This window comes from Entelurus aequoreus, linkage group LG01 (assembly GCF_033978785.1).
Source record: "Entelurus aequoreus isolate RoL-2023_Sb linkage group LG01, RoL_Eaeq_v1.1, whole genome shotgun sequence".
Classification (NCBI taxonomy): Eukaryota; Metazoa; Chordata; class Actinopteri; order Syngnathiformes; family Syngnathidae; genus Entelurus; species Entelurus aequoreus.
Genome location: NC_084731.1, coordinates 26,904,165 through 26,976,253, shown reverse-complemented (window position 1 = coordinate 26,976,253; position 72,089 = coordinate 26,904,165). Strand labels below are relative to the sequence as shown.

General features: G+C 38.8%; 3 protein-coding genes across 5 annotated transcripts; 1 reads left to right on the top strand and 2 right to left on the bottom strand.

Moving 5' to 3' along the window:
* Positions 1 to 1,063: 1,063 nt before the first annotated feature.
* taf4a (TAF4A RNA polymerase II, TATA box binding protein (TBP)-associated factor) lies at positions 1,064 to 18,302 on the bottom strand. 2 transcript variants are annotated; one of them, XR_009826178.1, is made up of 18 exons: positions 17,218 to 18,302; positions 14,707 to 14,840; positions 14,388 to 14,507; positions 13,975 to 14,058; positions 12,531 to 12,653; positions 12,366 to 12,455; positions 12,074 to 12,286; positions 11,811 to 11,952; positions 9,842 to 9,944; positions 8,391 to 8,560; positions 8,181 to 8,311; positions 7,218 to 7,343; positions 5,243 to 5,299; positions 5,039 to 5,158; positions 3,422 to 3,790; positions 2,588 to 2,647; positions 1,574 to 1,625; positions 1,064 to 1,500 (listed from the first exon to the last, which is right to left on the bottom strand). XR_009826178.1 is itself a non-coding variant. In XM_062046798.1 (15 exons), exons 1-15 carry the CDS (start codon positions 17,759 to 17,761, stop codon positions 3,632 to 3,634), a joined length of 2,316 nt encoding a protein of 771 aa, XP_061902782.1. In that variant the 5' UTR covers positions 17,762 to 18,302; the 3' UTR covers positions 3,132 to 3,631. The 2 variants fall into 2 exon arrangements, 1 of the variants encoding a protein (XP_061902782.1); XM_062046798.1 differs by lacking the exons at positions 1,064 to 1,500; positions 1,574 to 1,625; positions 2,588 to 2,647 and having other exon boundaries at positions 3,132 to 3,790.
* A 5,516-nt stretch (positions 18,303 to 23,818) lies between these two features.
* LOC133650025 (protein LSM14 homolog B-like) lies at positions 23,819 to 34,788 on the top strand. 2 transcript variants are annotated; one of them, XM_062046778.1, is made up of 8 exons: positions 23,819 to 24,038; positions 26,416 to 26,579; positions 26,641 to 26,770; positions 26,836 to 27,018; positions 27,109 to 27,177; positions 32,913 to 33,050; positions 33,125 to 33,251; positions 33,335 to 34,788. In XM_062046778.1, the coding sequence occupies exons 1-8, from the start codon at positions 23,912 to 23,914 to the stop codon at positions 33,489 to 33,491; spliced, it is 1,095 nt and encodes a 364-aa protein (XP_061902762.1). In that variant the 5' UTR covers positions 23,819 to 23,911; the 3' UTR covers positions 33,492 to 34,788. The 2 variants fall into 2 exon arrangements, with proteins under 2 accessions (XP_061902762.1, XP_061902770.1); XM_062046786.1 differs by having other exon boundaries at positions 32,913 to 33,046; positions 33,335 to 33,480.
* Positions 34,789 to 38,894: 4,106 nt separating this feature from the next.
* LOC133650015 (dysbindin-like) lies at positions 38,895 to 71,514 on the bottom strand. Its single transcript, XM_062046765.1, has 5 exons — positions 71,482 to 71,514; positions 69,288 to 69,559; positions 46,191 to 46,343; positions 45,959 to 46,102; positions 38,895 to 44,716 (listed from the first exon to the last, which is right to left on the bottom strand). The coding sequence occupies exons 2-5, from the start codon at positions 69,337 to 69,339 to the stop codon at positions 44,487 to 44,489; spliced, it is 579 nt and encodes a 192-aa protein (XP_061902749.1). The 5' UTR covers positions 69,340 to 69,559; positions 71,482 to 71,514; the 3' UTR covers positions 38,895 to 44,486.
* Positions 71,515 to 72,089: the final 575 nt, after the last annotated feature.

Here is a 72,089-nt window from a genome sequence, read left to right as displayed (position 1 = left end):
GAAGTGGAATTATAGTGAACATCTCTACTGATACAGAGGACTGTTTTATTCTGTATTTTTTTTCTCGCAAACATTTATCAAAGAGGGTTGCTTCCTCGTCTGACACACTCAGTTATGTCACTTTTTACAGTGCGCTGAAATTTGAGTGTGGGCGTGTGACTGCCAGGCTCTATTTGATTGATAAAGTCAAACGTCACTAGTGCTCATGTTGGATCGGTAAAACAGAGTCATGTGACCGTGCCCGCTGGAAGAAGCCAAAAAATTTTGTTTTTGCAAGCACCAATCAACGGATTATAAATATATAAATTGATAATATAACAGAATTTTGCATTCGGAATGTGTTCCTTTCTTTACAAAAATACTCAAGTAAAAGTAACAAGTATGACATTATAACTTCTCTTACAAGTGCAATGTAATAAAAAAGTTACTTTTGTAAATATAACAGTACATGTAGCACATTGATACTAGGGCCGGGTGATAATGGGAATTTTGGTATCAATTTGATACAAAGTAAATAAAAGGCTAAGTTTGCCGTTATCAATACCGATACTTTTGACTTGAAAGGTCATGATTATTGAATAACTTTGTGAATTTGCCCGTAGTTAGTTGATTAGGACTATGAAAAGACAGGAAAAAAAATTTCATCCAAATAAAAGCTAATTTATAAACAAAAAGAACAGTATAAAACAATTTTGTAAATAATTTAAATAATTCCCTTATGTTCTACAATTGTTTAAGTCACTAGTGTAAAATAACCAAAATGCAACAATGTAACAAAACTGTAAATATAAAAAGGATGTTTTATTTTTTTTACTATTTTGATTACATGCATTTATTTGTAAAAAAAAACAAAAACAAACAATAGAGCAGATAAAAGTGGGGCAAAGTGTGGTCACAGAAAACTTGAGTAAAACTCAAGTAATTTAATGAAGGCCATCAACAAAAATTGTATTGATCAGATACCAATACTCACCTTAGTATCGATACCGTCAATGTCGATACACCTGCCCTTAGTTACTACACACCTCTTCCTAAAAAGTGTTTATACTGTAACTATTGTACTTATTACACACCATGAATCTTAGTCGTAGTTTTTATTAGCAAATTTAGAGGTGTTGAATGCGCCATGTAAAATGGCCAATGCTAATATCAGTAGCATGTATATGGCATATTCAATGTAAATTAGCATCGAACTAACTTGAAAAGGAGAGCCTTTCACTTTACACGTCCCACCAGACTGTTCACTAATCAAGTAAGCCGATAAATGTATAATCCCACCCTGAGGAACCAAAAAAAAAAAAGATATTTCAAAAGAGCGTCCTTTAATGTTGGCAAGTAAGGACAGTGATGTTACTGCCCTCTGGCAAGCTCTGGGTGTTTACCCGGCACCCTCAGGTGCAGTGACTGAGACGTCGCTAGGCAACCTCATCATCCTTGTTGCTGCTCTGCCTACGGCGCTCAAGTTGGAGCTTATGTGGACTTAAGTCTGAAAGAGCAGCACTGCAGAGTAGAGGAGGAGGGATTACCATGAAAAATATTGGATTGGGTTGAGGAACAAGGAGTGAAGTCTTACCTGTACCACAATCTCCACCAACACAATCAGGCTTGGACATCCATGTATGTGCCTACAACAGAGATGACATTTTTAAATTAGGCTGATTTGTAAAATAGCAATTATCGATATGTTTTCCTTACTTTTGTCCATTTTTTTCCACTAAAATTTACCTAACTAGTTTTCTTTCTCCATGAAACGCACCCATGTAGCTTCATGTGACTTCATTGTGATGGTTCTGTCAAAATTAACCAGTAATTGGTGGAAAACATCCAAACCTAAAAATCAAAAGGATTTATATTTAAGATTTAGATTTAACATTTACATTTCACATTTAGGTTTGGATTTAACGCTCACAATTTTATTTAGATTTAGATATAAGGTTTAGATTTAATATTTACATTTAGATTTAACATTTAGAAATGGATTTAACATTTAGATCTACATTTAACATTTAGATATAACATTTAGGATCAACATTTATTCTAAACTCAAATGTGATGAAAATAAACTAAATGCAAGAAAAATTAGTCAAATGTGAGAAAAGTTAGCTAAATGTGAGAAATACAGGTATATCTGCTAGAAAAGTGACTGATTTTTTTTTTACACTCGGTACGCCATAAAAAAAAGGCTCAATCCAATTCAATATGCTAAAAAAGATATTTATATTTAAAGAAAAAACAGCCTGCAAGTCAGCAAGAACAACTTTTTACATTTTACTATGCAAGTTTGGTCTTTGTTCCTATTTTTGCTGATTTTCTTTACTATTATTAACATTTTAAAGATCTATTGTAAAAGGAGCTATCCCCACCCTGTTGCTCCTTAAAGTTGTTCGATTTTGACACTCAAAACCATGAAAATGGCTTCTAAAAGAAATCCTTACCAAAGAGGAATGACTCAAGCAAGTTTGTATTTAGTTGTTGGTTCTGCTCATTAGCGCTTGGAGACTCATATGTATGTGTCTTTACAGTTGTTGAATGATTAAATCGAGTTACAAGTGTACAGGGAGATACAAAGACTGTAAAAGGGACTTACATGATTCATAAGCAGTCAGCTTTGCCAGGTTTGTAGATGTTTCTAATACAATGCTGACCTCTGGTGGAGCATGAAAAAAATGATATTTTGAACTTGGACAACAAAGTTACTGCAAAATGTTGATTTATTCAAAATGTGCAATAGAGAAACATTATTTTAATATATGAGTAACTTCTTTCAGCTATTAAAATATGTAAAAGTAAAGTTCTTACAATGGGCAATAGACATGACAACTTTTTCAAATAATTGGTTGTAAAAGATAAAAGGGTGACCGGTAGCACACTTGATCTATGCAGGTGGGGATTATATGTCAATCAGAAATAGCAAACTGAGGTCAAATTTGAAAAAGAAGGTATTATCAATCAGCTTCAGGGCGATGACTAAAAATGCTCTCTGAAATTGTGGATATCAAAAGTTATTTCACATACATAAAAAATATTAAAAGAAATAAAAAGCACTCTTCACACCCAAATAATAATACAAAATTACCAATCACATCGTCCGCAGGTGGATGCACTATTTAAAATTTGATGTATATTCAAAATTAAATAAATAACTACATTTATTCAAGCACAAATCAGTAAATAAATACGGCGTAAGTATTGGTAGAGCTTTGTGGGAATACAGCAGAAAAATATGGCTTGCAGTTAGGAAGGCAACTCAGTAGGTCACAGTTTGAAAGTACTAATAATTGAGTTAAGTACAAGATCATTATTTAATAAGAAATAGCATATTGGGGGTATGTCAAAACTAAAGGAGATGTTCAGTGCTTCCAATTCTAATGCACATACCAACAATAAGAAAATCAACCAGTGAGTTACAGTGCATACTTACCTAATTTTGGATGTTAAAATAATAATAAAATAATCCAGTTTTCTCTGCTGCACAAAGTCCATTGCTACTCAGAAAGTAATTGAGTCTTTAGGGGGGGGAAGTGGAGAGGTGAGTCAATAGATCGTAATATGACAATGTGAAACCACAACTCCAAACAGGAAGTGGTTGCTCTCGCCACAGACTCCCCCTCCTCTCATCTTGTCATCGAACCTATTTGAGAAAGCCCTTGTAGAGGAAATGGGAGTTACTGGTAAACCTCTCATTCTCCAAACAGAAGAGTAAGTCCCTGAGATTGACGCGTGTGATGCGTTGCCGTGTGGGTCTGGAACCTGATGAACCAGCACCTCCTGACAGAGAAGAAGATGATCCCTGCAAGAAGAAATTATTTAGTAACAATGAATTTGAGGTCTGCAATGAGGTGGCGTCTTGACCAGGGTGAACTCTGCCTTCTGCCCAAGTGCAGCTGGGATAAGGGCAACTGCACTTTTTTGGCAATTTTGCCTATCATTCACAATCATTATGAGAGACAAGACAACAGACGTGTTTTTAAATGCATTCTAACTAGTAAATAAAAGTCCACTTACAATTGAGCCAATGGGTGGTCGTCTATTCTGCCCATAAAGCCCTCTAAATAGAAACCACCAACAATACCCCATTTACATTTTGTGACTTGAATATTAACCAAGTATTAGTGATATTGTTATTTGAAGCGCTAACACAGACAAACTATTAATAGCCGCGCCGTGATCACAGGGAGGTAACTAGCTTGTGTGGCTATGTTGACACCATTGGCTGGTGGGCAGCTAGTGAAAGTTTATTCTAGATTATAAATCATGCCGCCTCTCACCTGGATAGCAGAAGGATGAGCACTTAATCTGACAAGTTGGTACGCTTTGGCAGCCAATTTAGACTCGGAAAGGCGAGAAAGACACAAAAAGATGTTTGATTCCACCCTCCTTTTTCTTTACGAAGATTATGAGTCATTCTTCATCTAAACGGAAATATATGAACATCCTAACCCTAACCCTAACATCCTAACCACCCTAACCCTAACCCCATCCTAGTGACAGCAGACATTGTACAGTAACTAATGTTGTATTATGTTTGTGGGGTCTCATGATGTCTGCAGCGAGTAATCGGTTATGTTGTCGAAGGAAAAAGCGAACATTGTAATGCGTTTTTGAAATTAATGCATCACCGCATGCTTAAAATAAGCAAAATATGTAAATATTACATGTTATGAATGTGCCTGTTACTACATTACATATACTGTATAATTACAGTGTGTATATAAAACCTTGATGGAGGTGTTTCAATGTTTAAGCGCTTTATAGGCAGAATAGAGCAACTCCCATTGGCTCCATTTGATCGCATTTATTTATGTTTTAGAGTGCATTAAAAAAAAGTGTGCTCGTCTTACATACGGATTTTGAATGATATGCAAATTCCAAAAAAAATGCAGCTCCCCTTTAAATTGGTATGAATTGTAGGTTAAACTATGGCATAAAAGCTGAGGAAACTATATCAGGGTTTTCTGCTTCAAATTGCAATAAACACAACTAGACAGTTCCTTACTTGACAGAAGTGTGACTGTGACTGCAGTAAACATTACTATACCTCAGCTATAGCAGAGGAAGAAGGCGAGTCCAAAATCTTCTTTTTTCTCGGGCCAATGGCTGCCAAAGCAGTCATATTGGCCTCCCTCTGTCTCATCTGAGCCTGCTCCTGTTGCTGCATCTGAGTCAAACATATGCAAACATGGGCATTAATTACACTGCATTTATTTACACTAATAAAAACAGACTTATTGACTCCACTTACCTCTTTTGCTTTCTGTTTTAGACGGAGCTGCTCTGGGTCTTCTTGACGAGCTCGGGACTACAATAGCAAAAAGATTGAACACCGATACATGTTATATTGTCAGTAGAAAATACTCAAGACAAGATAGTATAGGACTGATTAAACACATTTTAGAATATTTTTAAACTGTATTGTTAACACATTACAACTACGTGAATCTCATTAAAAGGTTAGAAAATGCCTTGAGTGGATTATTTGTTTTTTCTCGTTAACATACAATGTCACAATCAACAAAGTTGTAACAATAGCTGGGTTTCATATGACGTCATATCCGTCGTTCCTTCGCAGCTTAATTCACACGATGGTCACGAATCTTGAGCGTAGCCGTATTGCTGTTCTGTTCTTGGGTGTTCAATTTGTGAAAATAGAGAGATAGAAAAGAGCTTTCAAAGAGTCCCAAAAGAAGTGGTTCATCCATCCATCCATTTTCTACCGCATGTCCCTGAGATAGGCTCCAGCATCCCCCGCAACCCAGAAGTGGTTCATAAAGCTAATAAAGTCAGGGGGAAAAACAGAAGTGCGTAGAAGGAAACGGCTCTTAAAATTATTACTTTCATCATCTTGTGGAATACAGTGTTGGACCATGCTTGTGTCTGATCACTCGTAAAATGCTGGTTTGAAAAACTTTGTGATGTAATCGAGTTTATTCTTTACTATATTAGTAGTGTTTGATAGCAGAATTAAACTTAGGAAAAGTACAAGAGATCGCATTAGTTTGTGTTCTCTATGCCTAAATATAACTACGAAGACCTGGTTGTGCAAATAAACTAATATCATGTTAAGTCCAAATAATAAATATTGTAATTGTTGGTTTAATCCATCGTATTTTCATCATCCATTTACATAACAGAAATTCCAAGCTTAGTTGTTGTGCAGGAACGCCAAGTGCTTTATTCGACACGAATAACCACATTATAGCATCGTTGGCGATATTTGTTAGCATCAAGAAAATATCCTTAATAGTATTAATAAAGTAGATGAATAAATCTCTCGTAAGCTCAACAGCATGTACTCAATCTTGATATTGCTAGCAAACATTGCGGAACAACAGGGACATATATAGCTAAATAATGAGACTTAAATATGAATTTCACCGCATAAAAACAACTGCAGACATGAATTGTAGAGGACAGACTAATATCTGTAGCGGGAAATCAACTGCAAACAAACGTATCCTTGTTCTCATTAGCCTTACGATCACAGCAGCACAGCACTTATGTCAATCAATAGGTTTCTTACCGAAAACCGATAAACAAATAGGTTCAACTTTGTCATTCACAGATTAATATTTACTTTGTGGACACCTCCAGATGTAGAGAGATTATGTGCCTCTCGCTAATTACCGTGAGTTTCAAATGAAGTGAGGTTGTAGCAAACAGTAAGGTATTGGTGATAATAAATGGTTTAAATCATTAAAAAAAAAAAAAATTCTTAAGCGTGTCCACTCCATCCCATTTTAAATATGTTTTTCATGATCGCTTGTATATTTGCCTCTATACCTTTCAAATACGCCCAAATCTACACTGATTCAGGTAAACAGTAGGTTAATGGGACTCTAGACCATCGCCTGAAACCCAGAAGTGCCAAGATGTGCCTCAATGTCACTTGACCAAGCTATTTGTAGTGATTTTTAAATCCTGTTAACAAGCTTCAAAATCTAGTTGATGGTACACTGCAATGTTCAAAGAATGGTGTCTCTGGTGTGGGACAGCTAACTTCAGTAACGTTTGAGGAATTTTAACACTATCTAAAATGATAAAAACAAATTTTAAGAAATTATTTTATAGTTGCATTTTTTAAAATGGCAGTAATGATGATCATGTTTCTCCAAATACAACATTGTCTACTAAAAACATTGAATACAACATCATATTATAGAAAGGTTCATTATTGTCCTAAATTAGAGATACAGAGATTTATGTCACTTTTGTTGTACCTTAGCTGCCTTCAGAAGAATCTCTCTCTCCTGCTCTTCTTTTTGCTGTTTCTCTAACTGGTCCAGCTGCTCAAAGAACTTGAGTTGGGCACGAACATCACTGGTCTGTTCATGGTTATCCTCCTCCTGCCAGCAGATTAGTAAAGTTAAAAAAATATTGAGATAAAACTGTGCAATCAAAAAGCCCTGACATCATTTAAAATGCTCACTTCTCTTTTGGAAATGAGATTTTACTTCAGTGATTCTCCCGATAGCAAGTCAGGGGTTAAGACATTTATTTTCTCCCGGTTGTACAGTCACCTGGAGCCTATACCATCTGATTTGTGGGAAATTGGCCTGGTATTGGTCACCAGTCAATCGCCACGCTTAAATACACAAACAACCATTCATATTCTCACTGATGGGCAATACGAGTCTCCAAGTAACTTAAATGCACATTTTTGTAATTTGGAAAAAAAAAACATGCATACCCAAGCACAGGAAGAACATGCATATTGCAAACCAAGATTTCGCATCTGGATTTGAACACAGATCCACCTGGCTTTGAGGCACATGTGCCAAGCGCAAATCGACTCGGGCGGCTTGGCTCGGTTGGTAGAGCGGCCACTTGAGGGTTCCAGGTTTGATCCCCTCTTCCGCCATCCTAGTCACTGCCGTAGTGTCCTTGGGCAAGATACTTTATCCACCTGTTCCCAGTGCCACCCACACTGGTTTAAATGTAACTTAGATAATGTATTTCACTATGTAAAGCGCTATATAAATATAATTCACTTCACTGTGCAGCCCAGTTCAAATACTATACATGTAAATCAATCAACATGTACTGCATGCTAAACAAATTGTTCTATTTGAGCAAGAACTTCACTGTGTTACAACTGTAATAATGGTATGTCAATTTAAGGCTAATTATTTGTACAGGAAACCCTGGAACATATAGTGAATACAATAAAGCTATGAACCAACCTTGAAATTGCCGTTTTTCTGCTGAGCGACAAAGGTAACCCTTTCCATCAGATCACGGAGTCTGTGCTGAGTAGCATGCGAGACAAAATTGATCACATCTGCACTGAAGTCTGTCATTTCAAACCTGCGGCCTGGAATAGAAAAAAATGTTAACCGTTACTCTGAACAGGAAAAGTAAGACTTAGCAGGAAAAGCACATGAATGTCTTACCAATCTCCAGCATTCTCCTATGCAACACAGCACAGGAAAGAAAAGCCTCGTCCTTACAGGAATGTGTCACTACTCCTACATGTCCGGAGTTGGTTGCTAAGATGTTGGCGCTTTCCTCAGTTAGGTTCACTCCAGCCATGGAGGCTACATCATTGATGTCATCGTCATCTCTGCGAAAACACATGCAGATTTGATGAATGCATGCCTAAACATCTTGGGTTAGTAAAGCACTGAGGTTTTAAAAACTAGCAATTAAAAGGTAAAACTAGCTTAGTACAGGATAATTTAGATCAAGAAAATAAAATGGGTTATAAATAGGGATGTCCGATAATGGCTTTTTGCCGATATCCGATATTCCGATATTGTCCAACCCCTAATTACAGATACCGATATCAACCGATACTGATATCAACCGATACCAATATCAACCGATACCGATATATACAGTCGTGGAATTAACATATTATTATGCCTAATTTGGACAACCAGGTATGGTGAAGATAAGGTCCTTTTTAAAAAAATATATAAAATATAATAAGATAAATAAATTAATAACATTTTCTTGAATAAAAAATAAAGTAAAACTGTATAAAAAAATAGGTACATAGAAACTAGTAATTAATGAAAAGGAGTAAAATTAACTGTTAAAGGTTAGTACTATTAGTGGACCAGCAGCACGCACAATCATGTGTGCTTACGGACTGTATCCCTTGCAGACTGTATTGATATATATGGATATATAATGTAGGAACCAGAATATTAATAACAGAAAGAAACAACCCTTTTGTGTGAATGAGTGTGAATAAGTGTAAATGGGGGAGGGAGGTTTTTTGGGTTGGTGCACTAATTGTAAGTGTATCTTGTGTTTTTTATGTTGATTTAATTAAAAAACAAACAAAAACAAAAACGATACCGATAATTAAAAAAACCATACCGATAATTTCCGATATTACATTTTAAAGCATTTATCGGCCGATATTATCGGACATCTCTAGTTATAAATATCAAAACAGCATCTATGCATTCAACAAAAACATGATTCAAAGTAAAAAGACATTGTCTAGACATGTACTGCATACATGCTTCTTCACAAAAATTATATATTTTGTTCATCCCCCTTTCTTTGATCAGATTGTGTATTCAAGTAGGAGTCTCATCTGACCATTTCTCTACTATTCAGTTGTTTACATAAAGCTGATATGCATTACAATACATACATTTTTTCACAGAATATTAAAAACAGGTTTCATGTAGTTATGAAGAAATCAGAAAACGATAATATAAAGAAAATAGAAACAGTTCATTTTGGATGTATGTTTGATCTGATATAAATTTGATTTGTTTCTATCCCAAACGATGACAGTGACAACAATAATCCTAAGGACAGTTATTCATAAAACATGTATGATTCCCAAGTTTATTTGTTTGATGTAATTGCATTACATTCTTACTTGAAATTACTACCAGCTTCTTTCAGCCGACTCCTTTGAGCAAGAGTTAGAACTGCAACAGAGCTTTGCCTTGAAACATGTGACACCTGCGACTTCACAGGATCTGTCAAAGAAAGAATACAGTCTACATCATGTGTCCCCAATCTTTTTTGCACCAGTAACCACATTTTTACAGACCGGCCTTTCTCGTGTGGCAGATAAATACAGCAAAAATTAGTGCATGAAAAATGTCCTTACCACCATGTGTGAATGTGGAGTGAATGAATGATGGGTTCTCAGTTCTCACTGTAAAGCGCTTTGAGTGTCCAAAAAGCACTATATAAATCTACATATTATTATTAATATTACTATTTTATTTGAATTACTATATCTGTGGCTGTGTATTTTTATTGTACTGGTACAGTCTGATGTTGGTGATGTCTAACTTAACTTTTAATGGACCATGTTGTATATACCATCAACCTGCCGAGGACTGCAGATGGAAATTAACCTTTGGCTACAAATCTGGCACTTTTACATTTTATATGTTCATTAATGTGCATTGTCCAAATGGTGACTTCCTATCAGGAGTTGTATTATACATCTATTAAAAAGTATTTTAGTGTGTCTAGTGCAGGGGTCGGCAACCCGCGGCTCTTTGACCACTCTGATGCGGCTCAGCTGCATACTTGCCAACCCTCCCGGTTTTCCCTGGAGTTTTACGGACGTCAGTGCCTCTCCTAGTGATCTCCCGGGGCTAATATTCTCCGATTTTCACCCTAACAATTGAATTAAGAGTGTACCTTAGCGGTACTGCAATAATTGTCCTCTATAGCCTGCAAAAAAAATCGCATGACAGCCCAGCCACATGTTGTATGCGGCTTCTGCTTGCTAACGTAGGAGACAGCAAGGCATACTTGGTCAACAGCCACACAGCTTACACTGACGGTAGCCGTTTAAAACAACTTTAAAACTGTTACGTTACAAATATGCGCCACACTGTGAACCCACACCAAAAAAGAATGACAAACACATTTCTGGAGAACCTCCGCACCGTAACACAACAAAAACACAACACAGCAAATACCCAGAATCCCATGCAGCCGGTCTACATTATACACCCCCGCTACCACCAAACCCCCCCACACATCAACCCCCCCCCCTCCGTGCGTCGGTTTAGGTGGGCGGGGTTTGGTGGTAGGGGGGGTAGACCGGAAGAGTTAGGGCTGCATGGGATTCTGGGTGTTTGTTTTGTTGTGTTTATGTTGTGTTACAGCACGGATGTTCTCCAGAAATGTGTTTGTCATTCTTTTTCGGTGTGGGTTCACAGTGTGGCGCATATTTGTAACGTAACAGTGTTAAAGTTGTTATATACGACCACCGTCAGTGTAAGCTGTGTGTCTGTTGAACAAGTATGCCTTGCTGTCACTTACGTGTGCACTGAGCATGCTGAAGCTGTATTCAACATGTGGCTGAGCAGGTACGCTGTTGGAGCAGGCTGTAGAGGGCGCTAAAGGCAGTACCATCACGCCCTGGAACTCGGAAATCTCCCGGATAAATTGAGAGGGTTGGCAAGTATGACGCTATCAGGCGCAATCGCACTATCATTAAATTTTTATATTAAGGTGCGGGCCGGGGCGTGTGTCTGAGACCCCTAGTTAAAACATAGCACAAAGCAAAAAAGCTTTGTATGCAGTGTTATTTCGTTTTAAATTTTCAAGAGTTTTGTTGCTCCATTGTTTTCTTTAATTTGTGAAACTTGTCAAAATGGCTCTTTGAGTGGTAAAGGTTGCCGACCCCTGGTCTAGTGGGACAGGTAAAAGTTAAGTCAGAGAAAATCTTATTTAATGTTTCTGTGCGGCCCGGTAGCAAATGCCTCGCTGACCGGTGGTTGGGGATCCATTAGTCTACTTCAACGACAGAAGCTACCTTCATATAATAATAGCATACATACAAATAGAATTAGTTGACTTCAAAGTAATCTCCTTACATTGTTGCAGCTCTTTTAGCTGGACATGTGGCTGTCCCAGCATGATGCGACCAGGGGCCTGATTCCTGAGACTCACCATGGGGGACACTGCTAAAGGGACCTGAGATCTCAGCATTGCTCTCTGTTGCTGAGGATGGAGGACCTACAAAGGGTTATGATTAGTATTACTCAAAACGTCATTAGATGTACAGTTTTATTCTCAGGGACATTGTTTGCATTGTAAAATTATGACATTTAATTGAAACAATGTAGCAGATACTTACAACTGACTGTGTCTGTCCGGGCTTGCTAACATTTGGCTGAAGCTGGGGTTTGTTGATTTGGGCTGTGAGCCGAGGAGCATGGCTACTCAGCACCACTGAGGTGGGGCTTGGTGAGGTGGACAAGACAGAACCAGATGCTGGCTGGGGTAGCTGACTCTGCTGGATGAAGGCAGTCGAGTCTGGGGTAAGTTGCCTCAGGGCAGGAAGATTTTTCTGCAGAAAAATAGGCAAACGTTTAGAAATGATATAGACTCATGGATGCCAAGAGAAATGGGGACATACACCTCCTTACCTCAAGGAAAGGCACTAAGTATGGCTGTGGCGAGGAGTTAAGCTCTTTATACAGTCTGCTGGTGAATTCCTCAGCTTCCAGTTTATTCTCCTGACAGAAGAAAAGCTTCCATTATTGTACAGTATGATTACAGGTTAATACCATAAAAATCTTGTACTCACTCACCAGCAGGTCTTTAACAAGCTGTTTCACACTGGCAGCAGCCTCGGATGATCGCTTGCCAGTGCAAGTAAGCTTGATCAGTGTAGACAAGAAGTTCCTACATTTGTTTACATTCTCCATTGTCTCCTATTAGGAGTAAAGGACACATTTAGATTATGATTGACTTTGTTTTGCTATACTGGACGTCAGGAATATCCATCTTAATTGTGTTGGGTGCCACATTTCCAGAAAGCTAAAGACCAGGGGGCCACACTTCTCCCTTCAATATTAGTCTTATTTTGTATATTTCAGGAAATCAGCATCCTCTATAGTAGACATTTGATTTTGGGCTATTTATTTTGTCTGTTACAGAAGTGCTCTGCTGTTTTTAAAGACCTTTTAAAAAAAATGTGAGTCTCCAGTTTTTTTAACTGACCTTGCCGACTACTAGCATAGGCCAAAATGATAGAAATGGAACCTTGAGAAACACTTCTAGTATAATTAAAAGTGCTGTTTGCAACTTGTTCACAGTAACATTTTTAAAGCAAAAACTATAACAAACACCATTGACTAGTTTGTGTTACCATTAGTGGTTTAACAGAACACATCTGTTAAAACAGTCTATACTTTTCACAATTACTAAGTTTGTGTATTAACATATTTTACCGGCCTAAATAAAATGATTGGTGTTAAAGGCGGCCACTCACCTGGTCTCGTCAACACATACGTGCAGGGAGCGTGTGCACACATACAAATGCAGTTTATGAGAAGCAATGAACAATTTGTAGTCATGTTGTTGGTATGATAGAATATACATTCAATGACAGCTAACTAACTATCCAAATCGCTATTATCAGCTAACAACAACCAAAGCTAATGCGTGTGCATGTGTTCTGTAGGTAAGTACTTAAATCGTTACGTCCTATAAGCCCTAAGAGTACGGGATATATTGTATAAAATACATTGGAAAGTTTGCACCCTCTAGACATCTGAGTAAATGTTGCAAACAGCCCCTTTAAGGAAGTTAAAAATGACTATTGGCTGCATCTGAAGTAATCAAGCCACAGTAACACCTTTGTTACATAAATCACATTGTGAAAAAACATTCTAACTCCCAAAAAGGAGAGGACTTTAAGGCATGCCTTGAGGAAGACCTCAGTTATGGAAATCACAAATTTGGACCGCAGTGTTTATGCTTGCGAGCAAAGTAAAATGTTAATGTGTTTACAGTGGTCCAAGTTTCTCTACACAACTGGAGCACTGGTGTTTTAGGAATTTGCTGGAAAAATGTTTTGTTTCCCAAGTTTTGAACTGACACCTGTGTGCTGGTCTGTCGTCATTCCTGGGCCGGATTTGGCCCCCGGGCCACTAGCTAAATAACCCTGCTGTACATCGTAGTACATACAGTATCACCTCATGAACACTAGACTATTTGCAAGCTCTGTCTCACCCGAGTGGCATGACTCACTTTACTCATTGTAACTGATGTAACTGTGGTCCCAGCTGTTTGAATCCTTTGGGTTATTCCTGGTACTGCCGTCCCCACTGAACTCTAAGGGAGAGGGAGAGTGCATTAATTATCATAATTTTATTTAATTGAATCCTTTAAATGTGCTTTTATAAACAATGTCTGCAGATTAATTCTAAACCATCTCTTAATTCTCTCACCTGAGTTGTGTAATTTATCAATTTTGACCAGCTTTTAATTTATGTATCATAAGAAAAAACAATATGACAAATGCATGTAGACTAAAGTACAGCATCATCAGAAAATTGCATTATTTCATAAGGAAAGCATCATTCCGGTTGCTAACATACCCACAAACTGTGAAGTGTACACCACAAAATACTTAATTTAGGTGACACATTCAATAAGGTTACCTGAAGAATAGGAGGTCTATGAAGCGTGGTGGTGGCAGACATTGTTGATGGAGTTGGACAGCCCTGTCGAATAATGGTGGTAGGAGCTGTTTGTCTGCTGATGATGTTATTTCCAGCAGCCTGTCAAAAGGCAGAAACAGTAACATATTATCCACTAAACACTTTCCCATCAAATCGTGCTCTTACTCGCCACCTTAATGTGGGCACATCTTCACAATCCGATAAGATCCAATACCTGAGTTTTATTTAAATCAATGCCTTGACAAAGATCATTTATACTATCAGAGTCGCACTTTGCACACCCCAGGTGTAATATTACCTGGCCTGGAGACATATTTGTTGGTGGTGCAGTCCGAGGCACCATTACTCCTTGAGCCTGTGCCTGCATTTGGGCCAGGGCTTGCTGAGGAATCATCAACAACTGTCCACTCTCGCTGCGCACAAGCACCATCCCTGTAGCATGTTAAAGTACATATGATGCTATTGTCATTATATAATCCAAGTATAAAGCAGATGCTATAAAGTTAATTTTGCAAATCAAACAAAGATATTCAAAATATTCTTACAGATGGTCAGGTCAGATATTATTAATGTATTCAACCAGATTTGAGGTTTATTTGGTGAATCTATTTAGTTTTGGGGGGATTTATACACTACTAATGTAAAGTTAGGGTTAATCTGGTGACATTTCAGAATTAACCTAAAATGAACTTTTACGTGACAATTTATTTAACTTTTTTCAACTTTTGATTAACTTTGCTCCAATACTTTTAGCACAACTTGATGTTCTCTAACAAAAAGCTTAACAGCAAAACTCTTTGCAGGTGACCTTTATTTATTTTTATTTTCATAGAAAAGCATTTTCTAGTTTCTACAGTATGTATCTTATTTCATTGCAAACTGCTGATGACACTGGGACACCCTAAGCTCAGTGGACATTTCCCTCTCTGTAACCATACTTTTGAAACCTCATAGTAACGTACTCTATCAGTTATGTGTTGTCCTAGTTTCATAATGTCAAAATATGATTGACATGATAACGGTGATGATGAAAAGGGTTGCTTAAATACAAATTCTAATTCAGGAGTCAGAGCAACTTTGACGAAAAGAAAGGCGAGGTGAATAGAGATGTGACGTTGGCAAACGAGTAGTGTCTTTTGAACGGCTCTTTCAAGTGAACACGAAAAGAGATTTTAACTGTCTGAAAATGTTCATTGTTTTGTTAAGTAGCCTAGTTAAGGCATACACACACCAGGTAGGGTAGTGCAAGTTTGCATCAACTTTATTTACTGTGTTGGCCCTGAGATGAGGTGGCGACTTGTCGGGTGTACACCGCCTTCCGCCTGAATGCAGCTGGGATAGGTTCCAGCCACCCCCGTGACCCCGAGAAGGACCAGCGGTAGAAAATGGATGGATGGATGTGTATATTGTGCTCATTTTAATATTCAATATTTTTTTAGACAGAGTATTGTAGATTTATTATTTGTAGGCTAATGTTTCCTGTATTGTTAAAATGATGTTTGTATGGCAAAAAGTTTCTTAAGTGATAGAACATTTTAAACAATGATCTTAATGTCAAAGCAATTAAATAATTGTGGAATGTATACAATAAAACACAACCCAGGTAAATTACAATAATGTTTTACAATATTTCCGGTAGAAGATTTGAATTATTCACATCCAAATATGATTTTATAACATACCAGTGATTATTTCCTCCATAAGAACAGGTAACTTCTGTAAATATTTAAAAATAGAGAGAGGATAGAACATGCAAAAAGAGATATTCAACTAAATTGTTTAAGGGGCCACATTTCCAGAAAGCTAAGGACAGGGGGCCAAACTTCCCCCTTCACTAGTCGTATTTTGTATATTTCACAAAGCTGGACATTTAAAATTTTAGAGAAGTTCAAAATAAGTTTCCATAAGGTAAGCAAGTGCATTTTCGTTTTATCTTTAAATTTTCACTTGGAAGCCAAATATCTCTAACTTTCTGTAAGTTTTGTGTATGTGTGGAATGTGCAAGGAACACTCATCAGGGGGGAGAATTATCTTTATTTACTGTGTTGGCCCTGAGATGAGGTGGCTACTTGTCGGGGTGCACCCCACCTTCCGCCTGAATGCAGCTGGAATAGGTTCCAGCCACCCCTGTGACCCCGAGAGGGACAAGCGGTAGAAAATGGATTGATGGATGGATGGGTATATTGTGCTCATTTTAATATTCAATATAATTTATACAGAATATTCTAGATGTATTATTTGTAGGCTAATGTTTCCTGTATTGTTAAAATGATGTTTGTATGGCATATAGTTTTTATTGAGCCAAAAAGTTCCTTAAGTGATAGAAAATTTTAAACAATGATCTAAATGTCAAAGCAATGAAATAATTGTGGAATGTGTACAATAAAACACAACCCAGGTAAATTATAATAATGTTTTACAATATTTCCGATTGAAGATTTGAATTATTCACATCCAAATCTGATTTTATAACATACCAGTGATTATTTCCTCCATAAGAACAGGTAACTTCTGTAAATATCTAAAAATAGAGAGAGGAGAGAACATGCAAACACAGATATTCAACTAAATTGTTTAGGGGCCACATTTCCAGAAAGCTAAGGACAGGGGGCCAAACTTCTCCCTTCACTGTCAGTCATATATTCTGTATATTTCAGAAAGCTGGACATTTAAAATGTTAGTTCAAAACAAGTTTCCATAAGGTAAGCAAGTGCATTTTCGGTTTATTTTGAAATGTTCACTTGGAAACCAAATATCTCGAACTTCCTGTAAGTTGTGTGTATGTGTGGAATGTGCAAGGGACACTCACCAGGGGGGAGTTGGATGTTTTGTATACTGGGCTGACCGGTGGATGTCACAGGGAGCCTGGGCGACAATATCTGTTGCGTCAAAGTTTGGATCCCACCTGGACCGGCAGATCTAGGGGCATCAGGAGTGGCAGAGTGCTGCGATGGAGCCAGTGCTTTGGTGGTGGTGATGCTGCTGCCGGGGGGCTCTACATTCATCTTGTACGGCTGAGCACCTGGCTGCCGTGCGGTCTTGACAACCACCGCCGGATTCTCGCCATTGTTCCCGTTTAAAGTTGGACCCGATCGCGCCGTGTGCATAGGGGGAGGCCGAACGACAGTCACCGTGGCTCCCGATGCCGGAGTCACGGTCGCAGTCGAGGCGATGACACCTTGAGAGTGGGGGAGAGCAGTCTGGATGACAGTGGGGGCCATGATGGCGGTGCTCGGCTCCTTGGACACCATGAGTCCGGCGCTACTGACAGTTGTGGCCGATGTCACGGGACAGCTGCTTGTCACTGACGTTCCGGCGGGAGGGAAAGCGCTTCCCGAACTGTGACAGTTCATGTTCGATGACCGAAAAGCCCACTTCCGCTTGACGAGCAAAGGGAGATAAGTCACGCCAACCCTGATAATAAGTGTTTTGTCAGCGTCGTGTCCCGTGGTAAAGTCCGTCGACTAACCATGCGGGCGTCGTTACGTAGAGACCCCATTTACTTAACTTAAGAAGGAGGAAAGTGACGGGGCCATGCCACTCATCAGCCCCCCCTCAGCTCGTCCCTTCCTGTCCCAGGCGAGCAACACACTATTTAGGCGTTACAACGTACAGTACCTGCCTAGCCACCTTCTTGACAAAACAAAAGTCCCGGGCTGAACGTTTAACCGCTACAGCACTAACAAAGTGTCTTCCCAGTGGTTATTGTGAGACGAGAACAACAATGGTGAGTCTACAGAGCGTACGACGTGACAAACTACGGCTTTATTCACCTCTGTGTGTAATATAAGATCATCCGGGAGACCAGGCGCGGCCGCCATCTTTACTCTCCCGCAAGCTAGCGAGAAGTGACTGACAGTGAGGGACTGATTTGCGCATGCGCTGAACCTTGCTGAGTTGTGATTGGCAGTTCCGCAGAGTAGAAGGCGGTCCCAAGGTCTTTGACATTAAAAAAAACGGCCTCGGTAATTTCCGAGCGTTTTCGTCAAATAATCCGATTCCAGGCGGCCTGTTCCGCATTTAATATTGCTCACGGAGTTTTAAGTATGTTTTGACAGAACGCCGGGGCAAAAATGGCTGCGCTGTTGCGTCACACGGCTGTCATTATTTACTGTGTGTATGTGCGTCTCTTTATATATAAAATAACAAAATGAACTATTTGCGGATAGTAACGCCTGATTTAAACAGGCCCGACTGTCGCGACATCAACGCAATAGAGCGTGAAGCAGTGAAACAGTAGTACTATTACGTCACTTGTAAGGAACTTGATCAGAAAACAATGCATATCGATTCCCCTGTTATACATACATAATGTGTTTAAGGTATGTTTAGTCGTTGTATGTGTATTGTGCGTAGATATAACGTAACAAAACCAAAATAACAAGTTTAACCCCGCCTATGGGCCCATCGGTGTGCGTTGGTAAAAGGAAACAAACTAACCCTCGTCAAACGCAGGTGGCTGCAGTACAGTGACGTCACCGCCGATCTTATAAATCACACAGGTGCCAGTAATTATTATACTATTGGCTAAGTTTTATATTCATAAATGTAAGTTTCTCAATACCCGACCTGCCTTTTGAGCCTTTAAAAAAGAATTAGAACACTACATTAAAACACTCTACCTCTAACAACCAAAAATCTGTGAAAACGATGAGGCTGTGTTCCAAATTTAGTTATTTACTGAAATTGAGTGAGCTTATGGCTTTGCACTTTGTTTATTTTATATATATGTTTTTTTTGCATTCTATTTTAGTTACTTTGAATTTATAACCCCCTGGCGCTGCTTTGAACTCTTTTTGTACTGTTTTGTACTATTTGTGTAGTTATTTTGATTGTTTCTTGTCTGTTTGTAAATGTTGAAATTTATGAATAAAAGTTTAAAAAAAAAAAAAAAAATGTGCCCGTAATTGCACGTCACCGCTGATAAATCTCTTTAATTTTTTTTATTTAGCCTTTATTTAACCAGGTAAAATCCCATTGAGATCAAATATCTCTTTTCCAAGGGAGATCTGGCCAAGAGGGCAGCAGCAAGGTTACATTAAAAACAGTAAACAACACATAAAACATCAAATTTACAACATTCAAACTTGCTCACATAACACATGTGCATACAGACAAGGTAGACTGCAATCCTTTCACAGAAGCTTTAAACTCATTTAATGTAACAAGGGTTTGAAGTTGAAGATTCGATTGTAGGTTATTCCAAGCCTTCGGTGCTGAAAACCTAAATGCCAGAGGTGTGGACTCGAGTCACATGACTTGGACTCGAGTCAGACTCGAGTCATGAATTTGATGACTTTAGACTCGACTTGACAAAATGTAAAGAGACTTGCAACTCGACTTAGACTTTAACATCAATGACTTGTGACTTCACTTGGACTTGAGCCTTTTGACTTGACATGACTTGCTACTTTCCCCAAAACCTAAAGCTTAAAAAGTTATTTGGGAGCGCTCCGTAGCTTTCATTTTGTACGTGTCTGTCTATCAGCGTGTGTGCTGCGTGTCAGCGTGTGTGCTCTCAGTACAACAGCCAATCAAATTAGATATACGTTGTTTTCATCACACAGCATTCAGCCAATCAAATTGCAGGACAACCAATGAACAAGAGTTGTCAAACAACGCGCCAGTGAGAAAGATTTATACCAAAGTTGGTTTCGTTCGGGTATAAAAACTACGACTTGGTCATAGAATTGCCGTATGCAAATCACGCAGTTCGAATATTACAGACGGAGACGCAACAACTTCCAACTTCGTTCGACATTTGAAGTTGCACAAAGAAGGGTAAGTTTTGAATGCAAGCTAACGTTTATTGGCTAAGTAACATGACTTTTATTTGCTGTGTAGTTAAATCAGTGAGGCTGTAAACTCACTGCTAACGTTATAACCATAGACATCTTATAAGTAGACGCAGCATCGAGGGCTACTGCCTACTGGCGCAGACGAGACGCGGGGCCGCCATCTTGGAGTGGTGATCCGCTCCACTCAGTGCAATTCATTTGGCAGGAGCAATGAACTGTCAACGCATTTAATTCATTTTACCTCACTGAATACCACTCATATTCACGCGCTTTTTTGTCATACGTGTAGCTATGATAACGGACACATGTTTTATTATTCATAGTTTGCTTAACAGTAATATAATATTCTTATACGCTATAAATGACCAGACGTCCGAGATTAAAACTGGGAATATAATCCCAGAGAAGGGGAAAAAAACGGTCAGATATTTTTAAATTGAAGAAACAATATGATTACGTTATATAGACATGCTACATAAACAATGTATGAATACATTAGATATCTATATATCTTATAGACCGTATCTCTGTTGCTGCAGCAGCAGAGAGTTTATTCTGTCGTGACACTTTGTATTGATATTTTGTATTACATTTTTCCCTTAAATGATCATGTTTACAGTGCTTGTTATATATGTATTTTTTATGTATGTCGCTTTGGATAAAAGCGCCTGCCAAATACTTAAACATATATAAACACCTGAAAGTCTTTATATCAGCTAAAACCACCAATCTGTTTCACTGGATTCAGAATAAAACCAAATTCTGTTTTACCCAACAATATTAGTATTTGAATATTGTTACTTGAAGACTTATTCCTGGTTACAATTATACTGTTAAGAAAGTATTGTCTTATATTTTGCCTAAAATGAGAATGCATTATAATCAATGGCGGCTGGTGAATTTTGTTTTAGGTGGGGCAGAAAGTTTGTAAACCAAACCCCTTTAGGGGCGTCATCCTCCCCCAGAAGATTTATTTGTGATTTTCACATACAAATATTGAAGATCTTTGCTCCTTCTCAACTCTGTGGTAATGTTATTTTCATAAAATACAACCAATAGTACATTAATGTTAAATCTTACTTGTGAAAAGTAATCCCCCGATTCCTATTTTCAACAGTCCGCTCATTTGAGCAGGAAAACGCTGAACACCAGCCTGGCATCTTTGTTTTCTACCTGTCAACTATCAGTTTAGGCTGCTCGCCGGCTCCTCATCACCACTTCAAGATGCAAATTGCTCGCGTCACAGCAACCAATACTGCGTCTACTTATAAGATGTCTATGGTTATAACATCATTTCAAACACAGCAATATGTTGCGTCCACTGCAGTTTGCTACCTTATTCATACTTTTTGTCAAGTGATTTTTTAAGCAGGGTTGCATGAGGTACCTACATTTAACGTTACGTTAGTCAATGTATCACACACAGTAACGTAACGTTAGACGGCGGTCAGCAGCACCGCATATTTTAGCCACCTACAAAAAGACAAACATAGTCAAATAAAGGTCAGTTAAAATATATACTATATTAAGAATATGTGTACATATTGCATAGGGCCCTGACATCTAAAAAGTACAACTCTGTTCATTTTTATGTTCATGTATTTGTTATGTTTTTCAAGTGTACGCACACATAAACACACATACAGTATGAGATGAGATCAATGAGATAAGGTAAGAACATAATAGAAACTGCTGTGGAACTAGTTACAATGCAATATGCCATGGAAATACAATGTTAACACTTTTGTACAAATAAGTACAGTTGCACTTGTTTTTGCAAATGTGTTTATTCTGTAAAGGAATGAGTTAAATGTTTAAAATTGTTTAAACTATTAAAATGACTGGTTAATAGTGCTATTATGAATTGCAATGTCAGTACTATTTTATTTCGTGCTATTTCAAATGCACTTGTTTTAATAAATAAATACAGCTGTTTAAAAGCATACACAATCTGTGTAAAAATATTAGTCTGTGGTCAAAAGGACTTGAAAGGACTCGAAACTCAAATGCAGGACTTGTGACTTGACTTGAGACTTTCCAGTCTTGACTTTGGACTTGACTCGGGACTTGCCTGTCTTGACTCGGGACTTGACTCGAGACTTGAGGCAAAGACTTGAGACTTACTTGTGACTTGCAAAGCAATGACTTGGTCCCACCTCTGCTAAATGCTTTAATGAGTAGTCTTGCCATCTTTTGGGGTCTTGGTTTTTGATTGATTGATTGAGACGTTTATTAGTAGGTTGCACAGTGAAGTACATATTCCGTACAATTGACCACTAAATGGTAACACCCGAATACGTTTTTCAAGTTGTTTAAGTCGGGGTCCACTTAAATTGATTCATGATACAGATATATACTCATATATACTATCATCATAATACAGTCATCACACAAGATAATCACATTGAATTATTTACATTATTTACAATCAGGGGTGTGGAGGGGGTGGGGGGGGGGATATGGACAGAAAGTAGTGGACATAGAGAGAGAGAGAGAGAGAGAGAGAGAGAGAGAGAGAGAGAGAGAGAGAGAGAGAGAGAGAGAGAGAGATATCAGAACAAGGCATAAGAAAAAGTATCTGCATTTGATTGTTTACATTTGATTATTAGCATTTGATTATTAGCAATCCGGGGAGGGGTGTTAGTTAAGGGTTGTAGCTGAGAGAGAGAGAGAGAGAGAGAGAGAGAGAGAGAGAGAGAGGAGAGAGAGAGAGAGAGAGAGAGAGAGAGAGAGAGAGAGAGACAGAGAGAGAGAGAGAGAGAGAGAGAGAGAGAGAGAGAGAGAGAGAGAGAGAGAGAGAGAGAGAGAGAGAGAGAGAGAGAGAGATCAGAACAAGGCATAAGAAAAAGTATCTGCATTTGATTGTTTACATTTGATTATTAGCATTTGATTATTAGCAATCCGGGGAGGGTGTTAGTTAAGGGTTGTAGCTGCCTGGAGGTGAACTTTTATTGCGGTTTTGAAGGAAAACGTCGTTGTATGTGTATTGTGCGTAGTTATAAAGTAATAAATAAAAATAAAAAGTTTACCCCGCCCATGGATGTGCGCTGGTAATGTAAACAAACTAATCCTCGTCAAACGCAGGTGGCTGAGCACCACAGTGACGTCACTGCCGATCTTATAAATCACACAGGTGCCCGTAATTGCACGTCGCCGCTGATAAATCTCTTTAATGAGTAGTTTTGCCATTTTTAAAGGGTCTCTGTCCGCTTGAACGTCGTTGTATGTGTATTGTGCTTTGTTCCAACGTAATAAAATAAAAATAAAAAGTTTAACACCGCCCATGGATGTGCGCTGGTATGTAAACAAACTAGCAGCGCAGTGACGTCACCGCCAAGTTTATAAATCACACAGGTGCCCGTAATTGCACGTCGCCGCTGATAAATCTCTTTAATAAGTAGTCTTGCCATCTTTTGGGGGTCTCTGTCCGCTTAAACGTCGTTTTATGTGTATTGTGCGTAGTTATAACGTAATAACATTGAAATAAAAACAGGTTAACCCCGCCCATGGGCGCATCGGTGTGCGCTGGTAATGTAAACACACTAACCCTCGTCAAACGCAGGTGGTTGAGCAGCACAGTGACGTCACTGCCGATTTTATAAATCACACAGGTGCCCGTAATTGCACGTCGCTGCTGATAAATCTCTTTAATGAGTAGTCTCGCCATCTTTTGGGGGGTCTTTGTCCGCTTAAACCGCTGGAAGCATGAGTGCCAGAGGTGGAACGCCTTACATTGGCAGCAAAATAAGTTTGATATCGAAGGCACAGATTCGGTATGAAGGCATATTGTCCTCGGTGGACACAGAACGGTCCACGGTTGCCTTAGCCAAAGGTAAGTTTGTTTGATGGGTCTCATTGTGTGCAGCTGTGATGTGCGGTGAGGCATAGATACTTTTGGAGTTTTTTTTTCCTTTTTTCTTACTTAAATTCATATGTACAGCTCTAATCATTGTTGATTTAAGTTGCACATTAAAGTAACAGGTAAAAGAAGGGAGTTATTCGCTTTCATAAAAACGTTATATTATATGATAAATGGGTCCAAAAAGTATTACTTTTTGGTCCCATTTGCATTTAACAAAATAAATCAAGTATTGTAAGTGTATCTTACCTTTCTGTATCTGAAGTAGCAATAGCTATTTGTATGATCATTCATTTTGTCTTAAAGTCCAGTTTAGAGAAGTATTTAATCATTGATACAGTATACAATCCTCCATATTGGCAGACGCGTTCATTTAATTCAGTTTCATTCCAAGCAATAAAGCAATATTTTTGCATTTGACAAACACCCACAAACGCTGGCTTACTCTTATAATAATGCCATGTTTGTTATTAGAGATGTCCGATAATGGCTTTTTTGCCGATATTCCGATATTGTCCAACTCTTAATTACCGATTCCGATATCAACCGATATATACAGTCGTGGAATTAACACATTATTATGCCTAATTTTGTTGTGATGCCCCGTTGGATGCATTAAACAATGTAACTTTACCATGAATTGATTAACGTGGACCCCGATTTAAACAAGTTGAAAAACTTATTCGGGTGTTACCATTTAGTGGTCAATTGTACGGAATATGTACTGGACTGTGCAATCTACTAATACAAGTTTTAATCAATCAATCAAAAACAAGGTTTTCCGAAATAAGAGAACAACTTCAACTCGAGTTATGGAAAAAAATGCCAACATGGCACTGCCATATTTATTATTGAAGTCACAAAGTGCATAATTTTTTTTAACATGCGTCAAAACAGCATGGAACTTGGGACATGCTCTCCGAGATAATCCTGATACCCATTACAACTATGGGAGGGGCGGCGTGGCGAAGGTTGCTGGTTACTGGGGTTCAATCCCCACCTTCTACCATCCTAGTCACGTCCGTTGTGTCCTTGGGCAAGACACTTCACCCTTGCTCTTGATGGCTGCTGGTTAGCGCCTTGCATGGCAGCTCCCGCCATCAGTGTGTGAATCTGTGAGTGAATGGGTAAATGTGGAAATACTGTCAAAGCGCTTTGAGTACCTTGAAGGTAGAAAAGCGCTATAAAAGTATAACCCATTTATCATTGTCGTTATATACTTTTACTTTCACAAAGTGCATTATTTATTTTTTTTAAACATGCCTCAAAACAGCTACAAAAACAATGAAGGCACACAGCTTCAGTCCAGAGTATACTATATTTATTTTTTTTAAACATGCCTCAAAACAGCTACAAAAACAATGAAGGCACACAGCTTCAGTCCAGAGTATACTAGACGTCTGTATTTTACCGGATATGTACCGCTACGTACAGCGGCGTTTTAAAAAGTCATTAATTTTACTTCTTGAAACCGATAGATAATTTCCGATATTACATTTTAAAGCATTTATCGGATTATCAGGCATCTGTATTTGTTATAAATACAGTTTAAAAAAATAAAGCCTGGCTTCCGCTGGAGACGTGTCTGCTAGCTGGAGCGCCCCCACTTCTCCCAGTGTGGCGAGTCAAGAGTACTGCTGAGGCATTGAACTGCAAGTTGACAATATATCGCCCTCTACTGTGAGGCAGAGGTACTTGCTGCCTCATGGCCTGCCTTTTCCCCGCCTCTTCCCCGCTCCCAGTCTGTAACACTCTCCCTGACCACCTGAGGGCACCACAGACTGGATGCTTTTAAAAAAGGCTTAAAAGCCCATCTTTTTAAAAAAGCCTCTTGTTAGATTTATGTGTGCTACTTCCAGCTATGAGGCTGTCCTAGTTTTTATTTTACTTTACTATTTATCTTGCTCGTTTGGGGCAGCTATTTGTTGTTCTAGCTTTGTTTGTTTTTTAAATGCACTCTAGCACTTTGAGATTGTTTGTTCAATGTAAAGTGCTTTTACCAATAAAATCTATTATTATTATTATTATTATAAGCACGCGTGCACATGCTCAATACACTTTGTGTGTAGCCGTGGACTTCTTGTTTGCCTTATTTTGATAAGGAAACACGGAATTTCCGCGATTTTGACCATGAAAATGATCCAAATATACAGGAACCACACCGAAATCACATAGAAAGCATAGACCAAAAGAGAAATATTCAAACTTTATTCTATTACTTCGTTTTTGGACATCTCATGGTTAAGCCACGGTGGCAAGGTGAGGCAATGTTTCACTTGCCTCCCCTGACAGCACGTCACAGAGCTGCAGCTGCCCTGATCCTGTAGTTTTGTATTTTATGTTCAAACAGTGAAGTCCTATGGGACAGAGGACCGGCACACCGACAGCCCGGTGCCACCCAAAGATGAAGTGTATGAGTTTATAATATTCAGAGGAAGCGACATAAAGGACATCACTGTGTCGGAACCAACAAAGCCGCATCATGGGCTCCCTCGAGATCCTGCTATTGTACAGGTGTGCTCGGTTTTCTCTCTGAACTGTTGATGAACCGAGAAAGTTATTTTGCTGTTTTTAGTCCTCTGTCGGCAGCTCCTCAGGTGGATATCCCCCACGCTGGAGCCCATACAGAGAGATGATGCCTACTTACAACCAGCTGGCTGCCAACTCTCTGCTGAACCAGCAGTACAATGCAGCTTTGGGTCTAGGTATAGCTTGTTGTGCACATTTGTGTGTGTTTCACATTGTTTCACGCAATTTCCTCTTCACACAGGTCCAGGATTTCACGGCATCCCTCCCAGAAGAGCTCCCATGGTAGAACAAGCTGTTCAAACCGTACCTTTGGCGGGCAACGCTGCGAGAAAAGGGAAATCCTCAACCCAGCCGCAGGTCAGACAGGCCGTTAGCCCGGCCCAGCGGTCTGGCTCCCAAGTTCAGAAAGAAAATGTACCCACTTGTAAGAATATTTTAAATCCAATATGTCTCTCGTTGGTGTTCCTGTTGCTTTGATAGTTTTTGGGGTAATATGGGCTTTTGCATCAAACAGCTCCCCGGCCGCCTGCAGGCAAGACACAAAGCCAACGTGCTGATAATCCCAAACAAAGAGGAAAACAAGGTAACATGAAATTAGATTTCTTGGCTATTTGCAAGCAGGGACGTCAAAAGTGTTTTTTTCTGCTATTTTTGAATATTAAGTGTATTCTTTTGAAAATATGTCATAAATGGTGATATAAAATTAATATAGAAAGTTAAGTACTATCAAAAATACAAGTGTTCGTTCCACCTCGATCGCGTCGAACCAAGTTTAGAACACTTCACTCAACGCGGATGTCGTAATGTCATTAAAGTTCACCTTTTAAGCGTTCACACACAGCACCAGCGTTTTGGAACAAGGTAAGGTAGAGGTGTCAAACTCAAGGCTCAGGGGCCAGACCCCGCGACATCATTTTATCTGGCCCGCAAATGCCTGGAAATGTGTCAATAAATACTTAAAATTTTCTCACTAAATGTAGAGGATTTTTTTCATTTTGACAGAAAATATATTTGTACTGCTTGAAATTGCATGCCTTTTTAAACTTTAGTAGTATCCATTATTGCAAAACTGGCAGCTAAGTTGCTAGAATAAAAAAATAATGTGTACTGTTTTTCCATTAACAATATAATGTAAAAACCAATGTAAATTTAACACAAAAATTCTGGCAACTAAGCTGCCAGCAGGTTTTAAAGGCAGAGGCTTAGCCCCCAGAAGATGCACTAATTTAATCATAATACTGTACATTTTAGAACCTTTATTTAACCAGATAAGAAAACCCATTGAGATCAAGATCTCTTTCACAAGGGTGACCTGGCCAAGAGGTCAACAGCACATGTCACAGAGCAGTTTCAAAAATAATACATTAAGACATTTTAAAATACATAAGAGAACTGTAAAACAACAGAGATTTACATCTTTAAAAACACAGGCACTGTGCAAACGTCTCTCGCTGTTTGTCCCTCAGGACAGAACGGAAGGCTCCAAATGGAAGTAGTTCTGTAAGTTTCAGTTTCGTCTGCAATGCATTCCATGCCATAGGGGCAGCAATGCCAAAAGCTCTTTTGCCAAATTCAGTCCGTACATGAGGAACAGTTAAAACATACAAATTGTTAGAACGTAATGCGTAAGAGCTGCTTTTTCTTTGTAACAGTACACAAGTATGGAGGTATTAAACCTAAAAGAGTCTTATAAATGATAGTCAGCCAATATGTGTATCTGCTTGCACTCAATAAAGATAAGTCTGACTTCATATACAGTTGACAATGGTGGGTGAGACTACGACAGCCAGTAACAAATCTTAGTGCTGAATGAAAAACAGTGTCCAAAGACTGAGGCATTTAGATGAAGCACTTTTGAGACTTTTATTAGTAGGTTGCACAATTCCGTACAATTGACCACTAAATGGTAACACCCGAATAAGTTTTTCAACTTGTTTAAGTCGGGGTCCACTTAAATTGATTCATGATACAGATATATACTATCATATATACTATCATCATAATACAGTCATCACACAAGATAATCACATTGAATTATTTACATTATTTACAATCAGGGGTGTGGAGGGGGGTTGGGGGGGGGGGGTATGTACATCAAGTAGTGGACATAGAGAGAGAGAGAGAGAGAGATCAGAAGGCATAAGAAAAAGAAAAAGTATCTGCATTTCATTGTTTACATTTGATTATTAGCAATCCGGGGAGGGTGTTAGTTTAGGGTTGTGGCTGCCTGGAGGTGAACTTTTATTGCGGTTTTGAAGGAGGATAGAGATGCCCTTTCTTTTATACCTGTTGGGAGCGCATTCCACATTGATGTGGCATAGAAAGAGAATGAGTTAAGACCTTTGTTAGTTCGGAATCTGGGTTTAACGTGGTTAGTGGAGCACCCCCTGGTGTTGTGGTTATGGCGGTCATTTACGTTAAGGAAGTAGTTTGACATGTACTTCGGTATCAGGGAGGTGTAGCGGATTTTATAGACTAGGCTCAGTGCAAGTTGTTTAACTCTGTCCTCCACCTTGAGCCAGCCCACTTTAGAGAAGCACGTCTCCATAATCAATTACAGGCAAGATAGTCGCTGTCACCAATTTCTTTCTGACTTTAAGAGAGAAGCCGTTTTTATTTCTAAAAAAGAAACCAAGCTTTACCCTAAGCTTAGAGACCAAGTTGTTAATATGGGCTTTAAATGAAAGGTCCTGATCAAGAGTAAAACCCAAGTACTTGTAATTTAAGACCTGCTCTATAGGGTTTCCATTTGATGTTACAATATTTGGAATATTTTCCAGTAGCACCCTTGAATGAGAGAACCATTACCTTGCTTTTATCTGTATTTAAAACCAATTTAAGATCAAATAAGCGAGCCAGGATGACATCAAAAGCAGCTTGTAAAACCTCAAAAGCCTGAGTGATGGAGGTTGAACAGCAATAAATAATGGTGTCGTCTGCATAAAAATGGTACATTGCATTTGACAAATTATTGCAAAGATTATTTAAGTAGATAGAAAATAAAATGGGCCCCAGCACTGAGCCTTGTGGAACTCCTTTGGTAATGTCCAGTAATGAAGAGGTCGTCCCAGCCACCTGTACACGTTGTGTTCTGCTGGAGAGATAGTCTGTGAACCAAGCAGCTGCATTTTTAGATAATCCAACGTGATGAAGGGCTTGAATTAACAGACTGTGGTCTACTGTGTCAAATGCTTTTGACAAATCAATAAATAGGGCGACACAATATTTCTTGCCGTCTACAGCCTCGATTAAATCTTTGAGGACCTTAAGAGCAGCTGTAATAGTGCTATGCTGTTTTCTAAAACCAGATTGAAATGGAGATAAAATATTGTTTGATTCTAAAAAATCCTCTAGCTGGTTACTGATGATCTTCTCAAACAATTTTGCTAAAATGCATAATTTAGAAATTGGTCTGTAATTATTTATATTTGTGGGTTCACCCCCTTTTAGCAGGGGAAGAACAAAGGCCTATTTCCAGATTTTTGGAATGCTTTTACTTGTTAGACTTAGGTTAAAAATGTGCGAGAGAGGCTCAGCAACAAAATCAGCAGCCAATTTTAAGAAAAAGGGTTCAATTTGGTCAGGTCCTGCTGCTTTAGTTGTGTCCAGGCTCTTTAGTGCACTGTTTACCTCGTATATTGATACAGGTGTGAACTCAAAAGTGCAGGTGCTGCGTCTATTTACAGCCTGTGGTGTATTTGGTATATTAACATTAGCTAAACCAACATTTGACAATTGAGGATTCAACGACTCAAACAAGGATCCGGCAGAAACAAAATACTCATTAAAACAATTTGATATAGTTGTCTTATCAGACAAAGTACCAGATTGAGTAATTAAAGGACTTGGAAAGTCATTTGTTGTCACATGATTTAAAGAAGCTTTTATGGTTTGCCAAAACTTTTTGGGATCATTTGTTTTTTGCATTCATGCAGGTAAAAATCAGACTTGGCCCTCTTAACAAGCGAAGTACATTTATTTCTAAGCTGGCGAAAGCTAAGCCAGTCAGCCTCTGTCTTTGTTTTTCGAGCCCTGGCCCAAGCAACGTCTCTCTCTTTGAGAAGGTTTCCAATTGCAGAGGAAAACCAGGGATTATTTCGACCTTTAACTCTAAAGGTCTATTGTTATGATTCTAATTCACTGATACCGGTAATCCTATGTGTATCAGTTTTTCTGTTACATCCTGATTTAAAGGAAAAATTGACAGTTATCATAATCAAATGAATGATAGGCTATGATTATTTATTTCATATTTTGGCCACTTCATATGTATTTTTTTGCTTTGAAGTTTTCTATTAAAGTTAGACCTAATTATTTAACATGTTTTCATGTTGGTATTTTTTTTAAGGGTTTATCCAAAGCCATCAACCATTATTTTTTAGTTCACTTAAACCAGGGGTCTGCAACCTGCGGCTCTTTAGCGCCCTGGAGCTTTTTTGAAAATGTATGAAAATAGAAAAATATGGAGGGAAAAATGTTTTTGTTTTAATAGGGTTTCTGTAGGACAGCATGACACAAACCTCCCTAAATGTTAGAAATCCCACTGTTTATATTAAACATGATTCTCGGAGTATTTAGCGAGCGCCGTTTTGTCCTAATTTTGGCGGTCCTTGAATGCACCGTAGTTTCCATGTGTAACTTTCTTCCACGATGCCAGAGAAAGATGTTTTATGCAACTCATTCTTTCTCATTTTGTCCAATCTTTTTATGCTGTGTGTGAATGCACAAAGTAGTTGACTTGTGTGGAGTGCTAATCAGACATATTTGGTCAGTGCATGACTGCATGCTAGTCGATGCTAACATGCTATTTAGGCTAGCTTTATGTACGTACTGCATCATTATGCCTCACTTGTAGGTATATTTGAGCTCATTTAATTTCCTATGTCCTGTGTATTTTATATCTGCATTTCTCATGACATATCTATATGTATAATTGCCTGCATTTCGAATAGTGGTTTGTGTGCCGTTATAGACCACAGCAAAAGTAATCCAGCTTGCATAGATTCTTATAAATCCATTCGAAGACAGCCTGGCGTTTCCTTTAACTTAAACACACACATCTATACTTTTGGTCATTCTAAGACAGTAATTTAAAGGAGGTATATCACCCTCTGAGAAGCCTGCATTTTACTAATGTTTTCCAATGTTTTAAATATTAAATTTCTGTCAACGAAGATTTGTGTCAGCCTGCGACAGTCATTTTGATAGTAGGCTAATAAAGCTAATATAGACACTTCATGTTTTGACTTCATTATAACTAGAGATGTCCGATAATATCGGCCGATAAATGCTTTAAAATGTAATATCGGAAATTATCGGTATCTGTTTCAAAAAGTAAAACTAATGACTTTTTAAAATGCTGCTGTACGGAGCGGTACATATCCGGTAAAACACGGACGTAGAGTCTAGTATACTCTGGACTGAAGCTGTGTGCCTTCATTGTTTTTGTAGCTGTTGTTTTGAGGCATGTTTTTAAAAAATTAAAAAAATAATAATGCACTTTGTGAAAGTCAAAGTATAGTATTTCCTATAGTTGTAGTGGGTATTAGGATTATCTCAGGGAGAGCATGTCCCATATTTCAAGCTGCTGTTTTGAGGCATGTTAAAAAAAAATAATGCACTTTGTGACTTCAATAATAAATATGGCAGTGCCATGTTGGCACTTTTTTCCATAACTGGAGTTGAAGTTGTTCTCTTATTTTTGGAAAACCTTGTTTTTGATTGATTGAAACTTGTATTAGTAGATGGCACAGTACATATTCCGTACAATTGACCACTAAATTGTAACACCCGAATAAGTTTTTCAACTTGTTTAAGTCGGGGTCCACGTTAATCAATTCATGGTAAAGTTACATTGTTTAATGCATCCAGCGGGGAATCACAGCAAAATTAGGCATAATAATGGGTTAATTCCACAACAGTATATATCGGTATCGGTTGACATCGGAATCGGTAATTAAGAGTTGGACAATATCGGATATCTGCAAAAAAAAACATTATCTGACATCTCTAATTGTAACACTTATAGAAGGCTTTTAATTTTTTGCGGCACCAGACCGATTCTTTTTTTGTATTTTTGGTCCAATGTGGCTCTTTCAACATTTTGGGTTGCCAACTCCTGACTTAAACGTACCAAATGTGCGTATGGGTTGACGAATTTGGGTATAAAATGGGATGGAAGGCCCATTCTCAGTCTTGTGTGGTGGGGTCCAAAACTTGGTGGTACACCCCTGTTTGCAAGCATAAAGTCATGATGCATTCCTTTTTGAAAATGAGCAAAAATGTATTAAATTGTTTTTGCTCCTGTGCCAAAAAAAGGAAGTCGCAGGCCCAGGAACCGGAACAGAGGTCAGCTTCTTGTGAACTCCAAGTCTACAACTTTGAAATTTGAATCAGATTTTGATTTTGAAAGTGCAAACGCTCAGTTTAAAGACGACCTCACAAAGGAGATTGTAGGTAAGTTTATTGAATGTTTAATCCAGTGATATTTAGGGAAACAAAATGTTGATGAATTTCGTGGCACGTTGCAGTTGAGAAGGTGGACTCTGGGGAGGCCCCTGAGATTCAGTGTACGCAGGAGGAAGAGACACTCGGGGTTAAGTACTATAACAAGAGCAAGGGCTTCTTTGACAACATCTCATCTGACATAAAGCCCAGGTGATGACGCATTTTTTGCCTGTCCCGATGATGCAGTATTTACCGGTCTGCTTTAAGTAAGGTCAACTCATGTGCATTCTCAGAAGGACCTCATGGGCAGAGGAGAAGAAATTAAACATGGAGACGTTTGGAGTACCAGGCCGCTTCCTGAGAAGCCGAGGATTCCGGGGGCGGGGCCACAGAGGGCAGAGCACTGCTGAGCAGCGAACCCTCCCAAAAATTGGCGGTGGGAGAGAGTAAAGTTGATTTGTTTTTTTTTTGTAAATACATTGTAGTTTTCTACTTATTTAATAAGTGCCTCCCCTTTTTCAATTTGACGCACTCAAAATTTTTTGTTTCTTCAACCTAAATCTACATTAATGTAAATGTACATTTTGTAGTATCTAAAAATGGGAGCGAAATTTCTTTTAATCCAGCAGTGAATGTTTACATTTGTAGTTTAGCATGCAGTGTAAGACTTGTCCTTGAACAGAGCATCAGACATGCAATTTAATTTTGTTTCAATAGTTCTGGATATTATTTGCTCGACTGTCCACATGTAAATCCAAAGTGAAATGGGCAGCCAAATGTACTTTATTTCCCCCCCCCCAACTTCTACTGTTTGTAAAACACTCAAGTGTAACAGCTGCTATTAAATAAGGTGGTTAATAGAAACCATTTTTCCCGTCTCTTTACTGCAAATGTCCATTGAGGAAGCAACTTCTGATATAACCTTTGTTCAAAGGTTATATCAGGTTGTATGTTCAAACCTTTGTTGTACCTCAGTTTTTGTTTAATCCATTCCAAAGGGGCCATTAAATAAAATAAAATAAAATTGCCATAAATTATGTAGAACAAATATTTTAACACAAAACTCAATAGTTACATGCAGAAAGCCAAAAAAGCATATGACAAATTATATGGATAAATTAACATTTAGCCTCACTTACCTTTTTATTAAAGACTGGATGGTGATTGGGAGGGGAGAAACCTCACATATGCTGCCGCTGCATTTTCTTGAATTCAATATTGAAGTGAATTATATTTATATAGCGCTTTTCTCTAGTGACTCAAAGCGCTTTTACATAGTCAAACCCAATATCTAAGTTACATTTAAACCAGTGTGGGTGACACTGGGAGCAGGTGGGTAAAGTGTCTTGCCCAAGGACACAACGGCAGTGACTAGGATGGCTGAAGCGGGAATCGAACCTGGAACCCTCAAGTTGCTGGCACGGCCACTCTACCAGCCGAGCTATACCGCCCCATAATATTGGTATTATACCGAAGAACGTATGGACAATGGCAATTTTGCTTGCATCAACTGACTCAACCACTGGGCGAGACAGCTGTGCAACACAACACGTCACGCTGTCGCCACTCTAGCGTTAAATGTATGCAATACTTGTACTGATTGATATTGTTACTCCTGGTTTTCTTAATATACATTAGTCTGAATTGTACTTGTATGTGTATAACGCTAAGAAACTGTCAATCTTAAAAACCTGCTTTGACTTAAATGTCAGACTTTTACAATGGTAGAATGTCCTTTTTACCCCCCCCCCCCCCCCAAAAATTGCAATTTTTTCTGATATGGTCAATTCCCTCTGATTTTTTTCTAAAGTACAAAGTCCATTACAATTTACGTTTTCTGGTCATGCACCTGTTTTTGTAAAAGGTTTATTGTGCTTCCAAAATATGACCAGAATGTGACAACTTAAGCATGTAATATAACGGGGCACAACAGATGGAAATGTCACTGAAATATATAAAGCATGTCTATCCAAAAGCACCTTTTTTTTATGACGGTCCGGATTCCGCCTTTGGATCTCAGTCTGTTTATCATGACACAGGATGTATAGAGAGTACTGGTTTCTGGACTAATGATACTGCTGTAGGTACTTTTTTTTTTTTTTTTATCAGGCTGCCTGTCATAAATATGACGTGAGTGCTGTCACATTCGTTGAGGTGCTGCTGCTGCAAAGCAAAAGTCCTGCAAGGCTGAACGACCAATCGGAGTTCGACTTTTAGACACTTGTGGGTGTCTAACAGTTGTCTCTGTTCCTCAACTCAGACAAAAATGAGATGAATGAGCTGGTTTTCAATACATCTCTGTCTCAGTGAGATATATACCTGGTTTTGTCGCTCACAGCTTACTATTTGAGTTCTCAGATGTGTCTTTTCCATCCATTTTTATGTTTCACGATTGCACCAAGAAAAATTCCTAGTTTGGGAACCCGTTCTCAAACAACGGCAAAAACTATTCTGATTCAAATTCAGTAAACATGAAAATTAAGTAATGCATTTTAAACGGCGCATATACCTCAATCATATTTCAGTTTGTCATGCCAAAATTTGAGTAAATTAAGCCAACATGGATCTATGGTTTATTTACATAATCTAGTTCAGGGGTAGGGAACCTATGGCTCTAGAGCCAGATGTGGCTCTTTTGATGACTGCATCTAGCTCTCAGATCAATCTTAGCTGACACTGCTTAACACGATAAGTAGTTAATAATTCCGCTGGTAATCCGTGTTAAAAATAACCACGTATCAACCAGACTACAAAGCCATCAGCAAAACATGCAGCACCAGAAGTCGCATTAATGCATACTTGCCAACCCTCCCCGGATTTTCCGGGAGACTCCCGGAATTCAGCGCCTCTCCCGAAAACCTCCCGGAAGAAATTTTCTCCCGAAAATCTCCCGGAATTCAGCCGGAGCTGGAGGGCACGCCCCCTCCAGCTCCATGCGGACCTGAGTGGGGACAGCAGCGACAGTCTGTTTTCATGTCCGCTTTCCCACGATATAAACAGCGTGCCTGCCCAATCCCGTTATAACTGTAGAATGATCGAGGGCGAGTTCTTGGTTTCTTATGTGGGTTTATTGTTAGGCAGTTTCATTAACGTCCTCCCAGCGCGGTAACGACACACAACAGCAGTCACGTTTTCGTCTACCGTAAAGCAGTTCGTCTGCCGTAAACAGCAATGTTGTGACACTCTTAAACAGGACTATACTGCCATCTACTGGATAGCATCCGGAACACTGAAATTCAAGTATTTCTTTTATTTATATGTATAATAAAATAAATATATAGCTAGAATTCACTGAAAGTCAAGTATTTCATATATATATATATATATATATATATATATGAAATACTCGAGTTGGTGAATTCTAGCTGTAAATATACTCCTCCCCTCTTAACCCCGTCCCCAACCACACCCCCGCCCCATTCCCCACCACGCCCCATTCCCCACCCCCCGGAATCGGAGGTCTCAAGGTTGGCAAGTATGCATTAATGGTAAGAAATATTTCATTTATTATTGGTTAGCTTCAGAACAACATTGTTATTAGTGAAGTGAATTAGTGAATTACATTTATATAGCGCTTTTTCTCAAGTGACTCAAAGCGCTTTACATTGTGAAACCCAATATCTAAGTTACATTTAAACCAGTGTGGGTGGCACTGGGAGCAGGTGGGTAAAGTGTCTTGCCCAAGGACACAACGGCAGTGACTAGGATGGCGGAAGCGGGGATCGAACCTGCAACCCTCAAGTTGCTGGCACGGCCGCTCTACCAACCGAGCTATACCGTCCATTAAAGAGAATAAGAGACTCATTATACTCTAAAAATGTTGTTCTTACTTAAAAATGCACGCATTTAATTGTATTCATTGTTAAAAAATATTATACGGCTCTCACGGAAATACATTTTAAAATATTTGGCTTTCGTGGCTCTCTCAGCCAAAAAGGTTCCCGACCCCCGATCTAGTTATTTGTTGATTTCTCACACACACCTAGTAAAATAACTCATTGACTACAATTCTGAGATTCCAAACTTAACCCAAACAGCCATTATATGCTCAAAAGAAACTTTTTGAGACATTTTAACATGCGTTAACTTTCTAGAGGTTAACTGATGGTTAGTGCTCGTGCCTGCAGTGAGAGGGTTGTGGGTTTGATTTCTGGGCCTGGGGTCTTTCTGTGTGGAGTTTGCATGTTCTCCACCTCTCTCTGATGTATAGGCAAATTGGCAACATTAAATTGGCCCCTAGTGTGTGAGCGTGATTTGTTGTCTGACCCTGCTTTCAATTCTCAGGTTTGTCTCCGACATCTCCTGTGTATTCCACTTAAGTATTGCTCAAATGATCATCTCCACTCAACCTCCTTTATGTATTTTTATTTATTTTTTTGCTTATCTCTTACTCCTAAGGATCCCTTAGGAGCAAGAGATAAGAAACAAATGATCACATAATGAAACAAATACGCGAAGCTCAAATTGATCTCAAGATACAAGATTGAACAACAGATGAGTGAACACATTTTTGTTAGTAATCACTTGTGCCATCCAGACTGTAGCCTCCACATATTAAAAAAAAAAAACTGGAGACATGAGAACATAATTTCCCCAATCTTGTACAATCAGTGTGCTGAGATGACTTTAGATTAGTTATCCCTGATTATCCAGGTTGTCAAACTTGGGTCGGATCACTGCATGACTCTAGCCTTAACAGATGTCCACTAGGTTTATAAGTCCTTCAAGATGTAAAATAGGCTGGGTTGAAAAATTAAGTTGTTCAAAAAGTCCGGGTATGAGACAAGGGGAAAGATGTGGTCTTTGCTTCTCTCAGACTTGTTTTCTCAGCTGATTTCTCCTTATAATGACAAAGAAACTTATCTAATGACTCACAGTAGTTTGTTTGTTTTTTAAACTGGCAGGTTAAAAACAATGTAAAAGTCATAATGGAGATTGGATTTTTTTTGTCAATTCACCCAGCCTTAGGATGTTATCAGCTTGGAGTAATAACAAATAAGGTAGCAACACCACACAAAAGTTTTTAAGACAATATTTCCTCAATGTCCATCGGTACAGTAATTCACAGGCCAATATTCATCCACCCAGCCTATTTCAGCTGCATTCGGGCGGAAGGCGGGGTACACCCTGGACAAGTCACCACCTCATCGCAGGGCCAACACAGATAGACAGACAACATTCACACACTAGGGCCAATTTAGTGTTGCACAATTTACAAAAAAAAATAAAATTTAGATGGCGGTTTGGTTCTCAACTCTGTTAAAATGAAATGTCTTTGAAAGCTTTTTAAGTTCAACTTGAATATGAAGAAAGCTAAACACTCGTTAAGTAATTGGTACACTTCAAATGTGATTATGTGCGTATTTTTAACAAAGGAAACCTATTCAAATGGAACAATTGACCTCTTTGGTATGAATTCCAACATTTAAACCACTCAAAGTGAAAAATTGAAGTATAATAAAGTTGCTCAGAAACAATATAGCATTCGCTGAAATGTCTCTAGTCGCCGTCTGACGTCGCTCCATCACGCCGCATTTGCGTGGCATCAAAACACACCTTGCTTAACTGCACACCCGCCCAATATTAAGTTAAAGTACCAATGATTATCACACACACACGAGGTCTGGCGAAATTATTCTCTGCATTTGACCCATCACCCTTGATCACCCCTGGGAGGTGAGGGGAGCAATCATTTTTGGTGATTTAACCCCCAATTCCAACCCTTGATGCCGAGTGTCAAGCAGGGAGGTAATAGGTTCCATTTGTTGTAGTCTTTGGTATGACTCGTGCTAATTGTTGATAGGATACAAATTACGATATGTTATACACCATGTAAAATACATTTTAAACATTTTAACAATTACAAGTAGTACTGATAAGACAATCAATAAATACCGGTATCTATAAGGAATATCGATAAGGGTATCATATAAAATCCTAATGATATACATCCCTAATTTTGACGTGCCCTTTGTTGATGCCATGAACGTCTGTCACATCTTCCCTATATGCAGCATTCCCCTCGCAGAAAGTGAATGTAATTGTTCTATGAAAGTGGAAGTCAATAATCTTTGGAAATTTTTTGAGCTAATAATTTATTGTTTATATTATTAGGGAAGACAATTGTTACTTCAAAACATTCAATATGGACAACTAATAACCTGTCAGTGTTAAATCGTGTTTGTTACACAGAACAGAAAAAATGTCCGTCATAATGTTCAGTCAAGAAGACATAGGACCTGATTTACTAAGATCTAAATACCACTTGCTGAACAGCGTGTGCAATAAAAGACTGTGTACTATTAGTGCGTGTGTTGCATGCAATTTACTAACACTGCGTGTGCAATTCGGAGGTGGTGTACACCGCCTTATTTTAAATGAGGATTTTGCGTGAAATGTACAAAGCGTCACCATGGAGACACATTTACCGCACATTCATCTTGTCATGCTCCGACTTGCAGGGGTTTGGTATGTTTTCAAACAAGACAAACAATTAGACACAGTCCAAAGTGCATCTGCAATTAAAACCACTTTTTCTCCGCCAAAGGTGCGTTAATTGAAGAGAGGCTGCATCTATTCTGCTCTAAATGCCAAAAAAAAAATGCATACGTATAGAAGTTCTTATCACGTAAGAAATATTTTATGGAAAAATAAACAACAAAAACACTAAAGGACACCAAAACGCATCAACTGAATTTGTTTTAGTCAGCCCCTTCAGTCGTCCAGCTGCAGTCAAATTATAAAATGATGTTGCTGAATGACGCTATGTCTAATACCTTATTTATTTCTGATCGTCCAAAATGTTGACACGCTCTGATCCTGCAGCCGTGTGTGGCACTGCCAGGTTTTTTTTTAAATGTTTTACCTTTATTTACCCAGGAAAGTCCCATTAAGACAGTGCTTCTCAAGTTTGGAGTAATAACAAGGAAGCAACTTGGCCTGCAAAATAATTATATTTGCATTTTCTCCTCCCTGCATTGTGGGTGTTTTGATCAGTGTAAATTTTGCGTATTAATGAAGACAGACGCAGAATGGATTGCACACCTTAGTCTATGTCTACACTAAGCCAGATAACCCCTTAAATAATTATTTAGCCTAACCCGCGTTTCAGCCACATTAATCCATCGTTTAAGGTCCCCTCCTCGGACAATTTTTTAACACGGGTAAGTGCGCCGTGTATTTTGTTGAATCTCTGGCTCTTAGCTTTGAATGGACTAATTGATTGTTTACAAACTGAGTTCAGAGAGGAAGTGATGCCAGAAAGACCGCGGCCCACACAGGAAGTGATGTCAGAAAGAACGCGCCACAGCCAGCTTCATAATAAAGCCGTTTCGTCATTGGCGTTGTTAGGCCTATTTTAGGGGGGCTCAACCCCACTAAAATGTTCTTAAGCCCCCCTAAATAATTTGGAGTTAAAAAAATAAATAAAATAAAAAAATATATTTTTTATTTTATTTTTTTACAAATACATGCCGACATATTCATTATAAAGTGGCCCGAATATGAGTTTAAATAAATAATCATATAACCTGTCATTATTCACTCAGTTTCCCCTCACTTCATAGTGTAAGATAGAGAGCCCCATTAGTGCGTCGGTGTCCAATCCATTCCACTTGTTCATATAGAAAATGCCCACATCACTCAAAATCCAGTCCGCATTTTTTCTGCAACCTTGCTTGCGGTCCTTGGACTTGTTCATATAGAAAATGCCCACATCACTCAAAATCCAGTCCGCATTTTCTCTGCGACCTTGCTTGCGGTCCTGCAGGTGTACGAAGCACATTAGTACACAGCACTGCAGAACAAGAACCTTGTGTCTGCAATTGTAAATAATTTAGTTTTTAAGTTTTGTGTTTCTTGTAGAATCTATATAAAGTAATATACATTAGCCTATTGTTAAAATAATGAAAAAAACATCATTCAATGTATTTGTTTTATTGTATTGTTACATTAATAGCTGTTGTATTATTATAGGATGGCTTGTTAAACATTTCATAGGATTTTCAGAGGGTGGAAAAACCAAGACATTTAATATAAAATGTAAAATGAATCAATACATAAAAAGAAAAAAAAAAAGGTTAAAAGCCATCGTCCCGGGGAGCATTTAATTTCGTCCTGTGCATTTTTTTTACCGTCCCCGGGACGACGGGACTACGTTAATCTCAAGCCCTGGAAGTTACATTTTATTGTTTGCATTATTTGTTTCAGCAATGCACTTTGAAGATGGTCCCTCCGCTCTTTGACAGCTTTGGCTCTTTTTCAGATCAGCAGACAGACTCTAAGTTTTTCTTATTTACAGTATATATAAAAGTTTCTCATTTCTATTCAGACTTCCATATATATGTAATTTCCTTAACGGCTTGCCATAATATATTTATATATAAATATATTATATACAAGCCAAATTATCCCGATCCAGATATTACTTTAATTCAAGTAATTAAGTAATATTTCCAGGGCTTGAATTTACAACCATTTTAGTCACATATGTGCCCAAAATGTAATCTGTGCAACTTCAAAATATTTGGGAACAAACAATTATTGTATTGTGAGCTAAAGTGGTGGCATTAGCCTCTATGTTGTGAATGCATAACATAGAGGCTAATGCCATGACTTTCATTGTGTTTCAGTGTATCTTGAAGGATCATGCAAGTAATTGTTTCTTGTTGATGCTGTAAACAAAATGTCACTGTGCAAACCCATGTTTGTTGTTGTACTGAACACACATTGAAAATAAACCCACTGAAATAATAATAATAACAATGATTAATTTCTAAGTCTTTGTTAGCCGTTTGTGAAGTTTTGTGCTCGTGCGCTACGTTCGCTCGCATCCTGTGCATCTCCAGGGGGCTAAGCCCCCCCTGTCCTTAAAAGCTAGTGACGCCCCTGGGTTTCGTAACTCGGAGCTAACCACTGGAAATATGGAGGCGAGCCATCCAGACATGCCCGTGTTTCTCCTTCCGTCTGTACAGACGCTTGTGGAAATCACACATGAATACCTTAAGAGAAAGTGATTGCAGCTATTTGGGATACAACACTTCTCAGACGGCAAGAGAACTTTCCAATGTCCAGGTCAGCTGTGATTCTACTTACCGAAAAACTTTGTCCATTTGTCGAAGGAGAGACAACAAGAACGCGGGCTCCTGTGGATGTGATAAAAAAAGGTAGCGTGTGCTTTGTATTACCTGGCTGTCGAGGGAAGACTGCGGAAAACGGCGAATGCATTTGGACTGGCCAGGCAGACTGTCAGTTATTGTCCGCCATGTACCATATTTTTCGGATTATAAATCGCAGTTTTTTTCATAGTTTGGCCGGGGGTGCGATTTATGATACCGTAAAATATCAAATAATATTTATCTCATTCCCGTAAGAGACGAGGCGAATGTCAGCAATCGTCACACACACGTCAACCAATAAAAATTTGGTGGGGGCGGGTCATGGCAGAAGTGCATTGTGGGTCATGGGATGCTACTTGCTACTACGTCCGTAGCTATAAAAATGGATCATTTCAACATTGGCGGTAACTTATAAAAACTGACAAGGGCTGAACAAAATGGCACCGAAAAGGAAATCATATACTGCAGATTACAAGCTGGACGTAGTGAAATATGCAGCAGAAAACGGCAAGAGGAAGCGGCGCATACCTTTGGAGTTGGCAGAGTTGTTTAGAAGCGACAGAGGAAGAAGATTTCATGGGATTTAGCGATTAGGAGTGACAGATTGTTTGGTAAACGTATAGCATGTCCTATATGTTCTAGTTATTTGAATGACTCTTACCATAATATGTTACGTTAACATACCAGGCACGTTCTCAGTTGGTTATTTATGCGTCATATAATGTACACTTATTCAGCCTGTTGTTCACTATTCTTTATTTATTTTAAATTGCCTTTCAAATGTCTATTCTTGGTGTTGGATTTTATCAAATAAATTTCCCCCAAAAATGCGACTTATACTCCAGTGCGACTTATATATGTTTTTTTCCTTCTTTATTATGCATTTTCGGCCGGTGCGACGTATACTCCGGAGCGATTTATAATACGAAAAATACGGTATGTTGCTGACTCAATGTCTAGGTCAGGGGTCGGCAACCCGCGGCTCTACATTTAGCGCCGCCCTAGTGGCTCTCTGGAGCTTTTTTAAAAATGTATGAAAAATGGAAAAAGATGAGGGGAAAAAAAAAAGTTTTTGTTTTAATACGGTTTCTGTAGGAGGACAAACATGACGCAAACCTCCCTGATTGTTATAAAGCACACTGTTTATATCAAACATGCTTCACTGGTTTGAGTATTTGGAGAGCACCACTTTGTCCTACTAATTTTGGCGGTCCTTGAACTCACCGTAGTTTGTTTACATGTATAACTTTCTCCGACTTTCTAGGACGTGTTTTATGCCACTCCTTTTTCTGTCTCATTTTGTCCACCAAACTTTTAACGTTGTGCATGAATGCACAAAGGTGAGTTTTGTTGATGTTATTGACTTGTGTGGAGTGCTAATCAGACATATTTGGGCACTGCATGACTGCAAGCTAATCGATGCTAACATGCTATTTAGGCTAGCTATATGTACATATTGCAGCAATATGCCTTATTTGTAGGTATATTTGAGGTAATTTAGTTTCCTTTAAGTCCTCTTAATTAAATTTATATCTCATGACACACTATCTGTATGTAATATGGCTTTTAATTTTTTGCGGCTCCAGACAGATTTGTTTTTGTATTTTTGGTCCAATATGGCTCTTTCAACATTTTGGGTTGCCGACCCCTGCCCTATGGCCAGAGTATATAAAGTCACCAAAAAGGAATGGACAATGAAGGTGAAGGCAAAAGAGTGAGGAGTGTCCTAACCAGATATCTAGATCCCTAGTTTGATTGATGTAACATTTTCTGTATCACGTTGTGTACTTTCCCGTGTCCAATAAAGATTTGATTCATTTATGATGGCTCAGGTGTGATTCACTACAATAGGGCCCCTAGCACACTGGATTCCAGTTAATTGAAATACCACAACACTGGATATTGTTCAGGTAAGTTAAATTGAAGAACTTGCACACAAAGCAACACTGGAGGCATTTTCCGCGCATGCGTACTAGGTTGCGTTATTCTGCTCACCTAACAGATGCGATCCACTTTGCACACGTTTAGTAGATCAGCTTTGCGGTTGCTATCAGGTTTGCACATGTTTTAGTACACACAAACATTTAGTAAATCAGGCCCATACTGTTTGTTGTGCACCTAAACAAACATGTATCAAATCTACTCATTCACAGGCCTCCAAAACACACCTAAAGCCCAGCCTGAAACAGCAAAAGGTTAACACCGGTGATAAGTGGATACGTACACGTGTGTGAGTGTGTGGAGTAGAGTTAAGATTCTTATGAGATCATGTTGTGGTCAGGTGAGGCGAGTCTACTTTCTACAAACACGTAGATGATGGAGTCCCTCTCTATACCTCTCTCTCTGGGGTTGCTGCTATCCGCTTGACTGTGCTGGTGCGTGGTTCTTGCTCTTCTGGCGGAGACCCACAAGTGTTTTGTATGTTGGCATTGTTAGCCTGACTGTCAGAAGAGGAGTTTGAGGATGTGGAGGATGCACGGGATTTAGAATCAAGACCATCAAGGACGTGTCGAAAGAGTCCATTGGTGATTGCTCCCTCAGGGTTGTTGTTCCCATTGACTGGAAGTCAGAAAGAAAGAAATCTTAGAGTTGTTTTTGGGATGTTTTTATGTCAGGGGTGTCAAACTCCTTTTAGATGGGGGGCCACATGGAGAAAAATCTACTCCCAATCACGGCACGATAACTTAAAAATAAAGACAACTTCAGATTGTTTTTCTTTGTTTAAAAATAGAACACGCACATTCTGAAAATGTACAAATCATAATGTTGTTGGAGGTTTTTTTTACACTTACATGTTACGGTTAATAGTATTCTATCTTTATTTCTCGTTATTTATACATTCTGAATAAATTATGTTCATCAGTCAACTTCATTTTCAATCTATTAAGATAGAAAAAATAATATCAAAATCAAATTGCAGGATGTTATTTATGTAGTTTGCTAATTTTCCTCGACTGGTGCACTAACATTTTTTTTTACACATGTAGCATAATCTACAAAGATACAAAGAATTGCTATTGTGACATCTAGTGGACACATTTAGAACAGCACACTGCAAAAAGTCAGTGTTCAAAAACAAGAAAAAAAATTACAAAAATTAGGGGTGTTTTATTTGAACTAAGCAAAATTATCTGCCAATAGAACAAGAAAATTCGGCTTGTCAAGACTTTCCAAAACAAATAAAATTAGCTAACCTCAATGAACCCAAAAATACCTTAAAATAAGTATATTCTCACGAATAACAAGTGTACTTTTCTTGGTAGAAAAAAAAATTAGACCTTTTTGCTCAATATGTTGAAAAATATTCTTAAATTAAGTAAATGCTAGTGCCATTATCTTAAAATAATGATATGCGCTCGGCATCATGATTTTTTTTTTCATGCTTGAAGTAAGAAATTATTACTTTAAAAAAGTAGTTTTATACTTGTGAGTGTTAATGACACAGCTTTGCATCAGTTGATATTCTAGTTCCAAGCATGGTTTACTCATAATAGGTCATCAAATATCAGCTACAAGCTGTAATATCTTACTGAGATCATTTAGGACCAAAACCCTTAAAACAAGTGAAACACTCTAACATAAAATCTGTTTAGTGAGAATAATTATCTAATCCGACAGAAAATAAGCAAGTATCACCCTTATTTGAGATATTTAATCTTACTTAGATTTCAGTTTTTGCGGTGCAGTTTCTTTCATTCAAAAATGTCCACTCATTTTTATACTTAACAAACTTATAACCTCTTCGGCCGTACGTTTGACACCCCTGTTTTATGTTATGCTTTATACAACCCATTGCATTACCAGGCATTGTGGAGTTCAAGAGGTTGTCTTCTCCTCCAGAGCTCAAGAAGACATCCAAAGAGTCCTGGTCAGAGATGTCAATCAGCTCCATTTGGTCCAGCAAGTCCACATTCACCTCCATAGATGAGATGCTGCCGATTGGAGCTTCAAAGAGAGCAGAAAATGAAAACATTTTAGGTACTAGGTGCATGTCTGTGGAAATGTGTGCGGAAATGCTGCCATTTCAGCTCACGTCTTGTGTAGTCTCTAATAGAAAGGTGGGCCGAGGACAGGTAGGCATCCACGTCATGCTGGAAGACTTCCTCAAAGAAACGCTGCCTCTCTTTGAGTTTAAGCTGATGGGCTGTGTCCACATCTGGGATCCTCTGGCCCCGTTCTGGCTCCGCTGAAGATATCAGACATGAAGGTTAATATAACTAGTCTTGTCGAATCTATGTTTAAAAGGAAGTTTATCCGTACAATCAATCAAGAGACAAAAGGAAGTTCGAGATTTCTCCAACATGGAATATTTCTGCGGCTTCCTGTCTAACAAATCTGACAGGTCTTCTTCCTGTCTTCAAGTCTAAATCTAAGAAAGTCCAGTTAAACATTGTTGAACTGTTCATTTACAATAAAGATGTAGTCTGTATATAACAATTAGTTTGACGTCTTCAGTGATGTCTCTGCACAATTTCTCCATGAGTTGAGTCCACTCATAACCTTGCAGCGTCTACGTCCTGTCACTTCAACTCTGCTCTGTTTGGAGTGACAGCATGATTCATTGGCACAGGTACTTCTTCCGTCAGGCAGGAAGGAAAATACTCAGATTTTTTTGTGCCTGACAGATTATTGAATCGATATTTTATGAAGCACAGAGAGACTTGTTATCAGTCCAAAAGCGTTGTTTTTGGTCCTGTCTTTTTCTGCAAGTTGAAGTTCCTTGGCTTGTGTGACCTTTGATTGATTGATTGAGACTTGTATTAGTAGATTGCACAGTACAGTACATATTCCGTACAATTGACCACTAAATGGTAACACCCGTATAAGTTTTTCAACTTGTTTAAGTCGGGGTCCACGTTAATCAATTCATGGTATAAATATATACTATCAGCATAATACAGTCATCACACAAGTTAATCATCAGAGTATATACATTGAATTATTTACATTATTTACAATTCGGGGGTAGGATGTGGAGGGGGCTGGTGCGGGGGGGTTAGGTTTGGTTGATTGACCTAATTAGTACTTCTTTGTTTACCCAAATGTTGTTACCCTCTGCTTGTTTTCATTGAATCTATAGTCCAAATCTTTGTTTTGAATGTGTTCAGTACCAGATCACATAATGCAATTATAATGGACAATCACCACAGAAACTGCAAGTATGCTGACTCTTCACCATATTTTTAAAGGACAGTTATAAAGTGTAAAATACATTTAGTGACACCTTAGGGAAGACCATAACACTTTTTTTACTCTTACCGTATTTTCCGGGGCCGTAGGGCGCACCGGATTATAAGGCGCACTGCTGATGAATGTTCTATTTTTTAATCTTTTTTCATATATAAAGGTGCACCGGATTATAGGGCGCATTAAAGGAGTCATGTTATTATTATTTTTTCTAAATAGAAAACAGTTCCTTGTTGTCTCAGTCGTCACGGACTACAAAGGCGGACGCGCGCAATTTTTCAGGATTTATGCAGATCCCAAATACAGATCAGCAGGTACCAGAAGGTAAGAAAAGTTGCTTTTGCATAATAATGCGAAACAAAACGTCAGATAATATGTCTTTCCTTATACACACACCATAATAATACTCTTATGTTGAAGCACATCAAGCGGTGCGTCTTCATGGCTTACCAAAGTCGTACTAAAACCTTTTGATAGATGTTTGAACATGATGAACGCCGTGTGTTTCAATGGAACATATAAAATGTTGGTGTTGTTTACTTGAGTCATATTGACATCATAGTGCAGTCTATACGTATCTCTTATGTTTGACTGCCATCTACTGGTCACACTTATCATTACACCATGTACCAAATAAAATTGCTTTGAGGTCAGTAAGAAAAAACTGAATTATTCCATACATTCGGCGCGCCGGGTTATAAATAAATAAATGATAAATGGGTTGTACTTGTATAGCGCTTTTCTACCTTCAAGGTACTCAAAGCGCTTTGACAGTATTTCCACATTTACCCATTCACACACACATTCACACACTGATGGCGGGAGCTGCCATGCAAGGCGCTAACCAGCAGCCATCAGAGGCAAAGGGTGAAGTGTCTTGCCCAAGGACACAACAGACGTGACTAGGAAGGTAGAAGGTGGGAATTGAACCCCAGTAACCAGCAACACTCCGATTGCTGGCACAGCCACTCTACCAACTTCGCCACGCCACGCCACGCCACGCACTGTCGAGTTTTGAGGGGGAAAAAAAGGTTTCAAGTGCGCCTTATAGTCCGGAAAATACGGTACTTGCATCGAGTAGGTCCAAGAATGAAAAGGTTTAGTATTACCCAGCAGGCACAAGACTTTAAAACAACATTGAGAACTCGTTGAATTAAGTCCTGACGTAGAGCAACTCAAACATAACGTTGAAACAACATGCTTTTTGACGACCTTTAATCAATGTTGGGTTCCGACGTTGATTTAACCTTTGAAATTTGGTCATTTTTCAACCATTATTCTACAACACAAATACAACGTTGAAACGACATGCTTTTTGACAACGTTTATTCACTTTCAGGTTCTGACTTTAACTTGGCCTTCGTAATGTTGTCATTTCCCAACCAACCACGTGGATCCAACGTTAGACATCAATGTTGTCTCAATTTACAAATACAACTATTTTGCAACAGTGTTTCAAAGTCAGTTTTAAAAAGGACTTGGATGTATAATCAATGTTGTATCAATGTCCTGTGCCTGCTGCTTTTGGTATTTTCAATTCTTGATAGGATAACCTGCAGGTCTATTTAGATTGTACATGTACAATGATACACGGCCCACTTTTCAACAAAGATGTTGAATACCCTCTCGTCTCAAAAGGTATGCAAGTATTTGCAAATGTTCTGCTTGTGTTAGGCATTCACCATTACAACAATGTTTGCACCAGTATCCTAAACAATTTTGTGCAAATGTGCATTCCTTAATGTGCTTAGCTGTGTCAAGTTTAAATGTTCCCCCTGTGTTTTAGTTGGTTTTCTCCCACAGTGCAAAACCAATGACGTTTAGGTTAAATGGTTGTTTGTCCATATGAACCCTGTGATTGACTGTTGACTACAACAAGACTACTGGGATAGGCTCCAGCTCACATGTGAACCTGCACAGTAGTGTGAATGAGTAAAAAAAAAAAATTTTTACGTATGAATGTTGTACAAGGTAACCCAAAAAAACTGAACCTTCAAATATTTGAATAAATCTGTTCATTTTAATTGTGCTTCATTTCTTTTTCAGGATATACGAGTTGTTGACTTTTACATGACATATTGGAACAACAGTCTTCCCCGACATAATTTGACCAACCAAGGAAAACTAATTTTGAATAGAGGCTTACATTATTTCTCTAACAAATCATATACTGTGGTGCAAGCAAATTTTCAGATAGTTTCGGTGCCGTCATGCTCCATCAATAAACTGTCAATACGTGGACCTTGGGGTGTTGTGTTTTCCCGGAATGCAAAGGAAAGTTGGCGTGGGCAAGGCATGAAGGTAAGGACATGTTTATTTTTACACTAACAAAAAGAACAAACGAAAAGCGCGCACTAGGCGGAAGTACAAAAACTTGGCTAATGAAACAAAAACTTGCACAAAGGCAAAAACTATAAACATGAGATATACAACACTTACTGTGGAATGAAAAACCGTGCAGGGAACAATGGCTTGGAATAAAAAGTAGCAGAGGTAGTAAGGATAATGTCACCGGGACGATCAACAGAAAAAGACGGGCTTAAATAACAGTGAGAGGTGCGTGACATGAGTACAGCTGAAAACTAATGGGTTGTCATGGAAACAAAAACAATGGAGCGTAAACAGAAACTAAAGAGTCCAAAAACCAAACATAACTAAACAAAACAAAACATGATCCAAAAGACATGATATAAACAAATTTTTTTTACTGGATTTGGGAAGTTTAGAAAGTATGGTACTGTGCAATATCTTGATTTTAAAATACCAAAGAGGAAGGTGTTTGAGTAATTAACAATTTTGAGCGACATATGCAAGTTTGCCTCGAATGCTGCAGAGCCTATTTGGAAAGAACATGACTTTAATGCACAACGACCAAGATAACTGCAAGATTAATCGTACACAGACTAAAGTTGGAGGTCAAAAAATGTATTGAAATGTGTTGGACTTTTTAATCAGAATCAGAATAGTTTTATTGCCATTGTTTGAGAACAGGTTCACAAACTAGGAATTTTTCTTGGCGCAATCGTGCAACATAAAACACATATAACACATATTTGGTAATAAAAAGAGCTGTACCTGAGCAAATACGCAGTTAATAAAATTTTTAGGGGTTCTTATTTCAGGGGTTTGTAGATCGCACATACTGTAAACGTAGACATTTTTTTTGTCAGTGTATGTGTTTCATATGATCGGAGAGGCTAAACTAAACCCTTCATGTTTATCCATACAATACATAAACAGTTTGTCATTGATGATTTTAGAATGATGAGCTTAATTAGATAAAGGGGAAATATGGTGTCGGACGGACATAAGTTATATAGAGTGTCTGCTCAGCAGCATGCTCCAAATAATGTGTTCATCTTTAAGTGTGTATCCTGGAGTTTTAAAGCTCAGTTAGCCCTGATTGATTGCATCATTGATTGCCCCTACTTAAATGATGTAGCCCATACAGAACTAAAGGTTAGCTACAGATGCATATCCTAGGATTGATTTTGCTTCCTTATTCCAGGTCTTTTTCCCTACTGAAGCACCATGATCGATGTGGTTTTCCCTTGCCTCAAACAACCTCGGTGACCTTAGATAAGAGCTGTTCACATGGGAAAGTCATCTGTTTTTAGAAACGCCGCAATGCTCCCAAATAATGTGACTACGTTCAAGAGAGATGGATGAACCACGACAGGCTATGTCTTTGGTTTTTCTGTCAGTCTTTTACTTAACAAAGACTCCTTCTTGTTGTCCGTATTTGTTTTTGTTTCCATCTTGCTCCTGTCAACAGTTTTCTTAGAGCGTCCTTTCTTTATTCCTCCCCTGTTGGGAGTTAAGAAAGAAAAAGGTCATAGACGAGGGCTCAGGACCAGCTGGAAATGCGGAGTGACAGGAACAAGCAGAAAAACAGAGGTACAGGAACAGTGTGCGGCCGGACGTGCCTGCGTGACATTCTGTCTTCCCACAGAAGGACTGACATCCACTCTGAAGTCTATTCAGAGATGCATAAAAGCACAGCTCTGAGGGAAAGGGGGCTGACCCGTACTGCTTAGACATGATCCAAGTTACAGGAAACCACTTAGGGTGTAGTGGAGCGTAAATACATCTAACCTCTTAAGACTTTTGTTTGACTTTCACAGTAGATACTTGCAGATTCTAAACCGTTCTGTTTGCTCTTGAGTAGAGGCACATGATGAAGCATCACCATGACAGTCCAAACAATGCATCATGTTCACTTGATGACAAAAACTTCATTCATTGCCTTCTTAATAATTACATATGTGAGTGTAAACAGTGAGGTCACTCCACAATGTGCCTCGACCATTTTCAAGGACGGGACCCTGAAGCCGCTGTGCCAACTGCACAAACAGCAGAGGCAACGCATTGATCCGGAGGCTAAATGTAGGGATGTTAGGCCTCACTGTCGCCCACAGGCTGCCATTAACTCATCTCTGTGTCAAATGAATAAGTGAGCTCACAGATTGACTCCCCTGTGACAAGGAGAAGGAAGGTCAGGCTGGAAAACTGCCTGCCCAGATGATCGACTTGCTTTAGACCCCAGAAGCAGAGAAGCTTCACTCTCTCTGTAAACTTGAGACAGGCAGCCACATGTGAAACGTTCTATCCTGTTAAGCCCTTGAATGCTGAGACAAAAGACATCAGGGTTTTTCATATGAGATCGTCCTAATACAAATAGATCGAGTCAAATAGTTACACGGCTTTGTACAAACTGTCATTCCTAGGATAATCAGTGCTACAGCAATTACTGTGGTGTTTGTGATTGAAGCAAATAAATATGTCAATAACGGCTAACATATAGACCAGACCTGGGCATTCTGCGGCCCGCGGGCCACATCCGGCCCTATGTGCGTCCCTTTCCAGCCCGCGTGAGGCCAATCATAAATTACAAAATAAATTTTAAAAAGTATCTATGTCGAGTGTGCAATACAACGGTGCTGCTTTTGTTTTGAAAAGCGTTATTTGTATTACTTCCGTGAGGACGTATGCGCGTGCGTGATTGTGAGTGAATGTGAACAGCTGCAATCACAAATTACAAAATAAAGTTGAAAAAACATCTATGTCGTGCGCGCAATACAACTGTGCTGCTTTTATTTTGAAAAGTGTTATTTATGGGCGTATGTCCGTGTGTAACCTATGAGTGAAGGTGCACAGCGACAAGTGATGCACGGTTTACACCCGAGACGCTAAAAAGAGAAAAGTTGATGAGGAATGCCGTGTTTTCCACAAGACATGGACTGCCAAGCAACGTTCCCTCTAAGGTGCGCGCCTGCGCAATTGCGCACTGCTCAAGCGTCCTCTGCGCACAGCAAATATATGCCGCACACCAAATCAAACCCATCTGAATTCTAAACAAAATAAACACATTTATTCTGTGTAATTTTGCAATGCAACTCTGAGTGACAGTGACAACAAGCGGCCCTAACGGTGTTCGTCAACACCGTTCAATTATTGTAACGTCTATCGAGATGCTTCGAGGCCAGAAATTATATCGATCATTTTATTGAGCAAAACTGTTTATATTCGGCCATAACCACACCAAAAACATGAGTAAAACACTTCTATCTCGAAAAACTAGTCATTTTCTGCCGTACAAACCAGGCCAAAACCAACTTGTCATCTGTCACCAATACGCATACCTCTAAACCACTGGTGCGTTTATGGCCACACAAAAAGTCGGACAACTAAAAAAAAACACCACACAAAGTTACACTATGACTCCTCAGTCTTACATGTGCTTATTTTACTGTCATTTATTATTAATGTTAATTTATTTATATTAATCATGGAATGCTGTTACTACAGAAAGTTACAGGAATGCACACTTCATCCTATGCTTACATTTCATTGTGCAACATGAGGAGGTTTAAGGGGAACTAAATGTGATCTCTGAAAGGGGTACAAATGATTTCCAAAGAAGTGCTTTTGGTATAAAGTTAAGTTAGGTGAAATGAAAGTATTATTATTATTATTAATTATTATTATTATTATTTATCTTACGGTATATATCAAAAATAATATTGAGCAAAATTTAATTGAAATATTGTCGATGTGGCCCTCCAGCAGTGCTCGGGTTGCTCATGCGGCCCCCGGTAAAAATTAATTGCCCATCCCTGCTATAGAAGTACTTTACTTTTCTCCATTCAAAGCACATTCAACACAATAGCACAACGTGGGTTAATGGAATGGTGCAGGAACTCGAATACAGCATGCCATGAATAAAAAGGTAATTTGATACTGTCAATGTTAGCCAGTAATTAGCAACGTTTACATGCCTGTACAGAGACAGGTAAAGTGAAGTAACCATGCATTAGTAAAACAGGTTCTCTTGCTATTTTTACCACAAGAAACCGTGTGTACTTTCCTGTGCAGCAGCAGTGGGATGTAACAACTGCTCATTAGTGGTGCTGTCTCCTTGCAAAGGCGGTAAAAAATCCTCAGTGGTCATGAGGAGTGGAAGAGCAACACCTTGGTTTAGTTAGTGCCGTCACTAACGGCTGATTTTTCTAAAGACTGATCTTTCGACAATTTTTTAGAATAATCGACTAATCCAAACTACGAACAAAAAAAATATTTTGAATGCACTACCTACATTCCGCTGAAAGCAAGCAGGCACACAGCTGTACTGCTCATGTAACGGTTACACTTGCGTGGGTTAACAACATTACTGCCAGAGTCCGAGTAGCCTTTTTAACATCCAAAGGAGGGGTGGGAATCTATATTGCAGTAGCCTACATATTGCAGGATTTTATTTAAAATATACCACAACATTATTTGGCATAAACATCAAATAGAACCATTTCTAAACAGAATACTTGTTACAAAGGCTGCTCTTCTGGCTGCTGACATATACAGTAACATATTAAATTATTTCAGGTTTTAAAGATCGGATGCGATCCTGTGTACTGTAGTTGCTTTGTGTAGTTGTATCATTCTCTCTCTAGATCAATGGTTCTTAACCTTTTTGGAGGTACCGAACCCCACCAGTTTCATATGCGCATTCACCGAACCCTTCTTTAGTGAAAAATAAAATGTTTTTTCAATTCAAGAAAAAGTTATATGTTTTTTTACTCGTGCACAAAATTAACTGTGCATGAATATCACCTTGTTCAAAGAACAAAACCAACACCGTGCATGAACTCACAACAAATTACACACCTTACACACATTACCATGAATTGATTAACGTGGACCCCGACTTAAACAAGTTGAAAAATGTATTCGGGTGTTACCATTTAGTGGTCAATTGTACGGAATATGTACTGTACTGTTTCATATAATGTATTCTCTTCCTTTGCAATCTACTAGTAAAAGTTTCAATCGATCAATCAAAAAACCTGCAAATCAGACGGAAAATTAGAGGGAACATTGTTTGGGGGTATCCATAATACGCTGATAGGGAGAAGTTTTTATTTACACAATAAGTCGGATGTCTCTTTACCACCATCAGACGAGGGCATGGCAGTGCTGACGGCGAGACACAGCTGGCAGGTGATTAGATTTCACAGGTGGTACGTGTTAATCTAATCATCTGTTGTCTTTAACAGTAAGCGGCCGGGAGCAGGAGGGGTGAGAGGATACGGACGTGGCTGAAAAGTCGCTCAAAACATAGGTTTTGTTAAAAACCTATGTTTATTAAAACCTCGTTAAAACCTGCACGCTTGGCTCCTGTGCCGTGTCTGACGCAACTTCCACACATTCGTCATGGATATTTCCCATGTATCTTTTTCCCCTGCTTGTAGAGTTTCTCTCTTTATTTTCTCGTTCTCTTCTCCCTCTCTCTTCTTTTGCGGCTTGTAGCTTTGTAGCTAAGCTACCTGCTACACGGGTCTAAAAATAGCTAAGCTACGGAAATCGCTACCTGTTTAAAAAGTAGCGAAACTACTGCCAAGCTACTGGGGAATGTAGTTAAGCTACGTAGCTTTGCTACATGTAGCGAGCTACTGCCCAACGCTGCTGTGTGTTTAGCTCAGCTTCTGGAGTGTGCAACTACTTGGGTAAGCTAACTATGAATACTTGGCAAAAAATAAAAAAATGAGTTTAATTTCACATGGACAGATTGTTTTTCCTGGGACATAAAAAATTTAAAAATGAAAACGTTTGAATGTTTATCAGCTGAGTTACGTTTTGCGGCTCTATACTATTTTTCTTTGGTGCAGTCGGCAGCAAAATGTTTCGGTAACACTTTAGTATGGGGAACATATTCTAAGTAACAAAGACTTAATGTAGAGTTATTTGGACACTAGGGGAACATATAAGGGTTAGTTGGTGCTAGAGTTACTAATAAGCAATACTTCTGAGGTTATTGAGGGAAGACTCTTAGTTAATGGCTTACTGGTTGTTTAATAAGTCCATGCAGAATAAGGCATTTATAAGTACTTAATAATGACTAAGAGCCAATATGTTACTAATTTGCATGTTAATAAGCAACTAATTAATGGTGAATATGCTCCCCATACTAAAGTGTTACCAATGTTTCTTTTGATAGTAAAGGTTGCAGACCCCTGCTCTATAACAACACACACACAACTATTCTTTTGGGCAATACAGCTAATGGATCTGGTGGCTCCTTTCCAGGATAAAGTACAGTATCTGTCAAGTAAGGACACAGATTTTCATTCAATAGCATGGGAAAGTGTGTCCAAACCTTTGATGGGTGCTGTTTATTCCAGAATCATGCAGCACAGTTTGTCAGCCAAACAATCGTGCCACTGTTAACCATGTATTTCCCTTCATCACGTCCACGCTAACAATAGGACTGTTTGTAGGTCAGTGTCTGGCCCCACTGCCCCTCTATAAGCCACAGGATTTATCTGCTGACACATCTTGTTGTTAGCTGTGTTTACAAATCCCTTTATCCAGATAGATTTGTTAATTTAGGTACACCAGAATATAGGGATAGTATTTCTGTCAGCAAACATCGGTTCCCCAATGGCCCAATACAGTGGCACCTGATTGATTGAGACTTTTATTAGTAGGTTGCACAGTGAAGTACATATTCCGTACAATTGACCACTAAATGGTAACACCCGAATAAGTTTTTCAACTTGTTTATGTCGGGGTCCACTTAAATTAATTCATGATACAGATATATACTATCATATATACTATCATCATAATACAGGCATCACATAAGATAATCACATTGAATTATTTACATTATTTACAATCAGGGGTGTGGGGGGGGGGGGGGGTATGGACATCAAGTAGTGGACATAGAGAGAGAGAGAGAGAGAGAGAGAGAGAGAGAGAGAGAGAGAGAGAGAGAGAGAGAGAGAGAGAGATCAGAAGGCATAACAAAAAGAAAAAGTATCTGCATTTGATTGTTTACATTTGATTATTAGCAATCCGGGGAGGGTGTTAGTTTAGGGTTGTAGCTGCCTGGAGGTGAACTTTTATTGCGGTTTTGAAGGAGGATAGAGATGCCCTTTCTTTTATACCTGTTGGGAGCGCATTCCACATTGATGTGGCATAGAAAGAGAATGTAAGTAGAACCTTTGTTAGTTCGGAATCTGGGTTTAACGTGGTTAGTGGAGCTCCCCCTGGTGTTGTGGTTATGGCGGTCATTTACGTTAAGGAAGTAGTTTGACATGTACTTCGGTATCAGGGAGGTGTAGCGGATTTTATAGACTAGGCTCAGTGCAAGTTGTTTAACTCTGTCCTCCACCTTGAGCCAGCCCACTTTAGAGAAGTGGGTAGGAGTGAGGTGGGATCTGGGGTGGAGGTCTAGAAGTAACCTGACTAGCTTGTTCTGAGATGTTTGGAGTTTAGATTTGAGGGTTTTGGAGGTGCTAGGGTACCAGGAAGTGCATGCGTAATCGAAAAAGGGTTGAACGAGAGTTCCCGCCAGAATCCTCAAGGTGCTTTTGTTGACCAGAGAGGAAATTCTGTAGAGAAATCTCGTTCGTTTCGGTTAACCTTTTTGATTACCTTGGTTGCCATTTTATCACAGGAAAGGTTAGTTAGCCTCTAGAATGGAACCTAGGTAGGTGACCTCATCTTTCCTGGTGATAATAATGTCACCTACTTTTATGGTGAAGTCATTGACTTTCTTAAGTTTGATGTGGGACCCAAACAGGATGGATTCTGTTTTACCCATGTGTATGGATAGCTTGTTGTCAGCGAGCCAGGTGCAAGTTCTACAGAGCTCAGCACTGAGGATTTTCTCCACCTGTGACTTGTCCTTGCCGGATACCAGCAAGGCAGAGTCATCCGCAAACAAAAACAATTCACAGTCGCATGCCGATGACATGTCGTTTATGTATATTAGGAACAGTAAAGGTCCCAATATACTGCCTTGGGGGACTCCACAGCTCACCGAGAGGGGGGGGGGGGGGGGGGACACAGTGCCGTTCACCTCTACCACCTGCTCCCTCCCCTCCAAGTAAGATTGCATCCAGCTCCATGAGGTTTTGTAAAATCCGATTGCTCTGAGCTTATCCAACAGTATAGCGTGGTTAACGGTGTCAAAGGCCTTCTGAAGGTCCAGCATGACCATGCCGCAGTATTTGCCCGCGTCCACCTCATGTTTGATGTGGTCGGTCAGATAGAGAAGGCATGTGTCAGTGGAGTGGTTAGTTCTGAAGCCGGATTGGAATTTGTACATGAGTTTATTAGTGGCAAGGTAACTATCGACCTGTTCATAAACTATTTTCTCCATTACTTTCGAAACGGAACTGAGAATAGAAACAGGTCGGTAGTTGCCAGGTTCCAATGTGCTTCCTTTTTTAAAGAGGGGAGTTACTCTTGCTATCTTAAAATCTTTTGGTACTTGGTCTTGTGTAATTGATAGGTTTATTATGTGCGTGATGATCGGGGCAATGATGGAGGCAGAGTCCCTGAGGAATCTGGAGGGAATATTATCAAGGCCGGTGGCCTTGTTAGGGTGGAGCGCGCTCAATTTTTTAAACACCTCATCAGCTGTGACCATTTGTAATTTGAAATCATCGTTGGATACTCCTAGCTTTCTGTAGAAGGCTTTAATGTGTTCTACACCAAAGCGACCAGAGTGGTGGGACAGCTTGTTGACAAGAGTTGCGGCTATGCTGGTGAAAAAGATGTTAAGTCTGCTAGCTACCTCCATTTTGTCTGTAATGAGGGAGACCCTCCTTGATGCTGATGTTGGTGAGTCTTGTTTTAAGTTTCTGGCTGCAACCAGGAAGCTGGTTGTTGAGAATTTTCCAGAGCTCACGTGGCTTATTTGTGTTTTCCTCTATTTTGTCGTTAATGTAATTTTTTTTTAAGGATTTAGTCAGGTTGGTTGACTTATTTCTTAATTTATTGCATTGCTTTTTGAGAGTTGAAAGGAGTAATTTGAGGTTGATATTATTGGGTTGTTTATCTACTTCTGTTCTACATTTTTGGTATTCAGAGTATTTCCTGTCTCTGTCTTTTATGGCAGCTAATAGGTCCGGATTTATCCATGGTTCCGAGCGGGCTTTGATCCTGACTGTTTTCACGGGAGCCATGTCATTTAGTATCTTTAGGAACGCCGTTTTGAAGCGATCCCAAGCAACATCGACCAGGTTGCTCGCGAGCACAGGGGACCAGTCCCACTCATCTAATTTTAAATTGAAATTGTCATTGGAGTATTTTTTGAGGGATCTGGATTGGGCTGTTATGTGGCCATTGGCTTTAGGTTTGGCTATTTTACGGGTGCAGAAGGTTAGATAGTGGTTGCTAAAACCACCATGATCATGACCCCACTATTTTTTATTTTAGGCCGGTCTGAAGTGAGAATGAGATCTATGGTTGATTGGGTGGAATCACACACCCTTGTGGGTAGCGCTATTAGCTGGGAAAGACCGTGCAGATTACAAAACTTGCTGAAGGATCTGAAGACAGGCGCATCTTTGCGTTGAATATCTGTGTTCAGATCCCCAGTTATAATTTTCTCCATGTTGTCTGTCCCTGCCAAGCATTCTTCCAAAGCCCCATAGAAATCACTCTGATTAGGGGGTCTATAAACAGTCCCTATTAGTACCGGCTTAGCGTTTTTAAATTTGATTTCCGCCCACACAGATTCCAGGTCATTGTGGTTAAGATCAGTGCAAGTTATGTATTTAATATCCTGGTGAATATACATACAAACGCCCCCACCGTGTTTATTCCTATCCTTTCTGATAACCAAAAAGTTTTGTATTTCTATCTCTGAGTCAGAAATATTTTGATCAAATTTGGTTTCAGAGAAACACAAGATTTTTACCTTCGTGTTGAGGAACATTTCTCTGATTTGGTCAAGTTTGGCTCCAGAGAGGCTGTTCACATTAAGGTGGATGATGTGTAGTCCACTGGAACCAAAAAGAGCATCAGAGTCCGCTGTGTTGTGGTACTGACCAGAAAAATTGTTGGTTATTATTGCTGTTGAAGTTGAAGAGCAAGGAGAGACAGGAGAGAGAGAGAGAGAGAGAGGCATATTGATCGTCCTCCAGGTGAAGGGGGAGTGAGAGGGAGGGGGAGGGGCGGAGTTGGAGAGCGGGAGAGGGGGAGGCCAGGTAGGGTTGCTGGGGGTGGGGTTGGGTTTCCTTTTGGCGGGCTTTTTTGAAGACAAAGAGAAAGAGAATAACGATAATGTTTGTGTAAAGGCGCCTCTAAATCCTGTGTATGCCGCGTCCTTGACCGTCTGGGACCGGGGAGAGGCCGCATGGACCCCCGCCATCTCGTGCAGTTCCCCGCAATCACTGATGTCTGGGTCGCCGTCCACCGCAGCCGCCGCGTCGTTCACCGCCGCTGAGTCGCTGCCTTCTCCGATGACCGGGTCGTCCTCCACCGCCGCCGCCGAGCCTCCGACCGTGTCGATGAACGGGGCGAAGTCCTCCGCCGAGCCGCCGATCGCTGGAGCACAGGTGAGCTTGAGCTGAGATGAGCCGGTAGCCGAGTTAGCTTCGATGGCGACGCTAGCAGTAGTACCTCAGGGTACAAGTTTAATTTGTTCTTTCGACACGTCTATGGATATGGATGTTCTCATTCATCCATGTCAATGTAATCTCAGGGCATTCAGTCAAATTCAACTGAACTGTTTGGTTTGTCTTAGAAGACGTTTCGCCTCACATCCAAGTAGGCTTCATCAGTTCACGCTCATAGACTTAGAATGGTCAAATCTAGTCCTAGTCTAGTCTTGTACTTCCTATACCTCGTAGTTTTTGTATACCGAAAAACTTGTGAACTAGGCAGAGGTACCACCGTACATGCAAATATACTGTATTCTATCTATCTACCTAGATAGATAGATAGATAGATAGATAGATAGATAGATAGATAGATAGATAGATAGATAGATAGATAGATAGATAGATAGATAGATAGATAGATAGATAGATAGATAGATAGATAGATAGATAGATAGAGCTCCACGAACAAGCTTCAGAAGTCTTTTGTCCCCTTGGCCATAAGACTGTACAACACCACATGGGAAAAGCACACAGTGACTCATTTTCTCAGTTGTATTCTTTATTTCTTATTAGTTTTTATTTTTTCTACTCTACTTCTAAACTGCACTGCTCTCCTAAGAGTCAGTCTCGATAGTTGGTGATTGTAATGTCTGCATCCTGTTGTCTGGACACTTAATGCTTTATCCTTGAACCAAATTGCAAATATATTCTGTTGGTTGTGTACATTTATTTCCATATCCACACTCAATTGCACAGGTCAAATTTGTAATTTAATTATTATGTCTTGTATACTGCTGCTGGATGCCTTATCTACCGTATAGAGAGGTACGTAGATAGATACGGCATAGATACGGTAGATAAGGCATCCAGCAGCAATATACAAGACATCATTAAATTACAAATTTGACCTGTGCAATTGAGTGTGGATATGGAAATAAATGTACACAACCTACAGTTACACACATACATACATACACACATACATACAGTCGTGGTCAAAAGTTTTGGTTACATGTCTTTTGGCAAGTTTCACTGCAATAAGGCGCTTCTTAGTAGCCATCCACAAGCTTCTGGCAAGCTTCTGGTTGAATTGTTGACCACTCCTCTTAACAAAATTGGTGCAGTTCAGCTAAATGTGTTGGTTTTCTGACATTGACTTGTTTCTTCAGCATTGTCCACACGTTTAAGTTTCTAAAACCTTAATTCTAGCCTGATTTAAGCCATTCCTTTACCATAAAAAATTCATAAAAGAACCGAACTTCATGAATGTTTTTTGTGACCAAGAAGTATGTGCTCCAATCATTCTATCACAAAAAAATAAGAGTTGTAGAAATTATTGGAAACTCAAGACCGCCATGACATTGTGTTCTTTACAAGTGTATGTAAACTTTTAATTGTGACCGTAATATATACATATATATATATATATATATATACATATATACATATATATATATATATATATATATATATATATATATATATATATATATATATATATATATATATATATATATATATATATATATATATATATATATATATATATATATTTATCCATCCATCCATCCATCCATTTTCTACCGCTTATTCCCTTCGGGGTCGCGGGGGGCGCTGGAGCCTATCTCAGCTACAATCGGGCGGAAGGCGGGGTACACCCTGGAAATATATATATATATATATATATATATACACACACACACACACACACACACATACATACATACATACATACATACATACATATATATATCCATCCATCCATCCATCCATTTTCTACCGCTTATTCCCTTCGGGGTCGCGGGGGGCGCTGGAGCCTATCTCAGCTACAATCGGGCGGAAGGCGGGGTACACCCTGGAAATATATATATATATATATATATATATATATATATATATATATATATATATATATATATATATATATATATATATATATATATATATATATATATATACACACACACACACACACACATACATACATACATACATATATATATCCATCCATCCATTCATTACCGCTTATTCCCTTCGGGGTCGCGGGGGGCGCTGGAGCCTATCTCAGCTACAATCGGGCGGAAGGCGAGGTACACCCTGGACAAGTCACCACTTCATCGTAGAGCCAACACAGATAGACAGACAACATTCACACTCACATATATATATATATATATATATATATATATATATATATATATATATATATATATATATATATATATATATATATATATATACATACATACACTACACTTGTGTATATACACACACACACACACACACATACATACATACATACATACATACATACATACATACATACATACATACATACATACATACATACATACATACATACATACATACATACATACATACATACATACATACATACATACATATATATATATATATATATATATATATATATATATATATATCCATCCATCCATCCATCCAATTTCTACCGCTTATTCCCTTCGGGGTCGCGGGGGTGCTGGAGCCTATCTCAGCTACAATCGGGCGGAAGGCGGGGTACACCCTGGACAAGTCGCCACCTCATCGCAGGGCCAACACAGATAAACAGACAACATTCACACTCACATTCACACACTAGGGTCAATTTAGTGTATATGTATATATATATATATATATATATATATATATATATATATATATATATATATATATATATATATATATATATATATATATATATATATATATACACACACACACACATACACGTATAAACACACACACACACACACGCACACACACACACATGGTCAAAACCCAACCTCCGGGCTGATGATGTTAGGTTGTCCTGAAGAATTTGGAGGTTATCCTCCTTTTTCATTGTCCCATTTATTCTCTGTAAAGCACCAGTTTCATTAACAAAACAGGCCCAGAGCATAATACTACCACCACCATGCTTGACGGTAGGTTTGGTGTTCCTGTTCTTAAATTTAACTTATCTGAACAATATCCAGTGTTGTGGTTACAAAACCACTTTATTATGAAGCTGGCTGTGGTGCGTTCTTTCTGACGTCACTCCCTGTGTGGAACGCGGTCTTTCTGGCGTCACTTCCTCTCCGAACTCAGTTTGTAAACGATCAATGAGTCCATACAAAGCTAAGAGCCGGAGATTCAAGAAATACACGGCGCACTTACCAGTGAAAAAAATTATCCAAGGAGGGGAACCTTAAACGATGATATAGTGTGGCCGAAACGGGGCTTAGGCTGAATACTTATTTGTTTAAGGGGTTATCCGGCTTAGTGTAGACATAGCCTTACTGATGAGTGATTTTCAACTCAAGTCGGTGAAGACGGCACCAGTGACTATAAAGGTGGTTTTGGGCAGCATCTTTATGAAATCTCCTGGAATAATAAGGTTTGTCACCACTGAATGGAAGTTCAAATCCATTGTGCTGGTGGATAAGTAGAAATGAATCAGCTCAAGTAGACCAGACGGTAAACATGAAGACACCAAGAATACGAACGTCTGCTAAAACCAATCCTTACCCCCTGACATCATACCATAAATCAGGGGTCACCAACCTTTTTGAAACCAAGAGCTACTTCTAGGGTACTGATTAATGCGAAGGGCTACCATTTTGATACACACTTAAATAAATTGCCAGAAATAGCCAATTTGCTCAATTTACCTTTAACTCTATGTTATTGTTAATAATTAATGATATTTACACTTAATTGAACGGTTTAAAAGAGGAGAAAACACGAAAAAAATGACAATTAAATTTTGAAACATAGTTTATCTTCAATTTCGAATTTTTAAAATTCTAAATTCAACCGAAAAAAAGAAGACAAAAACTTAAAAAAATAATTTATAGAACATCATTAGTAATTTTTCCTGATTAAGATTAATTTTAGAATTTTGATGACATGTTTTAAATAGGTTAAAATCCAATCTACACTTTGTAAGAATATATAACAAATTGGACCAAGCTATATTTCTAACAAAGACAAATCATTATTTCTTCTAGATTTTCCAGAACAAAAATTTTAAAATAAATTCAAAAGACTTTGAAACAAGATTGAAATTTGATTCTACAGATTTTCTAGATTTGCTAGAATACTTTTTTTGAATTTTAATCATAATAAGTTTGAAGAAATATTTCACAAATATTCTTCGTCGAAAAAACAGAAGCCAAAATGAAGAATTAAATTACAATTTATTTATTATTCTTTACAATAAAAAAAATACATTTACTTGAACATTGATTTAAATTGTCAGGAAAGAAGAGGAAGGAATTTAAAAGGTAAAAAGGTATATGTGTTTAAAAATCCTAAAATCATTTTTAAGGTTGTATTTTTTCTCTAAATTTGTCTTTCTGAAAGTTATAAGAAGCAAAGTAAAACAATTAATGAATTTATTTAAACAAGTGAAGACCAAGTCTTTAAAATATTTTCTTGGATTTTCAAATTCTATTTGAGTTTTGTCTCTCTTAGAATTACAAATGTCGGGCAAAGCGAGACCAGATTGCTAGTAAATAAATAAAATTTAAAAAATAGAGGCAGCTCACTGGTAAGTGCTGCTATTTGAGCTATTTTTAGAACAGGCCGGCGGGCTACCTGGTGCCCGCGGGCACCGCGTTGGTGACCCCTGCCATAAATCATGCTTACAACAGCTGGTGAGAGAGCTTTACGCCAACGTGCCGCTCTATGGCGAGTTCCCACAGTAATCAAGACATACAGCAGTCGGGACTTGAGGAGCGACAGATGGCTGACGGCTTCCCTGGAGTCACAGCCTGATCCTTTTTAGTCCGGTGTAATCGCTCCCTGATCTCACCGCTCACTCTCAGGTGTTTGAGAAACAAAACCTGCACTCTGATGGCACCTCATCTTATTAGAAATAAGAGGTCCTTGTTTGGAGTGGAGATTCATGGCTGTGTGTGAACTAGGGTTGTACGGTATACCGGTATTAGTATAGTACCGCGATACTAATGAATCATATTCGGTATTATACCGCCTCTGAAAAGTACCGGGCCCCCACGCCCCCGTTGTCGTCACGTCGTGTCATTGCTGGTTTACGAGCAGACGAGCATGTTCGGCGGCACACAATCACGAAGTACTTACAAGCAGACACAGTCTGTAGACAGAAAAGGGAGAACGGAAGCGTTTTGGCTTAAAAACTAACGATAAAGGTGAAGTTATAACACTGAAACGCCCACCGGAAGAGGTGCTTTAAGACATGGCTAGCTAGCTAGTGGCCAGCGTCCATTCGCAGTCGGCAGTGTTTTAGCTACTTCTAAATCACTAATCCTGGCCTCCATGGCGACAAATAAAGTACATTTTTTTACAAGTATCATCCCTGCAGGACGAGGAATAGCTAAACATGCTTCACTACACACCGTAGCTCACTGGCGTCAAAATGTAAACAAACGCCATTGGGGGCTCTACACCTGACATGCACTGTAATGATACCAAGTACAGGAACGTATCTAGTCAATACTACTATGATTACGTTGATATTTTTTGGCATCACAACATCTTTCGTTTGTTTTGTTTTTGTATTATGTTTATAACAGTGGTTCTTAACCTTGTTGAAGGTACCGAACCCCACCAGTTTCATATGCGCATTCACCGAACTCTTCTTTAGTGAAAAATACAATTATTAATTTTTTCAAATTCATGACAAAGTTACATTTTTTTTTTACTGGTGCACAACATGAACCGTGCATGAACATCACCTTTTTCAAAGAACAAAACAAAGTGCATGAACTCACAACACATTACACACCTGCAAATCAGATGGAAAAGTAGAGGGAACATTGTTTGGTGGTATCCATAATACGCCGATAGGGAGAAGTTTTTATTTACACGATGAGTCGGGTGTGTCTTGACCTCCGCGGTGGAGGCTCCGCCGAACCCCTGAGGCCGACTCACCTAACCTCTATAATTCGATCGAACCCAGGTTAATAACCACTGGTTTATAAACTCAGGAAATATGTCCCTGGACACATGAGGACTTTGGATATGACCAATGTAGGATCCTGTAACTACTTGGTATCGGATTGATACCCAAATTTGTGGTATCATCCAAAACTAATGTAAAGCACCCAAACAACAGAAGAATAAGTGATTATTACATTTTAACAGAAGTGTAGCTAGAACATGTTAAGAGAGAAAGTAAGCAGATATTAACAGTAAATGAACAAGTAGATTTAAAATTCATTTTCTACCGCTTGTCCTTAGTCATTTTGACAAAATACGTCAGCAGACTAATTAGGAGCCTGTGTTTGCTTACTTACTACTAAAAGTCAAGTTGTCTTGTATGTTCACTATTTTATTTAAGGACAAACTTGCAATAAGAAACATATGTTTAATGTACCATAAGATTTGTTGTTAAAATAAAGCCAATAATGCAATTTTTTGTGGTCCCCTTTATTTAGAAAAGTATCGAAAAGTACCGAAAAGTATCAAAGTAATTTTGGTACCGGTACCAAAATATTGGTATCAGGACAACACTAATGTGAACGTGTTTGGAGTGGGGGGCGACTGCATTCTTCTTGTACTTGCACAAGTAAGTATGACCTATTCAGATGGAATTAGTGAACATTACTCAGACTGATGAGTCAACATTCCTGTCTGATTCTGGCTGTGAGTGCAGTCGCTTCAAGAAGCGTCAACACAGCTGCGACTGTTCAACGCAGCAGATGAGCTGTCACGCTGCCTCACATAATATCCATCAGACCTTAAAAAAAAAATTAAAAAACGTACACACACACATACTGCATATAGCTCTAAATAATGTAGATGATGTACCAGACTTTTTAAGTTGTCGTCACTCAAGTTGAACTCTGGTGTCTTACATATGCAAAATTTGTAGACCGGTGGTTCTCAAACTTTTTTCACCAAGTACACACTAAAAAATGCTGGGTTATTTTGATAACCCAATTTATGAGTTGCCAGTGTTGGGTTACATTTTGGAGTTATTTTTATGAAGAGCAATCCATTTTTTGGGTTGAAAGGGTATTGTTTTAACTCAGTTTCTGGGTTTTCAAAATGATGAACCATTTTTGGGTTGTTTTAGGGTAAAAGGCTTTTTTTATTAAAAAGTTACTTTTATCTTGAAGGGAATTTTATTATGGATTAATCTCATTAACATTATTTACAATCACCCGACATTGAGTTTGCATAACTCAACTTTTGGGTTAAACAGATCAACGCAATAGTTTGGTGGGGAATAACCCAACACTAAGTTATCATAACTCAACTTTTTGGTTAAATAATTCAACGCAAACGTTGGGTTGAAAAAATGAACCCAAAATGTTGAGTTAAAAGAACTCAAATAAGGGGTTCGTTCTTTTATGAACCAGCAGTTGGGTTAAGATTGGGTTGTTTTTTTTAACCCAAATTTTTTTTGTGTGTATACACAAAAAAATACTGGGTAATTTTAATAACCCAATTATGAGTTGCAAGTGTTGGGTTACATTTTTTAGTTCTTTTTATGAAGAGCAATTCAACCCAATAGTTTGGTGGGGAATAAACCAACATTCATTTATCAACTTTTTGGTTAAATAATTCAACGGAAAAGTTGGGTTGAAAGAATTAACCCAAAATTTTGAGTTAAAATAACTCAAATAAGGGGTTCGTCCTTTTCGGAGCCGTTGGGTTAAAACTGGGTTATTTTTTTAATCCAACATTTTTTTAGTGTGTATACACAAAAAAAATACTGGGTTATTTTAATAACCCAATTTCTGAGTTGCAAGTGTTGGGTTAAAATTTTGAGTTCTTTTCATTTAGAGCAATCCATTTTTTGGGTTATAAGGGTACTATTTTAACTCAAATTCTGGGTTTTCAAAACTATGAACAATTATTGGGTTGTTTTTCAATGAGTAACACATTTTTGGCTGAAAGGCTTTTTATTTTTATTAAAAAGGTACTTTTTTCTTGAGGGGAATTGTATTAAGGATTAATCTCATTAACATTATTTACAATCACCCGGCATTGAGATAGCATAACTCAACTTTTGGGTTAAATAATTCAACCCAACAGTTTGGTGGGGAATAATCCAACATTAAGTTATCACCTTTTTGGTTAAATAATTAAACGCAAAAGTTGGGTTGAAAAAATTAACCCAAAATGTTGAGTTAAAATAACTCAAATAAGGGGTTCGTCCTTTTCTGAGCCGTTGGGTTGAAATTTGATTTTTTTTTTAACCCAACATTTTTTAGTGTGGACACACACAAAAATACTGGGTTATTTTAATAACCCAATTTCTGAGTTGCAAGTGTTGGGTTAAATTTTTGAGTTCTTTTTATGAAGAGCAATCCATTTTTTGGGTTATAAGGGTATTATTTTAACTCAATTTCTGGGTTTTCAAAACTATGAACGATTATTGGGTTGTTTTTCAATTAGTAACGCATTTTTGGCTAAAAGGCTTTTCTTTTTTATTAAAAAAGGTACTTTTTGCTTGAGGGGAATTGTATTAAGGATTAATCTCATTAACATTATTTACAATCACCCGGCATTGAGATAGCATAACTCAACTTTTGGGTTAAACAATTCAACCCAACAGTTTGGTGGGGAATAATCCAACATTAATTTATCAACTTTTTGATTAAATAATTAAATGCAAAAGTTGGGTTGAAAAAATTAAGCCAAAATGTTGAGTTAAAATAACTCAAATAAGGGGTTTGTCCTTTTCTGAGCCGTTGGGTTAAAATTGGGTTATTTTTTAACCCAACATTTTTTAGTGTGTACCACCTCAGAAAACACTTGGCTCTCCAAGTACAACCATAAAGACCAACATTAAAAGCAGTATTGTAGTAGTCCTAGGTATTCATTAAAAACAAGGCAGCAGTTGTAACATTACACATAGTTGAAACAGTAACACTGTGTTTGAATATAGGAAATAAAACCGTTAACAATATTAACTGAAGTGATTCTTTGGCGTACCACTAGATAGAGCCCGCGTACCACTAGTGGTACCCATACTACAGTTTGAGAATATGTGTTGCAGACACAAATTAAACATGAGTCTGTTTGCTAAAGCCTGGAAGGCTAAAAGAATGACTTACAGGGACGGCGTTTGTTGTGAAGGTTGCCTGACGAGGAGCTCTTGTTGTCCATGTTGATGTCCTGTTAGCCCCGTGAGAGTTCTGTAGAGAGACTGTCAATCATCTCACACCTTCTCTGCATCCCACAGGAATTGATGCCGACTCCCACGCCAACACCGCTTTTTCCCCCGCTTTCCCCTCAGCGGACTGTGCGCCTCTCGGATGATAAAGCAAACAAGTTTGAGGCTTTGTGGAGTCGACCGGCTGACCAATGGACATGCAGGGAGGAGGAGCTGAGGGAGTGAGGAAGAGAGAGAGAGAGAGAAAGGAAAGGATTGAGGAAGAGGATTTTAGTGGAAAATGCTAAGGGGATGCTTGGTCAGTGTGTGTTTTAATTAGAGATGTCTGATAATGGCTTTTTTGCCGATATCCGATATTGTCCAACTCTTAATTACCGATTCCGATATCAACCGATACCGATATATACAGTCGTGGAATTAACACATTATGCCTAATTTTGTTGTGATGCCCCGCTGGATGCATTAAACAATGTAACAAGGTCTTCCAAAATAAATCAACTCAAATTATGGAAAAAAGTGCCAACATGGCACTGCCATATTTATTATTGAAGTCACAAAGTGCATTATTTTTTTTAACATGCCTCAAAACAGCAGCTTGGAATTTGGGACATGCTCTCCCTGAGAGAGCATGAGGAGGTTGAGGTGGGCGGGGTTGGGGGGGTTGAGATGGGGGTGGGGTATCGGGGGTGTATATTGTAGCATCCCGGAAGAGTTAGGGCTGCAAGGGGTTCTGGGTATTTGTTCTGTTGTGTTTATGTTGTGTTACGGTGCGGATGTTCTCCCGAAATGTGTTTGTCATTCTTGTTTGGTGTGGGTTCACAGTGTGGCGCATATTTGAAACAGTGTTAAAGTTGTTTATACGGTCACCCTCAGTGTGACCTGTATGGCTGTTGATCAAGTATGCTTGGCATTCACTTGTGTGTGTGTGTGTGAAAAGCCGCAGATATTATGTGATTGGGCCGGCACGCAAAGGCAGTGCCTTTAAGGTTTATTGGCGCTCTGTACTTCCCCCTACGTCCGTGCACACAGCGGCGTTTTAAAAAGTCATACATTTTGCTTTTTGAAACCGATACCGATAATTTCCGATATTACATTTTAAAGCATTTATCGGCCGATAATATCAGCAGTCCGATATTATCGGACATCCCTAATTTTCATTTCATATTTCATATAACAAAAAACAGCAGGAACATAAAAATGGATCAAAAAACAGAAGTTGCTATTTAAAAGATAATTATGTTTTTATTAGATTTTTTTTTCATCCGATTAATCACACTTGGATTAACACAAATTGTATTACCATATTTTTCAGACTATACGCACTTAAAATCCTTTCATTTTCTGAAAACTCGACAGCTAGCCGTATACCCCGGTGCACCTAATGTACGGAATAATTTTGGTCGTGCTTACCGACCTTGAAGCTATTTTATTTGGTACATGGTGAAATGATAAGTGTGACCAGTAGATGGCAGTCACACATAAGAGATACGTGTAGACTGCAATATGATGGCAGTCACACATAAAATATGACTCTAAACAACACCAACATTTTATATTTTCCATTGAAAATATAGAACATTACACACGGCGCTCAAAAATCTATCAAAATGTTTCAGTACAACTTTGGTAAACTATGAAGCCGCACCGCTTGATGGATTGTGTTAGGTCTTGGCAAGAATGAGGACTCAGTTCCAGACGGAGGACGATTGATGCAGGCTTTTATTCTGCTGTTTTCTAAGAACTCTCGTCAGACGGAGTGAATAAACAAATGGCTACAAACTCTATACTTGATACACTAGAATAAAAAAAAGAAACGTAGCGCAGGACGTAAAACAATAAACGGAAAATCACTCCATAACAAAATTTACACTGATCTAATAACAAAAACAACAATCTATGATTAGCTACACAAAAGAAAAATCGCTCACGAAGAGGAAGAGACAAAAAGCTATAAACCGAAACTACTCTATAAGTAAAATCTACAAATTAAAGAGCTCCAAGAGGAGGGGAAAAAGAAGGCAGAGCACTATTAAATTAGCTAAAAAAAAAACTGACCAAAAAACTTTGGCAAATCAATATCACTCTTCTTCAGAGGGTACATAGAAATCAAGGAATAAGGCGAGGCAATACTTAACAACTTGGACGAGACTGTGGAAGACGGCTGGCGGTACACGACAAGACGATATACTCTGGCAACAAGACCGGGGAAGACGAGGACTATATACACATGAGGGAGGGTGACACAGGTGGGCACAATCAGGCAATCAGGACAGACATCAGACCAGTGACACAGGAGGAAGGGCAAGTGGCCTGAAACGAGAGGAGGATTAGATTTTCAATATAAAAGAGGAAGTTTGCCAGACAACCCCAAAACAGGACTTCCCTCACCGCGGTGTGACTCATTGTACTGTGCTTCAACATACGAGTAGTATTATGGTGTGTGCATAATGTAAGACATTTATCACCCCTATATTAGCGTCCCTTCACTGGCTCCCTGTGTGTTACAGAATCAACTTTAAACTCCTTTTATTTGTTTTTAAATGTCTAAACAACCTTGCGCCAACATATCTCTCCGACCTCCTTCAGCCTTACTGCCCCAACCGATCCCTAAGATCAGCCGATCAGCTGCTGCTGACGGTCCCTGACACAAGGCTGAAGTTTAGAGGTGACAGAGCTTTCGCCGCTGCTGCTCCCAAGCTCTGGAACGACCTACCTCTGAGTGTTAGACAAGCCTCCTCTCTTC

Excerpts from the sequence above, each read along its gene's own strand:
- LOC133650025 (XM_062046778.1), top strand. The coding sequence starts at position 23,912 with ATGAGTGCCAGAGGTGGAACGCCTTACATTGGCAGCAAAATAAGTTTG. Across the intron at positions 24,039-26,415 it reads CACGGTTGCCTTAGCCAAAG|TGAAGTCCTATGGGACAGAG; the intron begins GTAAGTTTGTTT and ends ATGTTCAAACAG. Across the intron at positions 33,051-33,124 it reads CCTCACAAAGGAGATTGTAG|TTGAGAAGGTGGACTCTGGG; the intron begins GTAAGTTTATTG and ends GGCACGTTGCAG.
- taf4a (XM_062046798.1), bottom strand. The coding sequence starts at position 17,761 with ATGAACTGTCACAGTTCGGGAAGCGCTTTCCCTCCCGCCGGAACGTCA. Across the intron at positions 14,059-14,387 it reads ATAGACCTCCTATTCTTCAG|AGTTCAGTGGGGACGGCAGT; the intron begins GTAACCTTATTG and ends CCTCTCCCTTAG. Across the intron at positions 8,312-8,390 it reads TAGGAGAATGCTGGAGATTG|GCCGCAGGTTTGAAATGACA; the intron begins GTAAGACATTCA and ends TTTCTATTCCAG.
- LOC133650015 (XM_062046765.1), bottom strand. The coding sequence starts at position 69,339 with ATGGACAACAAGAGCTCCTCGTCAGGCAACCTTCACAACAAACGCCGT. Across the intron at positions 46,344-69,287 it reads TCACAACAAACGCCGTCCCT|CGGAGCCAGAACGGGGCCAG; the intron begins GTAAGTCATTCT and ends TGATATCTTCAG. Across the intron at positions 46,103-46,190 it reads TATTAGAGACTACACAAGAC|CTCCAATCGGCAGCATCTCA; the intron begins GTGAGCTGAAAT and ends CTCTCTTTGAAG.